This window comes from Glycine max, chromosome 13, assembly GCF_000004515.6.
Source record: "Glycine max cultivar Williams 82 chromosome 13, Glycine_max_v4.0, whole genome shotgun sequence".
NCBI lineage: Eukaryota > Viridiplantae > Streptophyta > Magnoliopsida > Fabales > Fabaceae > Glycine > Glycine max.
The window spans coordinates 16,945,513-17,017,601 of record NC_038249.2 but is presented as its reverse complement, the minus strand read 5'-3'; the positions used below and the strand labels follow the sequence as shown (position 1 = coordinate 17,017,601).

At 33.6% G+C, this 72,089-nt stretch overlaps 2 protein-coding genes and 1 non-coding gene across 4 annotated transcripts; 1 reads left to right on the top strand and 2 right to left on the bottom strand.

Annotated features, from left to right (window-relative positions):
• Positions 1–14,379: 14,379 nt before the first annotated feature.
• LOC100794837 (linoleate 13S-lipoxygenase 2-1, chloroplastic) lies at positions 14,380–24,690 on the top strand. Of its 2 annotated transcripts, XM_003543772.4 has the most exons (9): positions 14,380–14,782; positions 15,429–15,697; positions 19,280–19,517; positions 20,814–21,137; positions 22,206–22,291; positions 22,395–22,505; positions 22,587–22,888; positions 23,332–23,598; positions 23,690–24,690. In XM_003543772.4, the coding sequence occupies exons 1-9, from the start codon at positions 14,404–14,406 to the stop codon at positions 24,447–24,449; spliced, it is 2,736 nt and encodes a 911-aa protein (XP_003543820.4). In that variant the 5' UTR covers positions 14,380–14,403; the 3' UTR covers positions 24,450–24,690. The 2 variants fall into 2 exon arrangements, with proteins under 2 accessions (XP_003543820.4, XP_006593610.3); XM_006593547.3 differs by lacking the exon at positions 20,814–21,137.
• A 4,589-nt stretch (positions 24,691–29,279) lies between these two features.
• Positions 29,280–35,017, bottom strand: LOC100306166 (uncharacterized). Its single transcript, NM_001251673.2, is given in 4 exon segments — positions 29,280–29,497; positions 29,907–29,966; positions 30,808–30,864; positions 34,528–35,017. Coding segments are annotated over 4 exon segments (651 nt in total). The 5' UTR covers positions 34,925–35,017; the 3' UTR covers positions 29,280–29,360.
• Positions 35,018–41,462: 6,445 nt separating this feature from the next.
• On the bottom strand, positions 41,463–41,569 carry LOC112998926 (small nucleolar RNA R71). Its single transcript, XR_003264105.1, has one exon. It is a non-coding gene; the product is annotated as a small nucleolar RNA R71 (small nucleolar RNA).
• Between the last annotated feature and the right edge of the window lie 30,520 nt (positions 41,570–72,089).

Below are 72,089 nucleotides of genomic sequence, written 5' to 3'. Positions count from 1 at the left end.
TCATGATGATTATGCAGTGAGACACTTTTATCTTTTTGTGAAAATTGATGTTATGAATTGATTTTGGATTGAATGCATGATTGTGATGGAGTTTGTGTTTCTTTTCATAAGTTTGAGCAAGTATGTATGTTAGACAAAGAAAGAACAAGAATATGAACTTTCAATTAGAATTATTAGTCAGTAGACAGATTGATTGAGAAAGAAAAGCTTGAACCATAACCGATGAGAGTGTGATCTTAAACTGTGAGTGAACGACTAGCTTTGAGTAATAGTCTTTGCATCAATCTTTGAATTTTAGAATGAAATGTATGAATGAGGACATGATGAAGGCCATGATTGTATATATACAAACCAATTGACCAAAAAACTTACCTTGAATTATAATTGTATCCTTTGCACCCTTTGTGAGCTGAATGATATTTTCAAAATTGAACCCTAAACTTGAATAAATATCTCTTGATACCTTGCTTAGATTCTAAGAGAGTATATGGTTCAAGGAAATTTGCCCCAAATTTGGGGGAGATAATCGGGATGCAAAGTGGAAGGTAAAGCACATCAGCACACACAACAAATAAGTTGTGTTAAAAAAAAGAGCAATCAAGGGAAATGTGTGCTATTGTGATAAGGTCAAATAAGTGTTAAAGTGAAAGGCTAGTGAGTAAGCTAATTGTATTGAAAAGACTACTAGGATAAGTCTAGGATTTGTGCTCTCTTAGAATCTAAGCCTTTGAATCCTAGAAAAACCAATTATATTTGTAGCCAAGCCTCACTACAAGCCTGTGAAAGTCCTTTTGATTCTGTTTATGCATTTCTGACTTTATGGGTTGAGATTAAGTTCAAAGATCGTACCTTTTGCTAGTTGTTATTGATGAATAGCTTAAACACTAGTGCTTGAGTGAAACAGTAGCCGTGAGACTGTGGTTTAAGCTACTTTCCATGATATCTGTCTTATGCCTAACTTCATCTAATTGTACAGGTTACATTTTATTCTTCTCTTTGAATAACTGCATGCTTTGTGAAAGACAAGTGATGAGGGCATTTTGCTTCATTCTTTTATCACGCAATCAATAGTTTTTGTTGCATACACCTTTGTACATAGTCACTGCATATTATTGTCACTTGGGGACCAATGAGTTGTTCTTTATTTGCTTGAGGACAAGCAAAACAGTAAATCTAGAGGAGTTGTTAGTCGATGAATACGACTAACTTTTATGTATAAAACCTGTGTAAATTGTATCAAACTCCTCCAATTTATGGTTATTTTGTAGTGTTGTAATTACTTTTTGTTAAAGATAGGTAATAAATACTTAGTACTCCCATTTTGTGTATTTAATAATCATTTCCTCTCAATTTCAGGTTAATTAGGCAAGTTTGTGAAGTGCTGATTTTCATCTGCTCACTAAGCCAATCTGCCAGCTCAGCGAGCCATCCTCTGAGCGCAACACTCCTTTGGCTGAGCGAGAAAGAATCTGGAAGAAGGATGAGCTATGCATGTTCGCTGAGTGAGGGCTCATCTCGCTAAGCGCACCGTTTGAGTCCATCCGTTGAGCGAGAAGACGCGCGCTAAGCCGAAATTCACTAATGCACGCTAAGCGAGCCAGAGTTGCGCTAAGCGCGCAATGATGCAATCCTACCCCGCAAGGGCATTGGATAGAAGACTCCAAGTAGATTGGGCGAGAGATGCAATAGAAGGCCCTAGGGTTATCATGAGCCTTAGGGTAGATTTTGGGCCCATGGGCTAAGTATGAGCCCACTTATCTTTGTACATATTAGATTAAGGTTTCATCCTTTTTGGGCCTTGTACTTAGGTCTCCATAATGTAGATAGGGTACCCTAGAAATGTAGGATTTTTCAGCCTTTGTATTTTAGGGCACCTAGACTAGTTTTTTGTATTAGGGGTAGTTTTGTAATTTCACAGGAATTAAGTGAATATTTGATGTGTGTGGTTGGAAATAAATTTATACTTGGTGGAAGCCCCAAATTTTCCTTATACTAGGTGGAGTAGGCCACTCAGGAATGACCTTTATTCTCTTAGGGTTCACGGGAACCCCTTGATCACGGGAACCCCTTTCTGTATTTTCATGTTGATTATTCATACCAAAAAGTATGACAAACCTAAGGTATCCCATATGAGTACCTAAGTTTGTATTGAAACTAAAAATAAGAACAAACCTACCTAATGAGTCCCTATGTATACAAATCAGGAAGATGTTGGGTGCACAAGTGATTTTACAAAAGAGGGTTGCACCACTCAAAACATTCATCATACTACCTATTTTAGGGATTTGGTGCCTAATAATATCTATTTTGGGCACCAAAAAAGCACAAGGATTTATGCTCTTGTGAACCAAACCCTCATCCAACAACTCCTTCACTTGAGGAATAAACTTAAGCCCAAGAGGTGTGGCAATGCTAACAAGTGTCTTTTTACAAAGGAGAAAATGTGGAGGTTGTCTAAGAGGGAAAATTTATTTAATATTTGTCTTTATTTCAAAATGCCTTTCCTTCTTAGCTAACCTCTTGGAGAAGACATTTACCTCCTTACACTCCTCCTTAACCATTAAAGGTTGTCCTTCTTCTTGGGGGTAGATTTATTCACTAGATTCTTTCCCTTTTGCTTCTTCACTTTCAGTAGAGGAAGGTGAAGTAGTAGTCTCATCTTGGCTACTATAAATGTCTTGGCTCCTCATAATCACGGTTTTCTTGGTTGGGCATTGAGAAGTAATGTGTCCTCTTCCAAGACATTTAAAGCACTTTATAGAGCTAGTCTTTTCTTGTATACTAGCCTAAGGGGGTTGTTTTTCTATTGTCTTCCCCTTATCATCTTTCGGCTTAGAAGGTGTTGCCCCTAAGATGCCTAGACCTTGGTATTTCTTTGGATAAGAATGAGAGCCATAAGATTTTAAAGTACACTTTCTTTCAAATTTTTGCTCCACCCTTATTTCCCAATCTAAGTAAGCCTCTACATTGTCCTTCCCATGGAAGTACGGGAGGTTAATGTTAGCCTCTTGAGGCTTTCTTTCATTTTCTCTCCTATGAGAGTGAGGTCTAAGATGTGACCTATGGCTTCCTTCATAATAGTCACGAAGTTCTTCACTTAGGCTATTGCAAGAGTTATGACTACTATAGGAGGCATGTTTTTCTATTTTCATTTCTTTCATTATTTTTCTTCTTTCTTCCTCTCTTATTTTCTCTCTTTCATCTTGACTTATTTCTTCCACTCTTTTTTTTCCTTTTTCTTTTTCTTGCTTGTTTTTCTTTCCACAACTTAAGGGATCTCAACTCATCTAATATCTTATACAAGGGGTCCTTAGGAGTGGAACCCTCACCATTAATAGTAGATGAAGAATGAAGACTCATGTTGGTTCCTAAGTTGAGGTTCTTTCTTGTTGGGGGTTTGAAAACAAAAGGTAACATAAACTATGGTTGAAACTAGCCAAAATAAACACTAAAAGAGGTGTGAAAGATAAGGTAAAAACTAATTGGTAAAAGGCAAGCTATCTAGGCGGTTTGACAATGGAAGGTAAAGGAAAATAAGCTATGAAAGTAAGCACGAAATTAAAGTGCAAGAAATGTAAACTGGGAGGATCCTAAGAGTGTTTGGATGACCTCATTTAAGGTTCCCAACAAAACACTCGCAATCCTAAGAGGAAATTGCCTAAAATTATTACACAAAAATGGAAGTCGGGTGGCCTATTGGAGGCTCCCAACTTACTTTCAATGAAAGGCCTTTTTGTTACAAAATCTGGAAGCAATGAAAGTAAGTAAACTATCAATTACAAAATTACAAAAAGATCCTCAATTTTGGTGGTTGTTCTCTCTTTGGTGATTCACTCAATTTGGAGTGCTTCTTAGTCCAATAGCTCTTAAGGTGGTTTTCCCCTTGCTTCTTGACTCAAATTCTTCAAGGGATGGCACCAATCCTCCTTTCCAATTCCCTATATGGCAACTCACAAAAAAAGAAACAAAGATACAAGCAATAACCAAAGACCCCAAAAATGAAATGAAAGCTAAACCAATATAGTTTTAACAAGACAAATTTTCAGGGATTTTTCAACAATTAAAGGAATGAAAAACACATAAAAGCAAGCTAGGACTGAAAGAGAAACTTAGAATGGCTCTAGAGTAGAGAAAAAAAACCAAAATAAAAAGACTCAAGAAACCTCTAGTTTTGGAACTTTTTTTTCACACTAATTTTCAATTGAAATTTCAGAACTAGGATTGGTATAAAATGGGCACCAATTATAGAACAAATTTTGAGCCAAAACAACAAGCACACTTCCCTTTCACTTTTTTTTTTCCTGGACACTGATTTTTCTGACAACTTGTGTGATTTTTATTATTTTTTCCTTTCATCCAAATCACTTGTTTCTTTTTTCATAATTTGGGTCCAGATGTCTAGAAAATTCAGTAAAACTTTCAGCTCAAAAAACGTAGTGACCAATTCTCAGTAATTTATACAAGTTCGTATGTTCAAGCTGCCAGCACAAGTGATTGTTCAACCTAGAAATCAAGAGTAGTGTTTATGTTGCTTAAGGCTTGGACAGTTACAATTTGTGTTTGCTTATGCTCAATTATCTTGAATAATACAATTCAAGAGAGCTTAAGACTTATTTTGATTCACAAATCCAGCCACAACTCAGCACCACAACTCAACTTCATCATAGGCATCATGTAGGAAACTTAGAAAACAAAAAAAAAAAGAGTTCAACAACAAGACTACTTCTAGGAATTGATTTAGAACATGTTATGAACTAAATAACATGCATGAATTAGACTCAAAATTCAAAAGATAGGCTAATAATGACAAGAATAAATGAACAAATGTATCTAGAATTCAATAAATAAAATAAATATTCAACACAAACTTAGAACATAATGTGACAATTACTATGACTAAACATGACTCTAAGGCAACATGGATTATGTGATTTACACTTAGATTTTTGTGTTTTTTTTCTGATCAATATTTTTGGAATAAAATTTAGATCTAAAGGTTCAGCACAAGAATATTATGAATGAAAAAAGATAGAACCTAAAATCAACATAAAAACATGATTCAAGAGTAGATCTACAAAATTTGAACCATAGAAATGCAAGAACAAGTGTTGATCTAAGATGTAATCGGTTTATTTTTTTTAATCTACTCTAAATAGCACCAAACCACAAGACAATGGAGGATATACATGGAGAATAAGATGAAGAACAATGAATTAAAGAGAATTCACAGAACAAAAAGATAGAGGAAGCAAAAGAACATCACTTAGATGAAGATGCTCTTGATACCACATGATGTAAGCTCCATTGGAGCTTGGAGGCCTAGGATCTTCTTCATCAATGGATTCCTTTGCTTCTTGGAAGATGAATGGCAGCGGAATGGAGAAGGAAGAGAGAGAGGAGACGCCACTTCAAGGAGCAGATGAGTCTAGAAGAAGCTCACCACCATAGAAGGCTATGGATAAGAGCTTGGAGGAAGAAGGAGATGAATGAATGGGGAGGAAGAGAAGAGTACGAAATTTTGTGCTCTAAAAGAGCTCTGATATCTGAAGTTTAATTTTCAAATGATCAAAGATGAAAAAAATGCACACACATGACCTCTATTTATAGCCTAAGTGTCACACAAAATTGGAGGCTATTCAAATTTCACTTGGATTTGAAATTGAATTTGTGGAGTCAAATTTTGGAGCCAAAATTTCACTAATTATGATTACGGGATACCTTAGGTTTGTCATACTTATTGCATTAATTTTCTTAATTTTTTAAATAGTGATCAAGGGGTTCCCGTGAACCTTAAGAGAATAAAGGTCATTCCTGAGTGGCCTACTCCACCAAATATAAGGAAAATTTGGGGCTTCCATGACTTAACAAACTTTTACAAAAGGTTTGTCCCATATTTTTCTATACTTGTAGCACTACTCATTGAGTTGGTGAGGAACCATGTTCCTTCATGGGAAGATGCCTAGGAAATGGGTTTTCAGACCTTACCTTACTTCAACATACCAAACACCACTAATATATATGTTTTTGTTCTTTTTGCAGCTGTTAAGGGAAAAAGCCCAGAGTTTGAAGAACCTCGGGATTTGAGGTCAAATCCTTTTCAAGGGGGAGGGAATGATGCAATCCTACCCCCACAAGGGCATTGGATAGAAGACTCCAAGTAGATTGGGCTAGAGATGCAATAAAAGGCCCTATGGTTCTCATGAGCCTTAGGGTAGATTTCGGGCCCATGGTCTAAGTATGAGCCCACTTATCTTTGTACATATTAGATTAAGGTTTCATCATTTTTGGGCCTTGTATTTAGGGTTCCATAATGTAGGTAGGGTACCCTAGAAATGTAAGATTTCTCAGCCCTTGTATTTTAGGGCTCCTAGACTAGTTTTTTTGTATTAGGGGTAGTTTTGTAATTTCACATGCATTAAGTGAATATTGGGTGTGTGTGTTGAAAAATAAATTTAATTGAATTAGGAGAATCCCAATCCAATTAAATTGTAGAGGGGGAGGTGATCATTTACTTGCTATGCCCCATTGCCACATCATATAGTCACATTTTGTGCATGTCCTTCATGCTTTACATGTCTCATGATACCTAAGCACACTTAAAGGAGAATCTTGGACTTGATCTTGGATTAGTGGATTGAACCATAACTAAAATTCACTAATCATAATTAGTGAAATTTTGGCTCCAAAATTTAATCTACTTGGAGATTTCTATCCAATGCCCTTGCGGGGTAGGATTGCATCACACAAGCACCAACAAGGCCACCTATTTAAGCCTGAAATCAGAAATGGAGAGGGAGTTTAGGCAATTCTTGAAGCTTTTGCATGTTTAGAGATTTCTAGAGATAGAAAGGTCCAAGTTCCAGAGAGTTTTGAGAGCTTTGGTTGTGCGAAGATTGGCAGAGAACTGAGCATGAAGAGGAAGTCATCCTAAGAGCATGAGATGAATCTGTGAGTGATTGTGAGGTTCTAGAGGTGGAGGAGACATCCCCACTACTTGTATTTCTTCAATCCTTCATTTTTCTCTTCTCTTTGTTGTAAAGGAAGCTTCCCAGATATGGAGAGCTAAATCCTCTGTTGGTTCTTCCTTGTAGGTACTTGATGTAAATACATGTATATCAATTTAATGATGTTTTATGTATTCTCTATGCTATCAGTACGTCATTTCAATGTGCTTTTGCCTTGATCACATAGATGCATGCTTTGTTAGGATCATTCAATAGTGTAAACTGGTCTGATTTTTAGAACTTGATAGGACGGGGCTAGTTTATCGTGTTATTACAAGAGATCGAGGTACGGTAACCTAGTTGTTGTATGTTTGTCTTAATGCGGTTCTGGTCGAGTTTAGTCCAACAAGAGGAATCTGAGGACGATGCTTGATCAAGATTAGGCTAGACTATCATGGGGAATCGGGGTTTAGCATTTCAGGAGATACCATAGAACACGTGAGCATTATTAAGTAGAGAATATCTTTATAACATCAGACACCTAATAGGAAGACCAACATGTTGTTTACTTGTCTTTACACATCATTACTCACGTGATTTTCCTTTTAATAGTTAATTTACATACCTGTTCATAGTTCACACATATCTTTTAATACTAGACACCTATTCACTGAATATAGCTTTACCAAGTAACACAAGTTCCCTGAGAGTTTGATACTCGGTTCTTAGCATTTTATACTACTTGCACGATCCGGTGCACTTGCCGGGTTCAAACAAGTTTTTGGCACCGTTGTCGGGGAACTTCTTTCTATTTGGAAAGTTAGTTCAGTCCTAGGTGTCTATTCTTTATTCTTTGATAAATTGTGAATATTTACTTTCAATTCATATTTGTTTTCCTCTTGAACTGGATAATCGTTGTTTCTGTTAGTGTTTTATATGCATAGATCTCCCATAGGCAATCTAGTTCCTCTGGACTTGAAGATTGAAGCTACGTTAAGGAGGAACAGAGCCGAGAGGAGAAGAAAATTACTGCAAGACAGAACAATAGCATCCATTGTTGAAGAAGAAACTCATTTTTATGATTCTTCATCATCTGACTCACTATCATCAGGGGAATCCACTGAATATAGCTTTACCAAGTAACACAAGTTCAGTTTAAATTAGTCCAAACTCACGAGACATCGGTGTTTGGTATTTTTGTCCTCAGTATAGAACACAAAAATAATTTTAAATGGAGAAAAACTCTAATTGCATCAAGTATCTTGGTAGAAGGACCCAACGCTTTTACTTATTTGTTTTCACACTCAATTGCTTACGTTTACTGTTTCTTTGATTAGAATAGAAAATACCTTTGTTTTCAATTCATGACACTTAATTCTTTTTACAAACACTTGCATTTTGAATGACGCTTTTCCATGTAAAACAAGTTCCTTGAGTTCGATACTCGGTTCATTCCGTTTTAATTATTTACTTGACGACCAGGAGCACTTGCCGGTTAGATTTCACATCCACAAAAATTAAGTAGTAGTACCAGGATGTGAACAGGAACTAGAAAGTCAGATGCAAGAAACCCATCCAGCCTTGTTTGAGTCAAGTAAATTTTGGGGACAAAATTTCTAAACGGGTGGGAAAGTTGTAGTGCCCTGAAATATCGCTAACTATAAATTGATGTTTAATGTATTTTCCTATGTTATTTGATTATTTGATTCATTTGGATGAGTTGAGGTGTTGCCTGATTTGCTTGATGTGGATGTTGAGTTATGTAGAGTTTTATTGACTTAGGTTGAAATTATGAGACTTCAAGTTTCACCTAAACCTATTCCCATAAAACCGCGATTCTAGACACGTTAATCGTTGGATCGCCTTCAAATTTGGACTGTAGGTGATGCAATCCTACCCCGCAAGGGCATCGGATAGAAGACTCCAAGTAGATTGGGCCAGATATGCAAGAGAAGGCCTTAGGGTTCTCATGAGCCTTAGGGTAGATTTCGGGCCCATGGGCTAAGTATGAGCCCGCTTATCTTTGTACATATTAGAATAAGGTTACATTATCTTTTTGGACTTGTATTTAGGGCTCCATAATATAGGTAAGGTACCATAGAAATGTATGATTTTTCAGCCTTTGTATTTTAGGGCACCTAGACTAGTTTTTGTATTAAGGGTAGTTTTGCAATTTCACATGCATTAAGTGAATATTTGATGTGTGTGGTTGGAAATAAATTTAATTGAATTGGGAGAAGCCCAATCCAATTAAATTTTAGAGGGGGAGGTGAGCATTTGCTTGCTACACCCCATTGCCACATCATATAGTCACACTTTGTACGTATCCTTCATGCTTTATATGTCTCATGACACCTAAGCACACTTAGTGGAGAATCTTGGACTTGATTTTGGATTAGTGGGCTGAACCATAGCTAAAATTCACTAATCATAATTAGTGAAATTTTGGCTCCAAAATTTGGCTCCACAAATTCAATTTCAAATTCGAGTGAAATTTGAATAGATATTCAAATTTCCCTCCAATTTTGTGTGACACTTAGGCTATAAATAGAGACCATGTGTGTGCATTTTTTCAACTTTGATCATTTGAGAATTAAACTTCAGAGTTCAGACTTCTTTCTTCGACCTTCAAGCTCTTATCCAAGGCTTCCTATGGTGGTGAGCTTCTTCTAGACTCATCTTCTACTTGAAGTGGCGTCTCCATTCATCTTTCTTCTTCTCCATTCTGCTGCAATCAGACCTCAAGAAACAAAGGAATCCATTGATGAAGAAGATCCAAGGCCTACAAGCTCCACATGGAGCTACATCATGTGGTATCAAGAGCATCTTCATCTAGGTGATGTTCTTTTGCTTCCTCTATCTTTTTGTTCGGTCAATTAACTTTAATTCCTTGTTATTCATCTTAATCTCCATGTATATCCTCCATTATCTTGTGGTTTGGTGTTGTTTAGAGTAGATTCAAAAAAATAAACCGATTAAATCTTAGATCTACACTTGTTCTTGCATTTCTATGGTTCAAATTTTATAGATCTACTCTTGAATCATGTTTTTGTGTTGATTTTAGGTTCTATCATTTTTCAGTCGTTATATTCTTGTGCTGAACCTTTAGATCTAAATTTTATTCCAAAAATATTGATTATAAAAAAAAAACACAAAAATCTAAGTGTAAATCACATAATCCATGTTGTCTTAGAGTCATGTTTAGTCATAGTAATTGTCACATTATGTTCTAAGTTTGTGTTGAATATTTATTTTGTTTACTGAATTCTAGATACATTTGTTCATGTATTATTGTCATTCTTAACCTATCTTTTGAATTTTGAGTCTAATTCATGCATGTTATTTAGTTCATAACATGTTCTAAATCAATTCCTAGAAGTAGTCTCGTTGTATTTAGGGCTCCATAATATAGGTAAGGTACCCTTGAAATGAAGAATTTTTCAGCCCTTGTATTTTAGGACACCTAGACTTATTTTTGTATTAGGGGTAGTTTTGTAATTTCACATGCATTAAGTGAATATTTGATGTGTGTGGTTGGAAATAAATTTAATTGAATTGGGAGAAGCCCAATCAAATTAAATTTTAGAGGGGGAGGTGAGCATTTGCTTGCTACACCCCATTGTCACATCATATAGTCACACTTTTTACGTATCCTTCATGCTTTACATGCCTCATGACTCTTAAGCACACTTAGTGGAGAATCTTGGACTTGATCTTGGATTAGTGGGTTGAACCATAGATAAAATTCACTAATCATAATTAGTGAAATTTTGGCTCTAAAATTTGGCTCCACAAATTCAAGTGAAATTTGAATAGAAATTCAAATTTTCCTCTAATTTTGTGTGACACTTAGGCTATAAATAGAGGCCATGTGTATGCATTTTTTCAACTTTGATCATTTGAGAATTAAACTTCAAAGTTTAGACTTCTTTAGAGGCACTAAATTTCAAGCTCTTCTCTTCCTCTCCCTTCATTCATCTTCTTCTACCTTCAATCTCTTATCCATGGCTTCCTATGGTGGTGAGCTTCTTCTAGACTCATCTTCTACTTAAAGTGGCATCTCCATTCATCTTTCTCCTTCTCCATTTCGCTGCCATTAAAATTCAAGAAGCAAAGAACTCTGATGATGAAGAAGATCCAAGGCCTACAAGCTCCACATGGAGTTACATCACCTTCCATTAGGTGAATGATGTTTACTGAATTTATATATATATATATATATATATATATATATATATATATATATATATATATATATATATATATATATATATATATATATATATATATATATATATATATATATATATATATATATATATATATATATATATATATATATATATATATATATATATTCATTTAAGTATTTTTGCATTGATTTGGTGAACATATATCGTACTCTCATTTTTTTCTCGCAGTTAATGTCATCCTATTTCAATTCTATGCTTAGATGCATGTTATGAGTGGTCAACCTAGCTTTTAGGGATTTGGATTGTGTGAAAACAAGTTCGCATCCTAGATCTGAATTGAAATTATGCAAGGATTTAGTGCCAGGAAAGGATCAAACACTTGCATTTATAGAGATTCACTAATCAGGCTATGAGTTTCTAGGTCTAAATCACCTAGGATCAAACACTTGCAATTAGGGATTTGGTTTTCAACTCAAGGATTAATCACCAAGGAATTAGGATTTGTCATTGTAGTTTGGATTTTAGCTACATTGAACTAGGAGATTGATTAGGAACAAGTTTCATATAAAGAATTCTATGAATTTCATCTTAGCAACGTTTTCCTCTATTTGATTTCATTTTCACTCCAAAATTTGTTTCTAAAACCAAAAACAGTTTAGTTTTGCCATAATGAATCGACGCCTCGCTACAACGAAACCTTTCTTTTCTAGAAACATACACTTAACACATTCGTCACAACAAATTGACAACTTGCTGTGGCAAATGCATGTAAAAAATGTTTGTTGATTTCCTTTATGTTGCATGTAGTCTCCATGGATACAATAACTCTTATACTTATTGATTCTTTCTACAATTCAACTAGGTTCACTTGCCTATTATGTCTGAAGCATAACACCTCTTACAATATACTATTTGAGACGACCATCATTGAATGCATTAGGTGTTATTGTGTCTACCCCACACCTCACGATGAAATTCCTATAGGACAGTGACACCATCAAAATAGTTCATGTAGATCAAAAAGCTGCTAAAGAATGTTACATGGCAAGTTTAAAGTTAACTCCCATGACTGAAGAGGATAACAACAAATCTTTAACTCAATAGAAATACCTACACATGTAATCTTGGATGCCCTAGACTAGATTTGAGAACTCATGAAGACAAACGAGTTATGTCACATGAAGAAACTTTCAATTTTCAGTTAGGAGAAAAAGAGGGTCAGGTCACTCAACTTGGTGTTCATCTGGTGCCTAAAGATAAACATTGTTTACAAGAAGTAATTAGGTCGAATGCTAAACTATTTTCATGGTTGACTTTATATATGCCAGGCATAGGTCCAACTTTTCATTGTCACAAGTAGGTAATATGTCGAGAGGGTAAACCAATTGCACAAAGGAAAAAAAAACATGGGAGAAGAAAGATGCAAGGTTGTTGAATAAGAAGTCTCCAAGTTGTTAGCAACATGGTTTATTTGGGAGGTGGAGTGCACCACTTGGCTTGCAAATGTAGTGATGGTTAAAAAAAAAAGAATGCTAGGTGAAGAATGTGCATTGGCTACACTGATCTAAACAAAGCATGTCTGAAAGATGCATACACCTTACCAAACATCGACCATCTAGTTGACGGGGCAGTAGGGCATCAACGCTTGAGTTTTCTTGATGCATACTCGAGATATAAGCATACAAAAATGCACCCTTGAGACGAAGTCAAGATGACACATAACCAAGTCGACCAACTTTTGTTACAAAGTAATGTCCTTCGGTCTAAAGAATGTCAGAGCAACCTATCGAAGGTTGATGGACAAAGTGTTTTGGGCCCAAATTAGTATAAACTTTGAGGCATATGTTGATGACATGGTCGTCAAATCAGAAAACATTGTGTTGCATGTTAAAGACCTAATGGAGATATTCAGCCATCTCCAAAAAACACAACATACGCCAAAACCCGGAGAAATGTGTATCCACTCTCACCCATACAACCAACATTTTTTAGATAGAACCAATGATGTGGTTCGACTATCGAAGATGGAATGGAAAGGCTATGATATTGCCAAGGATAAGGATGGACATGATGAACAAGAGAAGTTATGGTGTATTATTCATATGTATGTGACTTGGGTGTTTATGTATTCTTTTCAAAGACGTAAATATATATTTATACTTGGAAAGTAAAGTTGTTTATTGATGAAATTTGAGGTTTATTTAAAGGAAACCTTTTGTAATTTATTTGTTTAATGAAAATCGCATATTCACATAAAATGAGATGTTTCTTTAAGAACGATCTTCACTTGATGGACATTTCATTTTATATATGGCGGGTTAATGAAAATAAGTTCCTTTTAGAAAATTTTATGCGAGGTGATTCATATACAAGTGTTATGTATGTGAAGAAAGTTTGTGATAATTCAAGTTTTAATTTACTCACTAATTTTGAAAAAGACCAAAAAGTCCTTTAAAGGAAGTAGGGCATTACAAATCTAAACCTATAATGACGACTTTATATGTTATGCATATAACTGATGCAAAAAATAATGCACATAGGTTCGGATCGAACCTTAAAAAATGATACATTTCAATTTTGAAGATAAAAAATATACTGAAAATTTTGCAGGATCAAATTCCAAACATTTCCATATTTATTAGGACGAAAAACATATTCTAACTCACAATATTTTCAAGTTTAAATTTATAATTATATTCAAAAATAAGAAAAATTCAATTATCTTTCATTAATGAATAAGTTCTATATTGTGGACATTGGAATTGATTTAAGATATTTTTTAATAATTAATGTAAAAAATTAATAAAATTATCAATATAATTTTTATACATATAAAAAATATCTTTTTTCGAATTTATTCATATATCACACGAGTTCACGATCTAGTTTAATAATAAATTAAATGGAATTTACTCAAGTCAATCAGTTTCAGTTCTAATTAACCACACTGCCCAAAACAACAGAAGGGGCTGCCCCTGCAAATAGGAAATTCCTTATATGAACTCTCTGGTGTGAATCGTTATCCTGAGTTGTAGGAAGCATTTTCTTCCACGAAATGTCCAAATAATTCCTAGAGGACTGTCTATTATGTCTCCATATGAGCATTATTATATTTGTAGCAACCACGTTAAAGCAAGAGCTCTCCTTCAAATAATACATTATTACGTAGGCCATATATTGTCCCCATTATTATAGCCTATAAAGAAGGGACATATTGCATGTACATATGTCTCCACATTAGACCAATAACAAGCAACAAGAACACCATGACTTTGAAGAACCCATATTTTCACCAATCATTCATCAATAACCGTGCATCTTTTTCCTTACGTGAGCACAAGAAATACAATTGGCATAGCAATGATAATGGTTGCTTCATGAACCAGTGGAAGCTCCCTTTTCTAAATACCCATCAGAGAAAGAAAAAGGCTTGCATAGTAGGGTGTGATACTAAGTGCATCAAGACAATGATGGTAAGTAGTCATGGCAACACCAAAACTCATAAAGTGAAGGTCATTGTGGCAGTGAAAAAATGTAGTGGTGGTGGGATTCTATCGAATTTCCTAAGTGAATGCGTTGATGGCATTAAACAATTGATTGGAAACATACTTGTTTTGGAGCTTGTGAGCGTTGACCTTGATCAAAGTAAGTTTATTTATTTTTTATAAAAAAATTCTTTAAAACCTAACTATATTATAAAAGTTTCAAATATAGTGTTAGTTAAAATGCTTTTAAAAAAAATTCAAAGAAACGGATCCAAAATTTTAGTTACGAAACAAGATCAGCAATGATATTTTCAACCCTTAATACGTTTTACACTAACCATAATTTTTTCACATTTCATTTTTTAAATTCACCTCATACCCTTCTTTTTCTCTTTCTTCTTTTCTATAAAAATTTTACTTTTATATTATACAATTGAGTAATTCCGAAAAATCAATGTACCTCAACTCTATGATAGCACATTTCTTCCGCAAAATACGTATTGTTTTAGGTTGTTTTACCCATATAAAAAAGTTAATAATTAAATAAAAAAGAATAATAATTTTACTAAATTGATCTTATTAAATAGATGAAAGATAAACAGTATTAGTATTACAATAAAAACTAAAGTGAAACTTCTTAGAAATATTAGTGAAAAAAATAATATTATATTCAAAAGTTAACATAACATTTATTTTGAGATAAGTTTTTTTAATGTGATACTTATTTTGGGAGAGAGGAAAGTAATAAAATTTATCTGATCTCATTTTTGTACTCTTGAAATTTTACTCTCTTTATATGAGTGAAGAAACAAACTTGGAGAAAAAGACAATCAAAGGTCATGCACAAGGGGTGGAGAAAAAAGAGAGAGGGGTGCAATACGAGTGCACATTTGAGTTGCCATCAGATTTCGGGAATGTGGGTGCTGTTCTGGTTCAGCATGAGCATCACAAGGAGATGTTTCTAAGGAGTATTGTCCTTCATGATGTCCCTTATGGCCCAGTACACTTCACCTGCAACTCATGGGTTCAGCCCAAGCATGATTGTCCTGTCAAGAGAGTCTTCTTCAGTGACAAGGTCAGAACAATAAAGCTGCTTAATAAACGTCTTTTTTAATGAACTTAAATATGTTTTTATTTCTCAAGATTCATGATTTTGGTCACTTACATTAAAATTTATTTTTAAGTTTCTCAAATTTATAAAATGTTTTTTTAGTTCTTCATGACTGTTTCTTAGCAATTTGAATACACAATTTGTGATAGTTTTTTTTTTTTTACTACAAGAACTAAGAAAACATTTTACAAATTTAAGGGACTAAAAAATATAAATTTTAATTTAAAAGACTAAAAAATTGATAAATATTTAAATTTGAGAGACTAGAAATATATTTAAACCTTTTTACTATAGCAAAGAAATGTTTAATTACTTTTTTCACACTATTTATTTATTCAATTTCATCTTATTATTAATTTACCAACAGCGATTGGTACAAGTACATGAAATACTAAAGCTTTAACGCGGAAAGACTCATGTATAGTCCCTTTAAAACTCTTGAATTAGTTTAATTAATAAAAATACATGTAATTTTTTTTCATGGATACAAGCATGTCATATAAAATATTATCCATAAAAGGTCCTCAAGTCGTAAAACATAAAGGTATATATGTCCCAAAACACTACATCATCAAACATCATAAATAAATCTCCAAATAAAACTCAAGGGTCCCATCCAGGGAATAAATACAACATAGATTCATGAAGATATATAAACCACTAAGACAAAACATAAATAAACGACAAAGGGTAAAATCTCTCCCTTAAGTCCACCACCAAGTCCATATCAACAAGTGACATGGTCTTTAGAGGCTATATCATAATCTGTTCCCGTATCAAATGACAAGATCATCACAGTTCAACAGAAAATGCAAGAGTAAGCTCATTTTAAAAGAAAATAACATATAAAAGAAATATAAGATCAAGATGTTAAAAAGAGATATAGAAATCTTTCATTTTTCCAATAGCCATGTACTAATACAATTCGTCAAGTAATGCATCATTCTTAAGTCACAATCATCAACGCACATGTCTAACCATCAAGTTATGTCATGCTGACTCTTTACTCCGGGAAGATTTCACCTTTTGAGCGATTAACTCAAGTACATCTCTTAATATAGTCGCACTCTATGATCTGACCATGCGGGGAGATTCAAATTAATCCTGTAGAAGAAGTGTGGTTTTATCAAAAATGGATGAGCGTGGGTAGTAGCTTACCTTGGTAAGACTTGTAAAGACCTTAAACTATCTAGGGATTTGCCCACTTATCATTCGGCGTTAGCCACCACAACAACCTCTAACACTAGGTTGAAGGCCTTCTTAGCACCCCCTAACTTACGTGCCAACTCACAGACAATGTCATTCATCAATACATGTATGTTATGATCATTCAAATCAATATCATACGCCATCACAAATTCATTCATTAATCTCAACATCATGAGAGGTTATAACATCATAGATTCACCATTCATATGTTCATCACACTCATGGACCCACATATAGTTTAAGCATGGCAAGACATTCCAACACCTTGAATTCTTGCAAACAACTCACCAAAAACTCATATGAATGTGAATCTCATTATCTCAACATAAAGTCAACACTAATAATAAAATAACATCATCTCGTATCATCATAAATTCATTAAGATCTCAAAATAGTTTATTTATGCAAGAAAAACAAATATTAATCACATCCACATCAAAATTGGTCACTGGACTCAAAACTAATCACTAGACTCAAAATTGGTCACTAGACTCAAAAGTGATCATTGGACTCAAAATGGTCACTTGACTCAACACTGATTATTGAACTCAAAATGGTCATTGAACACAAAAATAGTCACTAGACGCAAATTCTGCAGAACTTCAAAATTTTTATAGAATTGTCTCTCATGGCTTCCAAATCATCACAAAACAAACCCAAACTCCTTTCCTATCAATTCCAAATACATAAACATCATCAAAACTCTTCAAAAGAGGAACTTTTGATCCATATTCATCAAACAATCAACAACCCAAATTTCAAAAATCAAAACCTCAATTAAAAAAGAATTATAGAACATGGTTCATTTTCCAGCAACCTTGACACTAATTCACAGCAACCTAGGCATAAAAAAGGATAAAGTTTCCCTTATCCACCAAACCCAAGGAACTTACTTTGTGATGAAGAAAAGGAAGAAAGGGGGAACTTTGGGTCGAAGGTGGAAGTTTTCTTCAACTACATTAGCAATTCAAACAAGGGCATTATCCATATCTAAAACTAACCCAAAGTTAGATTCAAACTCAAAAGCTAACCTTTTTCCATAGAACCCCCATAGGTGCCCTAGTGAAAAACAAAAATGGAATATAAAAGAGGTAGGAGAAGTGTTTACCACACAAAGGGATAGCCAATGAACACTAAATAGAGGAGAAAAAGATTTCCTTTGAACAAGAAAACCAAGTTCTCAACTCTTCAAATAATGTGTTTTCTTGGAGAGAAAGAAAAGAGTAGAATTAGTGTTGTTGTGTTTGTGTTTCAAATTTTTGAGATTTGGAGAGTTTATGACTCTTAATTCATTCTTTTCACACTTAAACCTTATTATACACACTCACCCCTCCAAACATAAACTAAAGTTCATCATTTTAAGCTCAAAACACTAAAAACTCACTAACCACATATACACTTACAATCAAATCATCAAATTTATTACTTAATTCATTCAACTACTTAAATTAAATTTAATTAAATCAAATGAACAATCAATTGAAAAAACATAACTTACATTGTGTGTGTTCACAATTTTCGATGAAGATTTATCACTATTTTTCATTAGAATAACTTCGTACCAATATTATCATTAAGTAAAAAAAATCTTATTATTAATTTAAGATTCAATTAGGTCCTATCATTTTCAAAACCGGGTCAGTATTATTACTTCAATTAAGTTCCATCATATTTAGTGTTGAGTCAATGTTATTATTTTCTGCCAATTGAAGTAACGACAATTTGAAAATTATGAAACATAGTTGAATCCTAAATTAATAGTTGAACGAAATTAAATAAAATAAATCTGTACCCCAGACATGTGTGCATGCACACACATAATTCTCCTATGCACGTATATATATATATATATATATATATATAATTTGATTCTTACATTTGTTTTTCAAAATCTACTTTCATAAGAAGGCAATCTTACTAGGGTTTTTTTTCTTATCAATCACTTTGTTAATAATTACAATACCATTCACAATTAATGTGTCTATTAGGAATGAATTAAGGAAAATCGGTTGCAACTATCCAAAATCATAATTAATATTTTGATTCTATTAATAATTGTAATTTATAGGAACATAATCTTCTATTTAGAGTAAATAAAATATTTTTTTATATATGTATAATTATTATAATTAACCTATAAACATGCATCCGGTGTGTATTCTAACACAATTTTCACTCCACTATACCTCCATTTTCTCCTATTTTAAGAGCACAAATTAAAGAATCCATCACCAAACTCAAATCAGAAGCTAAGATTTTTGCGTGCCCACACATAAAATTTGTATTTAACTATAGGGCTTTTTTTTTTTAAATCAAGTTAACTTATTCTTGAAACAGTCTTATTTGCCATCACAAACACCATGTGGGTTGAGAAGACTTAGAGAAGTGGAGCTAATGCTATTGAGAGGAAATGGAGAAGGAGAACGTAAGAGTTATGAAAGAATCTATGATTATGATGTTTACAATGATCTTGGAGATCCTGATTTCAGCATTGATCTCAAAAGACCAATTCTTGGGTGCAGTGAACATCCATATCCAAGACGTTGTCGTACTGGACGAGAGCACTCAATTGCAGGTTGTTTGATTTGAAGCTGATTTATCAATTTCTTTAAAAAAAAAAAAACTTGAGATATATTTCCGGATTAGATTTTGTTAATTAAGTAAAGCTTTCAATGATTTTTACTGTTAAAAGAAATTATATCCGTAAAATGTAAACATGGAGATAATTTCTTTTAATCATAAAAAAATTCAATTCGGAGATATTCCTTAACAAAATCTAATTTTATGGACAATTTCTTTTAACCATAAAAAATATTCAATTTTGACCATAAAATAATTATCTCAATATTTTTTTAGTCTCTCAAAACTTAACAAAAAAATGTTCAATGTTTTTCCGTGTGGTATTTTTATGGTTAAAAGGAATATCCTTCACACAAACCGAAAAAATTGAATTTTTTTTTGGTTTCTCAAATGTGGATAAATTTGTTTTACTCCCTCAAATTTAAAAGTGATTTTTTAGACCCTTAATTTAAAAATAGTCCACCGTTGGTCCTTATGAAAAGACTAAAATTATCACAAATTGATGGCCAAAAGTAGTCGGATTAATTCCAAATTATGGGATTAAAAAATCATTGTTTAATTTGAGGTAGAGAAAAAACTTGACTCAAATTTAAGAAAATAAATGATATTTAAAAAAGAAATGTGTGTGGAAACACACGAAAATGACTAAGGAGATACGATTTATAGAATTTTTTAAATTAGATATGAAAGTTCAAATTAACATTTAAAAATAAAATGTTAGAAAGAACTACAAAAGTTATCACATCAAATTATTTTATTAATATTTAATTTATTTTGTGAGTATAAGAGAAATCTTTTTTCTTAAATTCTATCACGTTTTTAAAATCACTATGATATTAGTTTCAAATATTTATGAGATGATCAATTTTCATTGGAATTGTTTATCTTTATTGATTTCTTTTTTCAATTATATTTTTTTATGTACAAATCTCAAACTCTGAGACTTTTATTAAATTATCTATTTTAATTCTACTTAGATCAATGACTTATTGATGAATTATATCACTTTTAATTATGCAATGAGATTTACTCTCAAAGTAACTTGCAATTATAATATTTATGCCTTTTTTTTTGCATACTTTCATAATATTTTTTGTTGTTTATTTTCACATTATTTATGGTGGGAGATAATGGAATTATCTGAGTACATAATTCAATAATATTATGCCTTTTTTTTTGCTTACTTTCATAATATTTTTTGTTGTTTATTTTCACATTATTTATGGTGGGAGATAATCGAATTATCTGAGTACGTAATTCAATATGTTTTCTTATTGGTGTCTTTATACAGACCCACTATCTGAGCGAAAATGTCTAAATATCTTTGTTCCTCGGGATGAAGCATTTGCTGAGATAAAGCAATTACAATTCACAACCACCACAATATCCTTAGGGTTAAGTGCAATTTTAGCATCCTTGGATACAATTTTTATTGACCAAAATCTAGGATTTGCAAGCTTCCAAGACATAGACATGCTTTATAAAGAAGGGTACCATTTACCACATCCTGAACCCAAATGGTTGACGTTACTCCAGAAAGTTATTCCCAGTTTTATCAAGGTAGCCACTGATAACAAAAAAACCTTGCACTTTGATACCCCAGAAGCAGTTAAAAGTAAGTAAATTTATACATGAATACATAGTGCTCATATTTAAATTTGATAACGTCATACAATTTGTTATTGCATTGCTTGCTTCATAACTTATTTGAGTCTAATAAATTTGTTTACTAGTTAATTGCTCATTCAAATGCACCTGCCAATATTAAATAACTGCGTGCCATTTTCATCACTTTTTGCCTTTAGATACATTGTTGTGTAGATCGAGCTATCTTAAAAGTCGAAATAGTTATGTCTCCTTTCATGGAAACATAAATTAATGTGACTATCTTCATAGTATATATTTTTGGCTTGTAGTTTTTATTCTTAATTTTTTAATTTTAGACGAATTTTAACTTCAATAAATAAATTTAACTTATTTTATCTTAATTTTCAAGAAATTTATAAATTTTATCTTCCGTGATTTTACTGTTAATATAATTATACTTTTTATTTCAATTTTTTTATTTTTTCACCGGTGCCGTCTCAGATATTTTTTGGAGCAGAACAAAAATTCAAAAAGGGATCCCTAAACAACAAAAATATATTTCATAAATAATTCATCAACAAAAAATTTCATGAATTTATAAATTCAATTATAAAAAAAATAATACACCAAACTCTTATATATTAAAAAGTTCACTAAAATGAAGTTAATAATTTTTTTTTCATATTTTTTAAAAGTTGTGGAATCCCTCAAAATGGGAACCCTGAGTAGTCGATCACCTTATGCATATGTCCGAGACGGCACTATTTTTCACAAATGTTGCACCCAACTTATTTATTTTTTTGACGAATTTTACTCCTAATTTTTTTTATTTTTGAAAAATTTTATCCCAAACTTTTGTAGTTATTAACGGATAAATGACAGGAAGTAAAAGTCTCAAATTTTTTAAAAATTGAAGGTCAAATACATCAAATTAATATATTGGAAGTAAAATTTACTAAAAATTAAAAAGTTAGGGATAAAAAAATACAATAAGCCTATCAGCTATGTTAAGTGGTTGACATAAACCTATCTAAAATGGCACTACGAAATATAAATTCTCCCCAACTCTAGATGATTGCGAGTTTTGGAATTGTAGGGGATAGATTCTTTTGGTTTTCAGATGAGGAATTTGCTAGGGAGACTTTGTCAGGTGTCAACCCGTATAGCATCCAATTGGTCAAGGTAAAAGTTATTACAAATAATTTGTAAACTACTTTCAAATTAAGTGTCATCTACACTCAAGAAATTTTCAGTATTTCTTTTTTGGGGTATGTTCATTATGTAGGAATGGCCTTTGAGAAGTAAACTTGATCCCGAAATCTATGGTCCACCAGAATCAGCCATCACTAGGGAAATCATTGAGTCACAGATAATTGGTTATCGTACAGTTGAAGAGGTATCAAAGCATCAGTTGACAATGAACTTCTAAATTCAAAATATGTTGTGCTTAAAAATAGTTTAATTTGAATATATGCAGGCCATTGTAGAGAAAAAGTTGTTCATGCTAGACTACCATGATTTATTCTTACCATATGTGAGCAAAGTGAGAGAAATTAAGGGAACAACATTATATGGTTCTCGTACACTGTTCTTTCTCACCAAACAAGGCACATTGAAGCCACTAGCTATTGAGCTAACTCGACCAATTATGGATGGGAAGCCACAATGGAAGCAAGTCTTCACACCTGCATCTCATTCAACTGATCTCTGGCTTTGGAGGCTTGCCAAAGCTCATGTTCTTGCCCATGATTCTGGTTATCATGAACTTGTAAACCATTGGTGAGTACAATATTCGCATCATGCTCTTTTGCCATGCATTTGAGGTGTGATGAATATATGTCAAATAGTGTGTTAGAGAGTGCATTTTTAGCATTTCTCTGAGTAGTTAGGGCCCTCTATTTTCATAATTTTTTCCAAAGTACCTGTAAGTGAAGAAATTAACAAGGAAAACATAAATAAATCAGTGCCATAAGCTAAAATTAACTTTTGTAAGTTAAAATATCTCTTAGAGAAGTTACGAATGAAAGAATTTTTATAAATTAGCTTATTCATGAATTAATTTTAGTTTATGGAAGAACTCTTATTTTATTTTATCTTCTTATTTTCTTCTCCTGTTAATATTTTTGGAGAAATTTATCCAAAGAGATGTAGATACAAAGTTTTGTGAATCTTAATTATATAAGTGTTGCAAACATAGCACTTGTAAATTGTCAATTTTGTAGGTTAAGAACTCATTGTGCTCTAGAACCTTTTATCATTGCAACAAATAGGCAACTCAGCACTATGCATCCAGTCTACAAATTATTGCATCCACATATGAGATACACTATGGAGATAAATTCCCTTGCTCGTGAAGTGCTTATTTGTGCAAATGGTATCATTGAAATCTCATTCTCTACTAATAAGTATTCAATGGAGATAAGCTCTGTAGCATATGATCAACTTTGGCGGTTTGATTTACAAGCACTTCCTAATGATCTTATTCACAGGTATAGTTTCTTTAGAATTTGTTTGTTTGTGTTTTCTTTTTCAAAACAACATGAAGCATTCACTTGTTGGCATTAATTTTTGTTCTTTTAGAGGAATGGCTTTGGAAGATCCTAATGCACCACAAGGCCTGATGCTAACAATTGAAGACTACCCTTTTGCCAATGATGGTCTTCTAATATGGGATGCCATCAAACAATGGGTCACAGAGTATATCAATCATTACTATTCAAACTCAAGTGTTGTTAAATCTGACCAAGAACTCCAAGCATGGTGGACAGAAATTCAAAAAGTAGGTCATGGAGACAAATATAAAGAACCATGGTGGCCAAGTCTTGAAACACCAAAAGACCTTATTGACATCATCACCACTATAGCTTGGATAGCATCTGGCCATCATGCTGCTGTGAACTTTGCTCAATATACTTATGGGGGTTATTTCCCCAATAGACCCACAATTGCTAGAATCAAAATGCCTACAGAAGACCCTTCTAAGGAAGAGTGGGAAAATTTTCTAAAAAATCCTGAGCAAACCCTTTTGGAGTGTTTGCCATCACAAATTCAAGCAACTTTAGTGATGGTAATTTTGAACTTATTGTCTAATCATTCACCTGATGAAGAGTATATTGGGCAGTACATGGAACCATCATGGGCTGAGAATCAAACTATAAAGACGTCCTTTGAAAGGTTTAATAAGAGATTGAAGGAAATTGAAGGTATTATAGACTCAAGGAATGGTAACTATAATTTGAAAAATAGATGTGGAGCTGGGTTAGTGCCTTATGAGCTAATGAAACCATTTTCAGGACCTGGAATCACTGGAAAGGGAGTTCCATATAGTGCATCCATTTAAAGATTGTTAATTTTCGGCAACATATTCATTAATTAATAATTCTTTCTAGTGTAATATGTATGATAAGGCCTTATTCCACATTTTTAGGAGTGACTAGGGTTGAGCTATGCTACAGCCCTTGTTCATTTAGCAAGAAATAAACATAGGGTCTTGTTTTCAAAATATATGAAATACATTTCCTCTAATTCCATGGAGATTGTATTCTTAGTGTTTGTGTGTATGTGATTGATTGAATGTAGTAGTTAAATTTAATGTTTACTAAATAAAATCAATCTTTCTTTTGATATTGATATAAGTGCTAATTAACTAGAGGACACTCTAAAAATTCTCTTCACTCAATGATTTTGAAAAAAAAAAAAAGAATTTTTAGTTGTGGACCTTATGGTACTATAACTCCATGTATCCAATAACCTTGGGACATAGTGTAACATCCTTCCTTACAATAATAAATCATATATAAAATTCGCTAATGATTAAATTTCAAAAATAAAAAAAGTCTAAAACAACAATCTAAACATATTAAAATATCTAATATAATCCATTTGTATATAAAATGAATCATGAAATCCAAAACATGAACGACCACTAACAACCCTAAATAAAAAAACAATAAAATCTATTAAGTCACAAATCATCCTTTATTCTAATAAATCTTAACCCGTCTAAAATCAAACTAAAAAATGAAATAGTAATTCTTCAAGTTTCCTTAGTCTCGATGATTTCGTCAACATGCTCTAAAAATAATACTGACTAATGAGATATATAATCTCAGTGAATAAAACACTCAACTATAAAATAGTTCGCAAACATTAGTTTTTTGCCGATGCAACAACTAGGAAAATCAATCATGATATCCTCATTCTTCAAAAATGACACTAGTAAAATATAAATATCTTAAAATAATAATTTTCTCATAATTAGATATTATAGCATCATCACACAAGCCTTTCACAAAGTAATAATTAATCATTAATATTATCAAAATCAATAAATGCTAAATTAACCAATTTCAAGGCATTCAATGTTATGTAGAGATATACTTCTTCCTCAAAGAAGTTATCTCAATCTCTTGTGGGCATAAGTCAATCTTATGGAACATCAACCAATCTCATGTGGAAATATATTTCTTCATTGAAGAAGTTGCATCAATCTCATGTGGAAATATACTTTTTCTTCGAAGAAGTTACCTCAATCTCAATCATGTGGAGATATACTATTTTCTAAAAGAAGTTATTTCAATCTCAATAATATGGAACACAAGCTCAATCTCATATGGAGATATACTCTTTTCTCGAAGAAGTTATTTCAGTCTCTTAGGGCATAACATCAATCATATGGAACGCATGGCTTAATCTCATATTATCAAGGTTTAATTACCCATTTAGTCCCTATAGTTTCCAAACTTATCCATTTTAGTCCCTATAGTTAATAATGTAGTTTACCTTTTAATTCTCAATAGGTCTCTACCGTTAAAATTGTTTAACATCGTTAAACTATTGTTGTTAGGACCGCATCGACGACCGGTGTGTTTTCGCACCGCACCTTGACTCTTCTCTAATATGTTTGTCATTCGCCTCAGCCTCGTCCGTCGTCATTCCCCGGAGCTCCCTCTCTTCCGGGAGGCCCCCGCCTTCCGCAACAGTGAGAACTGCGGCTCCTCTCCCTCCGCCACCATTAACGTAGCCATGACCCTCGACACCAACTACCTCCACGGCACCATTGGAATTAAAAGGTAAACCGCCTGAACTAAAAAAACCATTATTAACTATAGGGACTAAAATGGATAAATTTGGAATCTATGGATAACTAAACCTATTATCAAATTAAACAATAACACGCCCCGAAAACATGATATCATACCAATTAAGATTAATTAAGTTGCACCAGGAATCTATCGCAATTGGACCAATTATTAAATACACCAAACAATCAATATACAGCTCAATCAATCATGAAATTTTAAATCATAAACTTCATTAACATGTAAATTACATTATTTTTGCTAATACTAACCGTAACCCACGGTTAACATAATATTTCATGTAAAACAACTAATAATTAAATTATCTAACTTCTTGCACCCAATAATGATTTCCAAATTTCCAAATTTCTTGTATCCAAATTTCTTGCACCCAATAATAATTATCTAACTCATGGTTAACATCCATCTTATTTTATGTTATTTAACTTATAAATATAAGAAAAAACTAATATGTTTAAAATAGAAGATAAAACAATATTCTATTTTATCTTATCTTATTTAAACTGTATATATGTTTTCTAATCTTGCCAAATATATTTTTTATAATAAATATCTATATTGATTTGTTTTTGGATGTTACATATAGTCTATATGCTTTGATTGCTTCTTACAAACTGGGAACTACCTCTTCAAGGTTACCTGTTTTCATTTGGTCTTTGCAATAGCTTGATACACCGGAGAGCTTCTAGAGTCAATTAGATGAGGTGAGATAACTACATAGACATTCTGATACTTAAGTAAATCTTGGAATCAAGAAATTAAAGATAGAGAGATTTTCATACCTTGGTACCCCTTATATGTGTGTTTATAAAAGCATTAAAGATCATCATAATCCCCCATTATCTATGGTAACTATTTTACTAAGTGTGGTAACTATCCATTTGATCAAATATAACTACCCACAAGGTTATGGATAAGGAGAAAAGATCCCCCTAAGATCAGAGCAAAGGATGGGCGTCAGAGCTTGATACAGAGTTGAAATTTTGTGTTATGAAATTTTCCAAGGTTTGGTATTTCCTGAGCTCAATGATTTTGTAACTGCCTTAAAGCATTGATAAATATCAACCATGTATCTATAGAAAAAGCTGTAGAATTTAACTTCGTAATCATATCAGGATTTTGCCAATTATAAACTTGAAGATGATTTAAAAGGCCATTAACAAAGAACAAGTTATGCATCGGTGGATGATAAGTTCCAGGGCAAAAAAGAAAGAAAATGGTCACAAGAACTATTGAGCCAAAAAGGGAACATGAGGATGCGGTTGGTTTGAAGTGTGCAGCTGCCGGATATTAATATGCAGATGGTTTAAATATGGTGCTAAATGCATTCACAAAGTCAGCAATTCAAAATTGTCTGGTGAAGATCGGACGAAATCATATTTCATTTCAATATTTCAGATTTAAAACACGCATTTGAAATTGTGATTCATCTAATAGTTTATTTCATTTCATTTGAGACTCATGTTTCATTTCATTTCAAACTAGCATGGTATCCGTAACCTGCACGGATTACTCAACTATTTTTGCATGTTTTATAGAAAATAAATATAAATAATGTAATACGTATCTAATTTATTAAGGTGATTGTTACTAGAGGAGTTAATATTTATTTGATGAGTAAATTACAAAACTTTAAATGTATTTTTTGTGGTCAGTAGGAGCAAAACAATAAGATGAAAATCTTTAAACAATAAGATGACAATCTTTGGGATGTAAATTTGTATATGTTAATTTGTATATTAAAAAGCATTATATTTTACTCCATTGGTCCATAAAAAAAATTAATTTAAAAATTAAAACCAAAAAATAAAATACTTAAAAGACTAAACAGTATTTTAATTTTATCAAAATTTGTAATTATTTTAAATCAAAAAATATATAAATGATAATTGTGAATAGATATGATAATGGGACAAGGCGTGTGTCATTTTTATTATTTGGATTAATTAAATTCTTAGTTCTTAAATTTTTATTTGATTTTAAAATTTTAATTTTTAATCTTTAAAAAAGTTTGAATTCATTATTTTTTTTATTTAATGAAATTTTAGAGATTAAAAATTAAATTTTTTAAAAGTTTAGAGACAAAACTTTAATTAAAAAAAAGTTGAAAAATCTTCATTAATCAAACTTTTATTTATTTAAATACTACAAATCAAATTTAAAAAAAAATTAAAAAAATTTAACCAATTAAATTTTTATTTAAAGATTAAAAATTAAATTTAAAAAATTTAGAGAATAAAAACTTAACTTATTCTATTTTTTTTCTTCTCCCGAGTATTTACACCAAAGTTATTCAAACCTTCAACGTTTAAAATAATAGTAGTAACTGGTTATCTCAATTCTCAAGATATGCTTGAATTTAAATATAAAGGAGTATTTTGTTTTTAAGAACTGTCAGATCATTTAGGGAAGTGACTCATGACCCCCGTGATTCGGCATCGAACTTTCTAGTGTAGATAACAACTTTTAAATTTTATATTTTTAACTTGTATGAATGAGATTGTATTTTTATTTTATCTTTACGTGCAGACTTTTTTTTTACAAATTCATCTCTATATATTTTTTTATTAGTTAAAATATATTAAAACTATAAAATTAAGAAAGTAAATTATTAAATACTACGTAAGACCTATTAAATTTTATACTTTTTAATAAATTTTAATCAATAAAAAATATATTAAAAAATATGTTAGAGAAAGTAACCTTAACATTTATCATTTTTACAAAAATCATTCATTTTAGTAGAACCAATTTGACTAACAATAATAATTAATTTTCCACACAATAACACTAGTCTGAATGCATTATCTGGGATCGAAATTAATTTAGATCCCACACCTCAATCACCATCAAGGATTTAAAAGCAACTATATCAAAGGAACTCAGTTTATCCAACAATGTCATGAGGACATTATACTTGGGAGGAAAAAAACAATACAGTACAAAATCAAAAAATGAATAGCTCGGCTTAATAATGCAATCAAGAAGGCCCTGATTAAAGTGTGTGGTTCACTACTAATAATGACAGTAACAATTGCATCAGTGCATAAAATTACAACAAAACCTTTAAAAGGTGGCTCACAACATACAAATAATGAGGAAATAAAAAGATCCACTAAAATAACGACACGGAGAACTAATGTGTAAAATCAGAAGAATACGGAGACAAATAGAGTGGAAAGGCCAAAAATGAAATTAGTCAAAGCAGAGGCTTGAATGGCAGAAACTCCATTTTTGTTTTGAGAAGGGCTGGCAGCAGCTTCCTCAGAGGAAGGGCCTGGACCACCTGCATGATTTTATTTTCAATTAGAACAAATAATAATATATCTTATATTGACTTTTAACGAAAGTTTTTCAAGGAAAAGAAAATTTGTTTGGCGACTTAGGCAAAAAGATAAACCTGTCCACCTCAGAAGAATACGAACCTATATATATACTTGTTTTTAGAATTTGGATGGGATCTAACTCAATTTTATAAAAATCAGTTTATAAGACGAGAGTTTGTAAGACGAGAGTTTGTGGTGTTTTCCCCTTTCTCTCTCTATTAGGCATATGTAGGATTTTAGATGTCTGTCTATATTTACATTTTTTTTCAAGCAAAAGAGTTTGAGATCTGGTATATACTAGAAATATGATTATATAATAATTTCGTAAGTGCTGAAAATAATAAAATGCATACAATTTCAATGACATACCAGGACTAGAAGCAGGACTAGCATCTGTATTTGAAGGACTGGAGACTCCTGGTGCAATACCTTTCATTATATTTTTTAGAAACAAAATTAAGTTAGCGCCGAGACAATTTCAAGCTAGCTAGTAGCAAGTCTCAATGCAATACCTACATTGACTCATATATAAAGTAGTTTGAAAGAAATCAATGTTAATTTCTTTCATTTGTTTTTCAAACAAGGGTTATACATTGAATTGAAGAGAACAGTGCCTTCTATCTTCAATATAAGAAAAAAAAAAAGACATCATCTTTAATTTTGAGTAAAAACTATTTTTTAAAATCATAATAAACGATGAGTTGTGGGGGAAAAAACTGCACTATTATTGTTAAAGAAAATTATTGAAATGGGCTTAAAATGTTTTTCTTTTTAGAAATTAAATTTAAAATGAAAGAGACACATGCACTATCAATCCTTTTTTGTAGGGTGAAATGGTGAATGACCTAGCAAAGTTTATTTTTTTGGTCAACTTCACAAAGGTTAATTTGTCGTTCTACCTCACAAATTTAATAGTTATGAATATTATGAGCAATGTACGTAGGACCCAAATGTTTCAATACTTCTGTTTAGATGTTCTGATTTCACAATACATTTTTAAAATATCAAGTTCCCTTCCTTGTGTGTGTGTATATATATACACACACACGTGTGTGTGTCCATTTGGACAACTCACACATTCGGCCCTGATGAATTCATTTAAATTTTCTTCGTAAAAAAAGTAAAACTACTAAATAAATAAATATGACTATATTTAAGTTGAATAAATGACATTTTATACCGTCTGGACTCCGAAAGAAAGCAAGAGAGGGCTTTTCACCAACATTAGAACATGAAGAACAAAATTTATATAAACTGATGGAACACTTACCTGGTGACAAAGAACCTTCACTCATTGATGGAGGCAAGGACACGGGGACTCCCACAGCTGTCAAACGATGAGAATTTAAGAAAGCAAAATCAAAATAGTCATCAATATACATATGCAAAGAATTTTCTTTGTTCAATATATAGAACGTAAATAAGTCTAACAATTAATCTTTGGATAATGTAGATAAACCTAAATGTAAAACAAACAAATGTTTTCCGAGATATAAATCACACCATTAATTAATTAGTTTGAAAACAAATGAAGTTATTAAATTTTTTTTCATAAATTATGCATAATCTTTTTGATGGCATGAGTTGCATCCAAATTCAAGTAATTCGTTCATATATATAGAGAGAGAGAGAGAGGACGGAACCATGAAATTTAATTAGGGGTACAGAAATTTAATACTCACTTGTTCTCATAATAATTATCGTACGTGAAGAAAAAATAAATTTTAAAATAATTTTCATTTGATTTTTTAATATAATATTAGTTACTTTTTTCACTTATCTTCTTTATATAATATTAATGTGGACAATAAAAATTAAAAAAAAATTAATAATAATAACGCTAATTTTTTTGAATGGAGTGAGTATATGGTAAGAAAAATCAAATGTGATTAATTTTTACTAGTAATAATTATCTAAATTCAGGTTTAATAAGAAATAAAATTTAAAAATCTTATTATGAAAGTAAGTATAACAATAAATCATAATCATTGTTTTTTGTTCTTCTTAAAAGTTCGTTCATCAAGTTTACAAGTTTATAGTGAAATTTCTAAAGTTTGACATAGAAATAAATTGAGATAGATTAAAATTATTAATTTCTTTTTTCTTGAAGAATAAATAAAGAGCTCTTTGAGTTGTCATACTTGAACTACATTATAAGAATTAATTTATTACACCTAAAATTAATTTATAATAAAACTATATTATAAATTCTTAGTTGACAGAAAATAAAATTATTTGTAAAACAAATTAAAAAAAATTCATAATAAAACTACTCCCTAACGTATATCAATAATGAGAAATTGAAATTAAAATCAAATAAGCAATCAAAATTAAATAAAAAATTAAATAACTACTCCCTAACACTAATATAATTTATTAGTGTTTCCCTATATATATTGAGAATACTTCATAGATGAGGGGGGTGGCTACCCCTGTTTCAACTAAGGTAGTTTCATCCCTGTTTATATAGTACTCTGTGATATCCAGATGTAATCACAACAATATATACACCATATATAACTTTAAATGCACATGTCTAAATTTTGTTCTGAATTTTTTTACTACCGTCTTACTACAACATAGGAGTACTAGCAATTTCTGGTTAGCAACTAACAAAGTTTTCATTCATATTTACTAAAAAAAAGAGATGTTTTCTTCTGTGTACTGCCCTTTTTTCAAATAAAATAAAAAAGAAGAAAAATGTGTAGATGTAACACACTACTAATAAAGGAGAAAAGAAAAAGTGGCATAAAAATTTTGAACTCAAATAAAAGAATTGGAGTTATTTTCATGGTTATTATGGGTCCCACGGTACTAAATTACAATAGTGTTGTTATGGTTGGCTGATGGTGATAGAAAGGGTGGTAGTTCCACGGCTAATTTATTGTCAATATAGTTAGCTTACACAAACAAACTACAGTACCTCTGAGCTGGACATTAAGTCAGTCATTAACAATCAAGGAAAAATAATAATTATAAAGTGAAAAAAGTAGTTCTAAATTAAGTAGCATAAACTAAGATTTGAAAATATTATAGTTATTCTGTCAAAAAAATACTATAGGTATTTGAATATTTGTACTAAAACTATAGAAAGATTTTGAAATTTTCTGAACAGTAATTAATTAAGGAATCAATAAAAAAATATTAAATATCATGTTGAAAATACATTAAAATATAGTGTGGGTGTATTAATAATATTTTTTCAATAAAAATTAGTTACTTCTAATCTTTGTCAGTTAATGCTATTACAAAACAATGTTAATTGTTCCTACTTCTAATTTCGATAAAATAACAAGTTACAGTATAATCTTTGAAGCTCCATCATCATGTACACATATATTACACCTTAAAAAAGTATTGGTATTTGTGTAATTGTTACAATCTTAATTAATATATAAATAAATTATAATATGGCCACATATTTGTTGAAATTTGAAAGAGTATTTAAAGAAGTGATGCTAAGGTTTTTCTTGTCCATAAAGTTGCTATACCTTTTTGTTTATAAACATGACCATAATTAAGTTTATTTGAATTTAAATAAATGATGAAATAAGAAACATCAGTCCTAAGTTAGGTGAAGCTTTATAAATTTCAGTACAGAACAGCTTTATTTTTTTTTTTAAGAATAAGCAGTAATATTTGAAATGAAGAAAAATTCACAATGTTAAAATAAAGTCACTCCAAAAATAATTTAGATTTATAAACTATTTAAAATAGTACTATCCCCTGTTCAATTTGACCTTCCTCGATATTAAAAAAACTGGTAGCCTCACAGGCTCACATGGGTGACGTCGGTGCACATTATTAATGCACAAAATCTTTATGACAATCGGCAACATTTTATAAAAATCACACCTAACTTATCGGATCTACAGATTTAATTATTTTTATTGACTCATCTTTCTAGGATTCCAATCTTTCATAGATTTAAAATTTAAATCCTCCTATATTAGTAAGGAGGGATGGAATGGGGAGGTGTGGCAATGGGATCTAATATGGAGAAGGCCATGGTTCCAATGGGAGCAAGTTATGGTGCAACAAATGTGGCAGGCCATAAGGGGTCACGAGTCAAAGAAAAAGGGTTGATGGATTGATGGGCATGGAATATTATTCCGGACAAGAAATATGTGGTGAAGGAGGTGTATGAAAGCTTAATCATGGAACAAAGAGTGGAGGGTGCAGAATGTTTATCAACATATTTGGAAGCTACCAATTCCTTCAAAGGTAAAAGGATTTATTTGGAGGTTGTGACATGATAGAATCCAAACATGGACAATTAAAAGAAAAGAAAAATCATACCGGAAGCAACTATCACAACGGTGTCTTTTGTAATGTTCAAATGGAATCATCTAAACATCTTTTGTTTTATTGGTCCTTTGCACACTACATTTGGACAAATGGTTACTTATGGTATGGTGATATTCGGGTATTACCAAATGATTGTGTTAACCATTTTTAGCAACACAAAGGGTCCATCAAAGGAAAGAAGGCAAGTTTGGCGTGGGGGGCTGTATGGGCTTCGGTGGTGTGAGGGATTTGGCTACACAGAAATGAGATCAGATTCAATGCTAAGTGTGTCGATACAGACAGAGCATGGTCATGGTGCAAGGCTAATATTATTGGCTTTGAATCATCTCTCTACTTAAGGAACATACAACCGCCAGAATGTAATATACAGCTAAGGTAATCATACTGGTAGCAGGATAGAAGGCATTATTAGTAAGCTACAGTATATAAAAGATTCAAATCTATTCCTTTTAGCATCACCAATATTTAATTAAAGGCCAGATTTAACGGCTAAATATTTAGTACACACCCTTCTCACTATGACCCTAACAAGCAAAATCCATTTTTCTCACCTTAAACAACTAGTGTAGTACTATTTAGGATTCATTATTTTCCATGATCTACAACTTCAAAACATGTTTCAACAACAAATATTTCAGACATAAGCTAAACCAAGAACCATTGAGAAGATGTTGAAGCTTACCTGAACAAGTGCTAACAGGGGGAGTGGTCACTCCACAAACAGAAGGAAGCTTGAGGGCTTTGTTCAAATCAATCTTGATGCCAATAGAGTCAGGTTTTCCTAGCAACTCACACAAGCAAATGGGGTTGCTATCAATCAACCCTGCCAACTCAGGGCAACACCCTTTGTCAGGCTTTGCCAACTTACTCCCATCCTCCACATATGTCAGGCAATCTGACATGTTTGTTAGTGCCATCAAGCACCCGTTGCTCTCCGGGGCTGGTGCTGCTGCCGGTGATTGCGCGGATGTGACACAACATACTAGTGCAAGGACTAAAGTGATCACAACTAGCATTCTAGTGGCGACAACAGTGCTATTGGTGGCAATTGAAGTCATTTTGTTGTTGTGAATTGTCATGTATTTTGATATTCAAAACCTTTGTGTATTATAAGATGATGGGTATGGGAGGAGGGAGGGAGTGTAAAATTGGGTGGGGGTTAATTTGTGCATGCCAAGATTGGTAAAGTTGAAGTTAAATAGAGGGGTTTTTTTTTTATTTTTTTATTTTTTTCATTTGGAAATGCGGCCCCTAACTTTTGGTGGCTGAATTTAATGAATTTTAACAGCTAACCAACCCTCTGTGTGCACCGTCTCTTTCTCTCTCTCGGTAATGCAACCTCTATCCTCTGGAAATTAAAGTCGTCCATTTCTTGTTCCCAAAACCATGTGTGAACCAAATTGTATAAAGCCGTTTCCACAACTGAGTAATGAGGACGGTTGGAAATAGCTGCTATTTTTGTTCAATGTTTTGGAAATCTTACCAACAAAAGTCCTAATGAGTTAAGCAATGTGAAAAATACTTTAATACTATTATTTTAAAAAAAAAAAGGAAAATGACAACGAGTACCTTAAAAATATTGATTAAGAAACTTAAATTAGACATATTTTTATTAAGAAATAAAAAATTGTGTTGTTTATATTTTTTTATGCTCTCTCATAATTTATGAATAAATATTTTTTCTTTTAATTTTTACCCATGCTTTAAGGATACAGATTAGTAATTTTTTTAAAATATAATATTATATATTTTAATATTTTTAGATAATTAACGAGAATATTCTTATTATACAAAATATGCCAAGAAGTAAAGACCAATTTCTTAAATATAGAAATCTATTTTTAGATTGATCTCTTTCAATAGATGTTTATATATGTACAAATTTTAGTTCAATAAATATGGAACTTTTTGTTTATTAAAATGCACTTTTTTATACATAAGAATAAAAAATAAATACAATAGATTTACTATAACTTAATAGCATCAATCAATCACTTGAGTTTATCAAGAACTAGAGACCAATTTCTCTTCTATTTAAGAGACTCTCTTTCAATAAATTTTTATATATCTAGAAATTGTACTTTAATAAATATGATTTTTTATTTATTAAATGTACATTTTTTATATATATAAGAATCAAATAAAAATATAAAAATTTAAAACAAGTCATCATTCAAACTGAGCGAGACTTCATTAATCATTAAAAAGCGATAAAAAAACTGATCATAGAGTATATCATACATTTTTTATCCCTCAATAATTATTAAGGTAACTCCAAAGTAATTTTTGGTTAAAATTTTTTATTTATTAATTTCCTAATCAGTCAAGACACTCAAAAAAAAAGTTCTTGTTAATGAGTGTTTTTTGACATTCATCAGGAAATTAAAAAAGATATATAAATCATAAAAAGTGTAAAAAAAATCATGATCAGCATTTATTTTCTAATAAAAATATGTTTACTTTAAGTTCCAGGAGATTTATTAACGTTTGCAAAAAGTTAAGACACTTATTAGCAGGACAAATAAATATGTGTTGCCTGTTTTCTTAATCGCTGACCTCGGTTTCTTAATCACCTAAAGAGTTTGTTGCTTGCATCCATCAAAACATGTGTATGTGGTCCCTCAAGAATGTTGTCAACTACTTTGGCAAGTGAGAGAGAGTTAAGTTTAATTTGGTGTTACGTTTGATTTCTCGTCTCTTCTCTCTTCTTGAAGTTGGAAGTAGATGCGTCATTGGGAGAAGATCGAAGAAAGCATTTATGATGCTAACCCATTGTGTGAATTAATTTTTGTCCATTCTATTGATGGACATCACATGTTCAGTTCTTTATTTTTTGGTGGTCTACATATCTGTCATGCATTTATTTATTTTTTATTTTGTTACACTGCTATTTGTATTTGTTTATTGATCGGGTAAAAATGTGAACACCCCTTTTTTTTTCCTCGTTTGGACTAACGCATCTGCATAGTTTTAGTATTTTCCATTGTTTCCTTGCATTTAATCAACAAAACTGATACTAGTTAAATAAATTATTTTTATTTATCTTACAATTTGATAGCGAAAACAATTTTTAAATTACATCAATTGTCATCAATTTATTTATCTATAAAATCGGACTAATTTTGGCCAATTTTACCCACTGAACTAGTCAAGTAAAACAGTTTGAACAATTTTTTTATATATAAAATTGTCACTTTAGCACGGTGTAAAGTGATAATAATTTATTCTATAACAAAACCATAAATTCTAATTTAGGCTCTTATGTGTAAAAAAGTGTCCAATTATTAGTCTTGTCGTTAAGTTTTATATGACTATTTTGTTATTAATTTATAATGTATAAAAAGATTAATTTAATATTAAATTTTAATTTTTTAAGATTAATTTTACATTTGTATTTTTTACACATTTATAAGGTTTAATATTTAATTTGATTTCTTAATTTATTAAAAATATTCAATTAAATTCCTTAATTTTTTATTATGGAACTGAATCCCTCAATTAGATTCGTTAAGTAGACTGATAAAAATATCATACGTGATACCTATGAGTATTTTTTATTGTTTTTATCTGTATTTGAATTTTATTATCAATTTTTCTTACACTTAAAACTGATATATTTCTACCGTTTACGCTTATGTTCACCTTTAGTCTCCTTTCCTTCATTATCTGCTTTATCATTGTGAACTTTTTCTGATATCATATGGCAGCAGTTTCCAAGGCATTTGATTTGTTTTAGAGACAATTACTATCATTGGCTTGTTGGTCAGTGTTATGTGTTCCCGATGGAACTGAATCAGAAATGCTCTTTAGTTTAAATGCTATAAGTAAAGGGTAAATGGTAGGCTGTGATAATCAAAGGACAGGTGGACTGAAGTTTTCGAGATTTTTACTCCAATAATAAAAAAAATTAAATAATACAACCCCTAAATTATTTATCCAAATGATATAAATTATTATTCACTTTATAAAAACAATATTTCCTAAACCAATTTCACATCATTCCTTTTTTTTTACATCAAGAAATCAATTATGGTTGAGAACCAATTTCTTAACGTGTTTTTTTATAAAAAGAATTGATTTTTTTTAAAATTGTTTTTGTTTTGTAATTATTTTTTATGTATTTTATTAGTTATTCTTTTGTATTTTTTATGTCTTTATAAAAATAATTAATTTGTTGTTAGTAAAATTTATATTTAACCCACAAATTTACTTGAACTAAAAATAGATATAAATTAACATGAATTAGAATAAAATTACAAATAATGTAACACGGAACATAAGATTAAAACTAATGTTGTCGGTTTGAGCTTCCAACATAATAAAGGCATTTGTTTTTTGAATGACTTGGGTTGCAACACATGAAGTATCTTTTTGGCTTACTCGGTTCTTTCATATCCATTTCGGTGTGTGTACAAGAGGATACTGGACGGCCTTAACATTTTTGGGTTAGGATAGAGTGGTGGTTCATGACATTGTGACCAATATGCTTTATTGCACAATTCGCCAAACAATACTCTATACACATTTGAGACACTTTTCAACTTGTACACAAGATCTATGTAGGCCTTATACTCATGGTGAGTGTGCTTACAAGCAGCAAAGACATACGAACAAGGCATTTATACTTTTTGGAATTTACCACAATCACATCCCTTTTGATCTAGCCTAATCGTGAAGTTTTCAGCTGGTCGCACCTCTCTTGGGTTAATTGTCTCATGCACTAAGAATCATGTATCGCATTGATTGAATTCAAGAACATGGTGATAGTTGACCTTTCTTTGTGTGTCTTTCATAGCATTGTTTAGTATTTTTGTACAAACTTGGTCAAATCTAATCATTGTTGTGACTTCTCTCCCTCTTTGGTTGAATGATTTATTACACCATTAATAAGTCCATTTGACCGGCACACATATTGGAAGATTTCTTATTTTTTTTAGTACTGAGTTGATTGACTCAACAAGATTGGTGATCATGTGTTCCCACCGTCGGCCTTCATCCAATGTGAGAGTCCATTTTTCTTGTAGAATGCGGTTAAGCCAATTAATTACTTGTTTACTATCTGTTTCCTCCCTCAAATTGTTGTAGTAGTAGTTGAAAGTAGGCTTGGTGATGTGCCATTATTTTCTCCTATTTCTTAACCTTTTTTGCACCATTTTAAGTACTGATTAGTCTTAATTGTCAAATTAATTAGGCAGTTTTATTATTTGGGCCCATTCAGCTAATTTGATATTTTTAATCTGATTTCAGGAATTAATGAAGCATTGGGCTTGAATCCAGAATTGGGCTTGGACTTGTAGAGGGCAGACTATTTTATTCTACAAAATTAGATCTTATCTTATCTTAATCTTATCTAGATATTATTTAGATTTGATCTCATCTAGATATTATTTAATCTAGATCTTATCTTATCTAGATTTGAATTTAATTTATTTATGGGCTTGGATTTAAAACAGATTTGTAAGCTTTGGGGCTGGAAAACTATATAACAGCGCCAAGGTTCTAGTTTAGGCCCTCTCTTCTCTCTCTCCTATTTTCGTTTTTTAGTTTTAGGCTTTTCTTTGAGACATCTGTTCGTTTTACAATTCCAGTAGCAATAAAATTTTGTTCTTCAATTTATAAGTTCGTTCTCTATTGATTAATAGAAGGCTAAGTCCCTAGCATTGCTTTCTCTTGAGGATCAAGCACAGTTCTCTTTGAGGTTCTATTATTACTGTTAAATTCTGTTCAGTTTTTCCTCTTCACTAGTTACTCTAAATTTGTTGCTACTAATTCATGCATGCTTAGTGCTTGATTAATTGTCTCTGCGCTTAATTTACGTTCATGCTTAATGATCATTTATGAGTAATTGGTGTATATGTTGCTTAATCACATAATGAATGCCTTATGTTAAATTTCTCTTAGTAATTTAATTTAGGGTTGGATTAAGTGGTTAAACTGATAAAGGATAAATTCTCTCAACCTAAGATAAGAGACTTGCTTGTGAATCAAGGGGAAGCAACGTATTTTAATTCTGATATTTTTCTAATTCAATTTTACTCGCTATTTAATTTACAAAAGCAAACAACCCCCCCCCCCCCCCCAATTTGTTACTATTTCCTACTATCTGTTATGAACATTTGGTTTATCATTGCTCGTTGGGAAACGACCTAGGATCACTTCCTAGTTACTACATTTTAATGTTTATTTGATTCGGGTACGACCTCAATCAAATTTGGCGCCATTGCCGGGGAGCAGTGTCCAAAGGTTCATAATAGCTAGTGTTGTGTTAGTGTTTAATTCTTGTGTTCGTATTTAATTCTTGTGTTAGTGTTAGTGTTGTGTTAGTGTGTGTGTTAGTTAGTGTTGTTTAGTGTCTTGGTATTTTGTTTAGTGTGTGTTCTGTTTTAGTTTTTCTGTTAAGCGCTTCCCCTTTTCCAGTTTGGGTGTTTTGCTGTAAATAGTGTTTTGCGACGGATTCTGCGACCACTTTTGCTTGCGGCAAAATAGAGTAGTAGTGGAAATCATGTAGCGACGGATTTTAGCGACCACCCTTGCTGAATTAATTAGGATTTTTTTTTTGTTTTGGTAGCTAGAGTCGTTATTTTTGGCTGAATTTTTTTGTGGTTACTTCTTTTGATCCATATTTTGTGGGAAAAATAGCTGGAGCCCTTAGTTTGGTCAGATTTGAAAGTTCCAAAAAAGTAGCAAATTTGATTTTTGTCAAAACTTCAAACGACCATAACTTTTGCTCCGGGTATCAGAATGACCATTATTGTATATGTATTTGGGGTAGAAAAAAATTTCTCATGCCGTGGCAGCTCGCCATAGGCCGGCTGAGGTCTCCTTCTTCCAAAATTGCAATTCTGCCAAAAGTTTTTTATTTTCCAAGTATTGTTCTCTTATTTTTCTTAACTTATCATTTTTAGCTTCTATAGTTAGACTTTGAATTTTCATTTGAAGTTTTTTGTGCTATCTTCTCATCATTTTATAAGGTTGCTCACAAAATTTCAAGTCATTTGGATATCATTTAATGGTAGTTGTAGTTCAAACCTACACTATTACTTGCATAAGAAGACAACTATTTGTGCATGCTGAATTTAGTGTATGACTAGAGGCAATCCATCTGACTTACAATCCTTTGATCCTAAGATAGATAGGACATTTCATAGATTAGTTAGACATCATTTAGTACCTTTTGAGCATCCTGAGCATTATGTTATTGGTGACTTTAAGCATTATAATTTTGAACATTCTGAGAACATGACACAACCTCCACCCCGTGAGAGGACTCTAAGGGAAATGGCTGCACCTAATTTCACTTACGAAAGCTTGTGCATCCAATACCCTGATGAGGATGCCCCATATGTTCTTAAAACTGGACTGATCCATTTGCTTCCAAAGTTTCATGGTCTTGCATGTGAAGACCCACACAAGCATCTGAAAGAATTCCATATTGTCTGCTCCACCATGAAACCACTAGATGTCCAGGGGGATAACATATTTCTGAAGGCCTTTCCTCATTCTTTAGAGGGAGTGGCAAAGGACTGGCTATATTACCTTGCTCCAAGGTCCATCACGAGCTGGGATGACCTCAAGAGAGTATTCTTAGAAAAAAATTTCCCTGCTTCCAGGACCACGGGCATCAGAAAGGATATTTCAGATATTAGACAACTCAGTGGAGAGAGCTTATATGAATACTGGGGGAGATTTAAAAAATTATGTGCCAGTTGCCCTCACCACCAGATTTCAGAGCAGCTTCTTCTCCAATATTTTTATAAAGGACTCAGCAACATGGAGAGAAGTATGATAGATGCTGCCAGTGGTGGAGCCCTTGGAGACATGACCCCTGCTGAAGCCAGAAATTTAATTGAGAAGATGGCTTCAAACTCCCAGCAATTTAGTGCTAGAAGTGATGCTATTGTCATTAGAGGAGTGCATGAAGTAGCCACGAATTCATCAGGTGAGACTAAGAAGCTTGAAGGTAAACTAGATGCCTTGGTTAACCTGGTAACCCAACTGGCCATGAATCAAAAATCTGCACCTGTCGCCAGACTCTGTGGTTTATGCTCCTCTGCTGACCACCACACAAACCTTTGCCCCTCTATGCAACAATCTGAAGCAATTGAACAGCTTGAAGCTTATGTTGCAAACATCTACAACAGACCTCCTCAACCTCAGCAGCAAAGTCAGCCACAACAGAACAATTATGACCTCTCCAGCAACAGGTACAATCCCGGGTGGAGGAACCATCCCAACCTTAGATGGTCGAATCCTTCACAACAGCAGCAGCAACAACAACCTTATTTTCAAAATGCTGCTGGCCCAAGCAGACCATATGTTCCTCCACCAATCCAGCAGCAACAACAACAACAACCCCAGAAACAGCAAACAGTTGAGGCCCCTCCGTAACCTTCCCTTAAAGAACTTGTGAGGCAAATTACTATGCAAAACATGCGGTTTCAACAAGAGACCAGAGCCTCCATTCAGAGCTTAACTAATCAGATGGGACAGTTGGCTACATAGTTAAATCAACAACAGTCCCAAAATTATGATAGATTACCTTCTCAATCTGTCCAGAATCCCAAAAATATGAGTGTCATTACATTGAGGTCAGGAAAGCAATGTCAAGGACCTCAATCAGTAGCATCTTCCTCATTCGCCAATGAACCTGCCCAACCTCACTCTACTCCAGAAAAAGATGATGACAAAAAATTAAAGAGTAAGTTACCTAACAATTTCTATGCAGGTGACTCTAAAGAGAAGCAACATATCCCTTTTCCATTCCCTCCAAGAGCAATTTCCAACAAAAAATGGAAGAGGCAGAGAAGGAGATCTTGGAAACATTTAGGAAAGTAGAGGTAAACATACCTCTGTTGGATGCAATAAAGCAAATTCCAAGATATGCTAAATTCTTGAAGGAGCTGTGCACTAATAAGAGGAAGCTTAAAGGAAGTGAACGAATTAGTATGGGCAGAAATGTCTCGGCATTGATTGGTAAATATGTTCCCCAAATCACTGAAAATGTAAAGATCCAGGTACATTCAGCATACCTTGTATTATAGGGAATAATAAGCTTGACAATGCCATGCTAGATTTAGGAGCTTCTGTTAGTGTTATGCCTCTATCTATTTTTAATTCTCTATCTCTAGGTCTTTTGCAGTCAACTGATGTGGTAATTCATTTAGCTAAGTGTTGCCTATCCTGCTGGTTTCATAGAGGATGTCTTAGTTAGAGTTGGTGAACTGATTTTCCCTGTTGATTTTTATATTTTAAATATGGAGGAGGGATTTTCTAAAGGATCAGTTCCTATCATTCTAGGCAGACCTTTTATGAAAACTGCTAGAACTAAGATAGATGTATATGCGGCACACTATCTATAGAGTTTGGTGATATAACTGTTCATTTTAATATTCTTGATGCTATGAAACACCCATCTGAAGATCTTTCTGTATTTCGTGTTGAAATAATTGACCATATTGTTGATGAATACATGACTGATCTTCATTCTAATATGCATGCATGTCACTCTTCATGCATTGAATCTGAATTTGTACTTGATCATATGTCTGAATTTGATGCTGAGAGTGAATCTGAATTTGATATTGATTACATGTCTGGTGATGTTTTACCTCTTGAGATTGATTTTATAGAGTCAGATAGAACTAACCATGTTTCAGGAAGTACACAAACTTCTGACTTTCTTTATGAGGTACAGGCTGAGAAACCATCTCTTTCTACCACTATCCAGCCATCCACACCAGAATTGAAGCCTCTGCCATCAAATTTAAAATATGCTTACTTGGATGATAGCAAAAGTTTTCCAGTAATTATATCTGCCTCCCTTGTTGATGAGCAAGAGGAGAAGCTGTTATCAGTTCTTAAGAAGCATAAGAAGGCTATAGGCTGGACCCTGGTGGACATTCCTGGTATTAGCTCATCCACATGTATGCATCAAATAAATTTACAAGATGGGGCTAAACCAGTAAGACAGCCATAGAGAAGACTCAACCCGGTGATTCTTGATGTAGTAAAGAAGGAGGTAACCAAGATTTTGCAAGCTGGAATCATTTATCCTATCTCCGACAGCCAATGGGTGAGTCTCGTCCAGGTAGTTCCGAAGAAAATCGGCCTCACCGTGATAAAAAATGAGAAGGAGGAGCTGATTCCTACTCGGGTGCAGAATAGTTGGAGAGTATGCATCGACTATAGGAGGTTGAACCAGGTTACCAAAAAGGACCATTTTCCACTGCCATTCATTGACCAGATGCTTGAACGCCTGGCAGGTAAATCTCACTACTGTTTCCTTGATGGTTTTTCTGGTTATATGCAAATCATTATTGCTCCTGAGGATCAGAAAAAGACCACATTCACCTACCCCTTCGACACTTTTGCCTATAGGAGGATGCCTTTCGGCCTGTGCAATGCCTCTGGTACCTTCCAGCGATGCATGATTAGTATTTTTTAGTGATTTTTTTAGAAAATTGCATAGAGGTGTTTATGGATGATTTCACTATATATGGATCCTCTTTTGATGATTGTTTGGATAGTCTAGAAAAGGTTTTGAATAGATGCACTGAAACTAACCTTGTTCTAAATTTTGAAAAATGTCATTTTATGGTTGAGCAAGGTATAGTTTTAGGCCACATTATTTCCAATAAGGGCATTGAAGTAGATCCTACAAAATTTTTTGTTATTTCACAATTTCCTTACCCCTCTTGCGTGCGAGAGGTGCGATCTTTTCTTGGTCATGCAGGATTCTACAGACACTTTATAAGAAATTTTCGCAAAGTAGCCCTTCCACTATCCAACTTGTTGCAAAAGGAGGTGGAGTTTGACTTTAATGATAAATGCAAAGAGACTTTGATTGCCTCAAAAGAGCACTGACTACCACCTCCATCATCCAGGCACCCGACTGGACAACCCCTTTTGAGCTTATGTGTGATGCATCAAATTATGCATTGGGGGCTGTCCTTGCTCAGAAAATTGATAAATTGCCTAGGGTGATATATTATGCTTCTAGGACTTTAGATGCTGCCCAAGCGAATTATACTACTACTGAGAAAGAGCTACTAGCCATAGTTTTTGCTCTTGAAAAATTTCGTTCTTATTTGCTTGGTACTCGCATTATTGTTTATACTGATCATGTAGCTTTAAAGTACTTGTTGCAGAAGGCTGATTCAAAGCCTAGGTTGATCCGATGGATGCTTTGGCTCCAAGAATTTGACTTGGAGATCCGTGATAGGAGCGGAGCACAAAATTTAGTTGCTGATCATTTAAGTCGGATCGAACATGTGTCTGATGAGGACTCACCCATTCGGGATGATTTCCCGGATGATCATTTATATATTGTATAGTATTTCTAATTCTCTTTCTACTCCCTGGTTTGCTAACATTGTCAATTATTTAGTTGCTTCTGTTTTTTCTCCCTTAGCATCTAAGTCTCAAAAAGATAAAATTAAAAGTGATGCTAAGCATTTTATTTGGGATGACCCCTACTCGTGGAAATTGTGCAGTGATCAGGTCATTAGACGATGCATTCCAGATCATGAGACTGACTCAGTCCTGCAGTTCTGTCATTCTTCCGCACCGGGAGGTCATCTGGGTGTTCAAAGGACAACTCGCAAAGTGCTTGACTGTGGCTTTTATTGGCCCACCATCTTTAAAGATGCGTGGAAGATTTGTAGCACTTGTGAGCAGTGTCAGAGAGCAGGAAGTGCACTTACATGGCGACAAAAAATGCCTCATCAACCTATGCTATTCTGTGAGGTGTTTGATGTCTGGGGTATAGATTTCATGGGTCCTTTTCCTGTATCTTTTGGTTATGTTTACATTCTCCTTGCAGTTGATTATGTTTCAAAATGGGTGGAAGCCAAGCCCACTAGAACTAATGATGCTAAAGTTGTTGTAGATTTTGTCAAATCTAATTTGTTTTGCAGGTTTGGAGTACCTAAAGCAATCGTTAGTGATCAAGGAACCCATTTTTGCAACAAATCAATGCATGCCTTGCTTAAAAAGTATGGGGTTGTCCACAGGGTATCCACACCATGCCACCCCCAAACCAATGGACAGGCAGAAATTTCTAACAGGGAGATCAAGAGAATTTTAGAGAAGATTGTGCAGCCAAGCATGAAAGATTAGAGTACCAGGCTAAATGATGCTCTTTGGGCACATAGGACTGCCTACAAAGCACCTATAGGAATGTCTCCTTATCAAGTTGTCTTTGGAAAGGCATGTCATCTTCCAGTGGAGATTGAGCACAAAGCATACTGGGCAGTGAAGACCTGCAACTTCTCTATGGATCAAGCTGGTGAGGAAAGAAAGTTGCAACTGAGTGAGTTAGATGAGATCCGCCTAGAAGCGTATGAGAATGCCAAGTTCTACAAAGAAAAGACCAAGAAGTTCCATGATAGCATGATAATTAAGAAGGACTTCATGGTTGGGCAAAAAGTGTTATTGTATAATCCTAAGCTTGGACTCATGAGTGGTAAGTTGAGGTCTAAGTGGATTGGTCCTTTTTTTGTTACTAATGTTTTTCCTTATGGTACAGTTGAGATCAAAAGCGACTCCACAAACAAGAGCTTCAAGGTCAATGGACACCGACTTAAGCCATTCCTCACAAACCCCTCTTTAGTGGACGTAGTGGTGGAAGAGACTTCCTTATTCCACCCTACTCTTCCTCCACCATGACTTAGGGAGTTTTTCTTTTCCTATCTCCTTCTTTACTTTTATTACATTTGTCCAATTCTATTTGATGGTTTAATTGCTTTTAATCTTTTAATTGTGCTACATTGAGGACAATGTGTTGTTTAAGAATGGGGGGGAGTGTGTTCTTTGGTTTTGGTTTTGTTAGTTGTGTTAAATTAATTTAATTTTGTTAGTTTTGTTGGGTTCTAGTTTTGTTTGTGTTAAATTTTCATGTTTGTCTTTGAATTATAGGATATGTTCAAGTAATGGGTAATTGTTCTGAAAATAAAAGTCTCTTGACATTTTGTGATTTGAAATCCTTGTTTTTCTTCTACATGTCATGATAGTTTTGAAAGCTCAATTTGAAAGTGATAAGTTTACCTTTGTGAGAATTTGAGCCATCCATCATCATAATCTTTTGGTGTGTTTTGCCCCATTGATTGCTTGCACAATAGCCTTGGCTTGATTCTTGTTGATGCTTCCTAATTCACATGCATATTTGGAAATGATTTAGGCAATTTTGTTCTTATAAACTTCTAGCCAAATGGACTTACCTTGAATTAATTCCTTTGATAGCCTCTTTGAGCCTATGTTCCCCTTTCTTTGTTTTGAAGCTCATTACAAGCCTTAAGTGAAAAAACATGATATCACCTTACCCTTAAGGAATTTTGGAGCTTTGGAATTGTTTTGGGAATAAGTTGGGAATATGTGTGGTGGGGGGTATGTTTCATTGGAAGATATAATTTTTGGCCATGCTTAATGTTTTATTTTGGCCATGCTTGATGTATCTGTATATTGCCTAGTTCTGGCTTTAATCTTCAATTTCATACTGTTCAATCGAAAAAAAAAATCAGAAAAAAAAATAAAATAATTTCAGTTTCTGCAAATTCGTACTATTCAAAAAAAAAAAAAAAAGAGAAGAGAAGAAGTGAAGTTGAATAAATGAGGTCTTGTTATGAGGACTTGATTTGGGAGCCTTGGTTGATTTTGTTGATATTAGAGGGTTTGGGTTTACTGCTTGTACTTAATTTTCACTTATTCCCCATTGCTCCTCTACTCCTTTGGGATTTAGCTACTCATTCCATATTTTTCTTTCCTACCTTGTCCTTGGCCCCATTACAACCTTTAAAGACCTTTTGATCCTCATGTGCATGTGTTTGTCAAGTTGTTGTCAATTTTAGAATTTTGCCAAGTCTATGTGGTGTTTGTCTTCATGGGTGCTTCGAGAGTAAACAATAGCCTAGACACTTGAGAGATAGAGTGTATATCTTGTGAGGCTTTATCACTTTTCATTATTGAGCTGATTAACTATTTTTCCATGATTGGGTTGCTTGGATGATTTTCATGAATGTCTTGACTCTTTGGATCTCTTCATGTTAGATGTTACCCATTCCTTTCATTCCTTGATGTTCATTGAGAAATATGTAAATGTTTTGTCTGTCTCTCTTTGATATCCTTGGATTTTGTTCTTTATTTCATTTTGCCCATGAGTGTAAAAGGCTAAGTATGGGGGGTTTTGATGTGCCATTATTTTCTCCTATTTCTTAACCCTTTTTGCACCATTTTAAGTACTAATTAGTCTTAATTGTCAAATTAATTAGGCATTTTTATTATTTGGGCCCATTAAGCTAATTTGATGTTTTTAATCTAATTTCAGGAATTAATGAAGCATTGGGCTTGAATCCAGAATTGGGCTTGGACTTGAAGAGGGCAGACTATTTTATTGTACAAAATTAGATCTTATCTTATCTTTATCTTATCTAGATATTATTTAGATTTGATCTCATCTAGATATTATTTAATCTAGATCTTATCTAGATTTGAATTTAATTTATTTATGGGCTTGGATTTAAAACAGATTTGGAAGCTTTGGGGCTGGAAAACTATATAACAGCACCAAGGTTCTAGTTTAGGCCTTCTCTTCTCTCTCTCCTATTTTCATTTTTTAGTTTTAGGCTTTTCTTTGAGACATCTTTTCGTTTTACAATTCCAATAGCAATAAAATTTCGTTCTTCAATTTATAAGTTCGTTCTCTATTGATTAATGGAAGACTAAGTCCCCAGCGTTGCTTTCTCTTGAGGATCAAACACAGTTCTCCTTGAGGTTCTATTATTACTGTTAAATTATGTTCAGTTTTTCCTCTTCACTAATTACTCTAAATTTGTTGCTATTAATTCATGCATGCTTAGTGCTTGATTAATTGTCTCTGCGCTTAATTTACGTTCATGCTTAATGATCGTTTATGAGTAATTGGTGTATGTGTTGCTTAATCACATAATGAATGCCTTATGTTAAATTTCACTTAGTAATTTAATTTAGGGTTGGATTAAGTGGTTAAACTGATAAAGGATAAATTCTCGCAACCTAGGATAAGAGACTTGCTTGTGAATCAAGGGGAAGCAACATATTTTAATTCTGATATTTTTCTAATTCAATTTTACTTGCTATTTAATTTACAAAAGCAAACAACCCCCCCCCCCCCCCCCCAATTTGTTACTATTTCCTACTATCTGTTATGAACATTTGGTTTATCATTGCTCGTTGGGAAATGACCTAGGATCACTTCCTAGTTACTACATTTTAATGTTTATTTGATTCGGGTACGGCCTCGATCACTTGGTCTTTGCATATACTGAGTAGTTAAAATCATATCATTTCAATACTGTGAATAATACAAAATTAAGTGATATTTACTATGAAGAGAAATAATTTTGACACTCACCTATATCAATAATCAGTTTTTTATTGTCATTACTTTTGTACTTCCTCATGTAATTCTTTGTAATGTGTTGAATGTAGAACACATGCATATAATTCTCTGGTGTCCACCCACTATCCTATCTTAGGTAGACACTTTTGATTGACTCGTGCTTATCTAAAATCAAACAAAGACAATTTTATGGTGTAACATGCCTTTTCAAATTGTTGAGGAAGAAGAATCAGGCTTTTGTTGTTTCACCCTTGACAACGACAAACATTATTAGAAGGAATTTGTTGTTCCTATCTCGTGCAACTGCCACAAAGAGAGAGTCTCTTTGTACCTTTCGTACAACCAAGTTCCATCGACTTGAACAACGGGTTTGAAATATTGAAACTCATTGGTACATAGTCTAAAACTCCAAAAAAAGACGATGAAATTTGATGACACCATCTACTATTTGATCTTGTTCAATAGACATTGGTAGTGTTTTCTTCTTTACAACTATACCAGAAAGATATGTTGGCATGGCTTGCAACAATCTTGGTAAATTGTGGTACTGCTTTTCCTAGTTGCCATAGATGTTTTCAATGGCCTTTTGCTTTAATCGATAGACATTTACATGTGCTATCCAAGCTAGCACTAAAGTTGATGGATCGTTGTTGATCAATGTATGGATAATTTTACTAATGAACATAAAAGATAACTTAGCATGATCTTGTGATATGGCAGGATTTGAACATGTATGAGGTTCATGGAGCTTTCTAATTTCCCTTGATGTACTAATGCAAAACAAAGGATTCCCTGATGCCCTGGCGTAAAACATCTGATTCCTTGATGTTATGACGTAAAGCAATGGATTCCCTGAAGCCCTGCCGCAAAGCAAAGGATTCCCTCTTGCCTTGACATAAAAACATCACACTCCTTGATGCCCTAACACAAAGTAAAGGATTCCCTGACGCACTGGCGCAAAACATTTTTTAAATATCACAACTATTTTTGTAATAGAACTAAGAAATTAGCAACAACGAAAATCACAAACTTGACACAACTCTCTACAAACACATGGTAATACAAAAACAAACAACACACATGAATAATACAAAACATGAAATAATAAACTTAATAATCAAATAACTTGGGAAGATTTTTTCTTCAAAACTCGATTCAAGGTTCATTGTTTCATCAAGGTATTCATCCATACCATCTAAATTCCAAGAGCTTGTAAAAATTTGCGGTGATTGTGCATATGTCTATGTGGGTGTATCCTTAGTGGTAACATATAAATCAATGCATGTGAGATTGTGGAGTTTTGTGAATAAAGAAAACATAGTTATTATGTCCTCATCATCTTGTAACTTGCATGCCTTATACTGGAAAAAAAAATCACCAATAAATGATATAGGTATTGATAATGGATGTGTTTCACCACTTTACTATATGGTAGACTAATCTTGTTTTCAATAGCTTTCTTTAAGGCATCAAGTGACATGTTGTTAAGTTAAACTATCTTTGGTTCACTACTTACAACCTTTGACCCATGTTGACTTGTTGTGATGGTGCCATTGTAGTACACAATCACAGTGACTAGTGATGAATCCATGGTTTGGGTAACATTAAGGTTAAGATCAAGTATTTGTGATTGAGGTGATGTTTAAACTGCCTTAGGGCATACTATATTTATAATTATTAATGACTTGTCCCATGCACTTTACAAAGCTACGATCAAGATTCCACTGAAAAAATTAACGCCTATGATAACACTAGTTAGAGCACACTAATAAAGAACGATTGAGATCAAACTGAAAAAATTGAACAGTTACAATCATTTTGATATAAATTGTGTTACTATTCATGAATTAATTTTTTTCCTATAAATACAACACATGTAATGACCCCACATACATACATAGACTCACTTAAATTTGTTGTCATATATCCCTCTTTAGCATCTTCTTTATGTTAGTAACAAACCTTAAACCATGGAACCTGCAGATGCTCATTTTCTTTGGAAACACCACCTTCATAGATTTGGACAAGTATGTAGTATGTCAAGCCTTATTGAATGTTAATTATGTTACCACTTCAAAGTATTCATACCATCATTTTAGTGTATATGTTGTTGTTATTTTCATTTTTACAGGAAACAAATGATGTTATCTAGTCATATGCTCAAAATATGCCTTCTCTAGATTCCAAAATTCAATCTTTGTTGGTTCAAGCTGGGTTTTCTGATGTAGTTACTGACCCAAGTTATTTTGATTAGGAACAAATGCGCACATAATATCTAGGTTTCATTCCCCCAAAGGTTGCACTGGTGGGATCAACACTAAAACTTAAGTGGTTAAAAGAAAATATGTTGCCTCTTCCAGAAGAACCCACACAACAACAATTATCAGCCATTGTAGGGCATATATTTTAGTGTTGATTGGGGGGTCTTGATGTCAAACAAGACAAGTTAGGAAATAGAGTTTATCTTATGTATCTACCTTTGTTAGTATATATGGAACATACTAGATGGTACAGTTGGGGTTCAACATGTTTAACACATTTGTACAGAGAAATGTGTAGAACAATATTTTCACAATCCAAAAAAATGGGCAGAAGTACATTGTTGTTACAGTCTTGGGCAAGGTATCACATGTCATTCATTCAACCAAAGGTTGAGTGTCAACCATCATATCCACTTGCAAATAGGTAAGTAAAGATTCCTCACTCGAATTAACCCATTGTCGATAAAGTATTTGACACTAATGTATTACGTATTTTACTAGATGGAGTGGCAAAAGACAATGATTTTCTGGAATCCCACATGGTGATGTTATAGGATATAGATCAAGATTGGATAATATGCATAATGAGAAGGTTCATAATTATATTTCTATGTCATCTATTTAAACACCAATTACATTTTTTTTTTATAAAAAGTGCATAAAAATCACTTTTACTTCAAAATTTGACGTGAATGTGGTTACTGTTCACCCTTAAGGAATCCTGTAGAGTTTCATCTTTTGTGGTAGAAAAGTGGTGATTTAGATAACATCGACGACAATCAATAACCCATAACACATTAAAGGGAATGAATTTACTGTTCATCCTTCAGGAATCCTGGAGAGCTTCATTTTTTGTGATAGAAAAGTAGTGGTCAAGATAACACCAACGATAATCAACAACCCATAACACATTGATGTAAATGAGGTTATTGTTCACCCACCAGGAATCCTGTAGAGCTTCGACTTTTGTGCAAGAAAAGAAGCAACCGAGATAGCATCGACGATAATCAATGGAGCAGAATGCATGGACGTAAATGAGATTACTATTCACTCGTCGGGAATCCTGTAGAACTTTGTCTTTTATGGTAGAAAAATAGTGCCAGAGATAACACTGACAATAATCAACTGCTCATAATGCATTGACGTAAATGAGGTTACTATTCACTTGTTAGGAATTATGAAAAGCTTCGACTTTTGTGCCACAAAAGACAAGCGACCAAGATAACAATGGAAGAAAATATTTGACTACATATTTGTATAAATATAGGTAATGTATTAATGTTAACTTCAATATCTCTTCATCTTCAAATCATTTATTTTTCTCACAAACTCTCATTCATCATGAACAATATACCGTGGAAATTTGTCGACATTGACGACTCAAACCTCCCATCCTTTGTTTGTCCTTCTAACCCAGATTTGTCATCCTTTAGTTCAAAAGCATTTATTCCTTCTAACCCAACATGAATTTAACATGAATCCATGGTTATGTGCTTTAGAATTTGTTCGATCATAAGGTCAACTATAGTAAAACATTTATTGTATTGGATACACCCAAACCCTCAATTGATTGTTGAATTCATATAATTGTAGAATTGGTAAATTCTAATGACACATCTCACAGGACGTCGTTATGATCCATTGATTATACTTGTGATTGTGTACCTTTAACAATTGTCATTCTCAAAACCTTTACCCACAACGATTTTGGCAACATGAGAGTTATGCTTAAGGTAATGAAGCTTAATTCAATTTCTAACGATTACATTGCTATTTTTGGGATATTTATTTATGAGAGTTTTAATTTCAAGTTCCTACAAGCACTATTGATGCCACTTTGTGATGAACAATCATACAAGATGAAGGTTTTGGCCAATATATAGTTTTTGGTTTTGTCTTAGTTCCGCGATAGGTAAGTTTCTTACTTTTGTTGTTAGTTTCTTACTTTCTGTGTCACATAGAGTTTATTTTTTTTGTTGAACTAAATTGTATACTCTACAAGCAGTTGTGTTTTCTCCCTTTCTTCCTCACTCCAAATGTTATTTGAATATTACACTCACAATAATGTTAAGGTAATGTTTTTGCATTGTAGGTTACACATAAATTTGGTATTCACAAATTTGTATTGTATGTCCATGTGTTGTTAATATGTGACACAAGTGTTTCTGGAGAAGAATTGACCTCATGTTAAGAAGTATGTATTTTGTGTGTGCAACATGCCATCAAGTGTGATAAATAATGCTTCTAATAATTTGTTCGAGCAATAGTTTTCTTGTTTATGTTTGTTTTGTATGGTTCATATTATGTTTGTTTTACAAATTTTATGTGTAATATTCTTTTTATTCTAGAACAATAAAATTGGTATTGTTCAATTCATTAACATGAAAATAATGGGAGCGAACGATTGTTTTCATCAAATAATCTCATTTTCATAAGCAAAACAATACACATAATGCATTGTTCATACGAAATAACCTCATATTTATAAGCAAAAATATTCAAAACAACGACAATTTAAATTTTATGTTGTATTGATTGTAATTCTATTTTATTTCATGTTAACATAATCTCTTTTTTAGTTCAATTAAAGTTGTGAATTAAATACAAATTTTATTGACAAATTAATTTATTTATTTTTGTATAAAAAGATTGAGATAATTTTATAAAAAATGAATAAACAAAAAATATACAAAGAAATAATAAAAATAATTACAAAACAGAAAAAAATTGAAAAAACATTTTAAAACAAAAAATAATAAATTAAAAAAAACACATTAAGAAATTGGTTCTTTGAGAACCGATTTCTTAGCATTTTTTCAAAGGAACGATGTGAAATCGATTTGGAAAAATCTATTTCATAGAGTAGTGAATAGTGATTTGTATCATTTAGGTAAATAGTTTGAAGATTGTATTTTTTAGGTTTTTTTTGTGTATTATTGGGATATAAGTCTTGAAATTTTCATGTTCTTGTAACTATTTTTTTCTCTGCGAATCAAAGTCCTTCTTAAATTGGATATAAAAATAAATAATATCAAACAAAATGCATATGTAGACTGTCTCAACCTAAAATTCTTATGTTTGAACAAATGATGTGCATATGCATGTATACCATGAGCACCAAGGAATGTTGAGCCCTTCCCGTCTTCTGCAAAACCAAAATCTTCATATAAAAGAATAGAAATAAATAAGATGAAATTAACATGAGACAAGTGTCCATCCACAATTAAGAGAGAGAAAATACAACAGAGCAAATTAAGAAAAAAAAAAGAGAGAGAGAGAGAGAGGAATTAGGGAAGAGAGTATAACACAACTTTAATATACCTAAGAAGACCAGACACCTAAGAAAAATTGAGAGAAAAAGTATAACATAAATTAAAATAGATCAACACAGTAATTTAAAGGTTAACCAAAATTAAATTCTTTTAAACCTGCAAAACGAAAGTTAAATAAAAAACAAATTGTCTTCTCCTTCAACATGTGTGTGTATTTTGATTCTGCTTCTTCAACGTGAGTGTGTATATACATATGAAGAGCAACATTTAAATAAAATGTCACACTTTTTAAAGATTAATAAAAATTACGTTATGCGATATATAATTTTTAATTATAAGAGAAAGAAAGGAAGAGTACACAAAAGAAAAAATGAGAGAAAAAAGTGACTCCGACTTTTCACTTTTAATTATTCTAACTTTAATTTTTTTTTTTGGCAAAACAACAAATGAAAAAGATTGAAATTAAAGGGAAAAAAATTCCGAACATGAGGAATTCTTAGGAGAGAGAGGCCTATGGACAAAAAAGAACCGTACGGTTACCATCACCAACTGAAGAAGATACAATATTATCTCACGTTACAACTGATCACCAAAAAAATCTCACATTCAAGTATAAAAAAACACACATTATAACTGCCAACAAAGATAATTAAATCAACTTAAACTTAAAATTAAAATATGAGAAACATCAGTCACAAATTTCAGAGAATAGTGCACATTTTTATCACTACAACACTTCAAGAAAATGAAATCAAAGTGAAAACAAACTTAAATAAATAAAATACTATTTTACTTTTAAGAAAAAAAATAAGCCCCTTTTTTGCAGCCTAAACATTGCAAATTTAAGTATGCAACACAAAAGATAAAGATAATCAACATTTTACCTTGTCCATAGAATTCAAAGAGGAAGCAAACTAAATTGAGAGATCAAATCCAAATGGGCACCAGTTATTGTCGATAAGAAGTTGAAATCTAAAACGATTAAAGAAGGAAGAAGGGAATAAGAAAGTTAAAAGCATCCAAGAAACACAAAATTGAGAGAAGAATCAGTTTGTAAATAGGAAAGGCCATTCACCGTTGCAGGTAGAGAGAAAAGGACAAGGCAAGGGATAAAAAACTTGAAAAAGGAAGAAATAGATAGTGCGATTACTCTAGAAATTGGATAAAACTTGGCTGTTACTCATATTTGGTGGCCTTATGTAGTTCCTATCCAACAGTTGAAGGGTAAGTTTTTTTTAAAAAAATGTGTTATCTACGACAAATATTAGCTGAAGGCAGATTCATATTTAAGGGTAAAATAGGAAATGAAACTGGGTAGACTAAAAAGGAGTAATTATTGCGGAAACACGGGCAGCAATGCAAGTAAATCCTGAAACATTAATACAAAGTGTGATATGGAGAAAAGCTGAAGGATCCAAGTGTCATGCCGTTGCTGAAGGACATGTGTCTGTCACTAAGGGAGCCTTGGATTAGTTATTTCGTTAGTACCATTTCTGTTGAGAATGGTTGTTAGTATATCCAATTCATTCTTCTGATGCATTCATTCCATTACTTGTAAACATTCTTTTCTGTATCTTTGATCAAGTTCAATAAAACTTCTCAAAACATTTTCTCCTTCAAGGTTCCTTATTCATCCTAGTTCTTCGGTTAATCTTATTCCCCTAGAACTATCTTATCTCTTGAAGGGAAAGTCCTTCAATGGCATACTGCATTCATGAAATCTGTTCATTCCTTTCCTGTTAGTGATTGGTATGAGTATACCTAATTGTTAATAGAAAGATTTGGTGAATTTTTTGATGACCCTATGGCAGAGTTGATGAAAATACGACAAATTGGGTATGTGGAGGAGTATCACATGGCTTTCGATTGCATCATTTCACATTTGCAATTATCAGATGAACATATTTTGAGCTGTTTTTTAGGTGGGTTAAAGAAGTAGATCCAGATGCTTGTCAGAATGTTTCAACCAAATTCTGTGAGAAGGGCCTTTACCTTAGCTAAAATGTATAAAGCTTCCAGTTCCCAATCTGTTACCTTTGTTACTTCTGTCAAACAAAATAAGTCCACTACAAACAACAAGCCCTTGTTGGGTGAAAAATCTATGGATTCGGGTTCCACAAATAAAGAGGCAGCAAATACTACCACTAGACTTGGTAGAAGCTTAAGTCCTGCTTACATGGCAGAAAGGAGAGCCAAAGGTTTATGCTACTTTTGTGATGAAGTTTTTTCTCCTGCCCATAGTCAGACAAATAAGAAACTTCAGCTACAAGTTCTAGAGATTGATGATGCTGACCCTACTCCTATAGAACTTGAAGAGGTAGTAATTCCTAGTGAGTCAGATGTTTCAGAACCTCAAATCTTAGTGAATGCTCTTACTGGTGTTGCAAATTTCAAAACTATGTGTGTGACTGGTTATCATAAGAAGAAGGCTTTGCACATACTTATTGACAGTGGAAGTACACATAACTTCCTAGATATCAACATGGAAAAGAAGTTAGGTTGTCTAATAACTCCTATGGATGCTGTGAATGTGGTGGTTGCAGATGGCACAAAGTTGCAGATTACTTCAGTCACCAACAACTTCTCTTGGACTCTTCAAGAAACAACTTTCAGCTTAGATATGTTACTTATTTCCCTGGGGTGTTGTGACCTTGTTTTGGGAATTGAGTGGCAAGTTAAGTTGGGAAACATTACTTGGAATTTTGACAAGTTGACCATGAAATTTCACATGCAGGGTAGAAGGCATGTTTTAAGAGGAGCAAGTAATGGTGGTTTACAAACAACCAGGAAGCAACACTTACAGAAAACATTTTATGATGGGGTTCATTTAACGATGTTGTAGCTATGTGCTGAGGATGAGTCTTTACTTCAGGCCCTAACCATTCATGCAGATCAGCCTTCAGTTCCTCCTTTTATCCAGCAGCTTTTGGATCACTTCAGTGACATTTTCCAAGAGCCTACCGAATTATCACCATCTAGGGAACTACATGATCATAAGATACCATTGTTGGAAGGCACAAATCTAGTTAACAAGAGTCCATACAGGTATGCCAAACATCAAAAAGACATTATTGATGGCTTGATTTAGGAATACCTTAAGTTTGGCATAATTCAGCATAGTAGCAGTCCTTTTGCTAGTCCTGTTGTGTTGGTTGGGAAAAAGGATGGGTCATGGAGACTATGTGTTGATTATAGGGAGTTAAACAAGGCCACCATCAAGAACAAGTTTCCTATTCCTTTAGTAGATGATTTACTGGATGAGCTGCATGGTTCCCACATTTTTTGAAAAATTGATTTACGAGATGGGTACAATCAAGTGAGGATGGCTACTTGTGACATTCCTAAGACTGCATTCAGAACACATGGTGGTCATTTTGAAAACCCCTTCATGCCATTTGGCCTCACGAATGCTCCTACAACCTTTCAAGGCCTTATGAATGCTATTTTCAAACAATTCTTGAGAAAATGTTTGCTAGTTTTCTTTGATGATATTCTCATCTACAACAACTCTTTAGATGATCTTGTCATACATCTACAACAGGTACTTTCCACTATGAGGGCTAATTCCTTATTTGCTAAGCATTCTAAATGCTACTTTGCTATCCCTAAGGTAGAGTATTTGGGGTACTTTATAAGTGGAAAAGGGGTTGCCACAGATCCAGCTAAAATTGAGGCAATGTTATCTTGGCCTCTGCCTCAAACATTAAAGCAACTGAGAGGATTTTTAGGTCTTGTCGGGTATTATCGAAGATTTATTCCTAAGTTTGGCATTGTGACTAAACCATTGATTGAGATGCTAAAAAAGGATAGTTTTGTTTGGTCTACTGCAGCAACATTAGCCTTCTAGCATTTAAAACAATTGCTTTCTTCTACTTCGGCTTTAGCTCTTCCTAATTATTCCAAGGAATTTATGGTTGAAGTAGATGCCTCAGGCTTTGGTATAGGGGCAGTTTTAATGCAGGACTCTCATCCCATTGCCTACATCAGTAGGACACTAAACAAGCAGCAGCAATCTCTATCTACCTATGAAAAAGAGCTTTTGGTAGTGGTCTTTGCAGTTCATAAATAGAAACATTGTTTACTGCCTAATCATTTTGTTATCAAGACTGACCATAGTAGCTTGAAGTATATCCTGGAGCAGAAGCTTTCAATGGTGTTCCCACAAAAATGGTTGGTCAAGCTCATGGAGTTTGATTTCTCTATTTAGTATAGGCAAGGCAAGGAGAACGTGGTAGTAGATGTTCTTTCTAGAGTGGAGCTTGTGGAATGTTAAGTCCTTATCACTCATTAGATCCAATCTGATATGCTTGAGATAAATAAGCTCACTTGGTCCACTGATCCTCATCTTCAGAAGTTGATCTCTGATTTACAACATTTTGCTGCATCTCACAAACATTATTCTTGGCTCAATGGTGAGCTCAGAAGGAAAAAAAAGTTGGTAGTGGGCCAGGATCCTACACTCAGACATGATTTACTTACTTGGCTCAGAAGGAAAAGGGTTAGGTTTGTCCTTTATTGGAAAGGATTGTTTAGAGATATTCAATTGTTTATACAATAGTGTGTCACTTGTCAGCAGTGCAAATATAATACTGCAACTTCTCCTGGGCTTTTTACAGCCTTTACCAATCCCTGGCCATGTGTGGCAACATATTACAATGGATTTCATTGAGGGTCTTCCTCATTCTGTTGGTAAATAGGTCATTTTTGTTGTGGTTGATAGACTCAGTAAAGCTGCTTATTTCATGTCCTTAACCCATCCATATACAGCTGCTACAGTGGCTCAAGTCTTCCTTGATCATGTTTTTAAGTTGCATGGATTTCCTGACACTATTACAAGTGACAGAGACACGATTTTCATTAGCCAATTATGGCAGGAATTCATGAGTCTTCACGAGGTTCAGCTGCAATTTTCCACCTCTTATCACCCACAAACAGATGGGCAGACTGAGGTTGTTAATAGGTGTTTGGAGACTTATCTTTGGTGTATGTGTTCAGATAGACCTCATCATTGGGTTCATTGGCTCTCTTTAGATGAATGGTGGTACGACACCACCTTCCATACTTTTGCCTAGGCTACTCCTTATGAAATTGTATATAGCCATCCTCTTCCCATTTCATTGCCTTACCTTCCTGGTAAATCCAAGGTTGCTTTGGTGGATCGAAGCCTTAGCAAGAGGGAGGAAATGATTAGAGTTCTAAAGTTTCATTTACAGAAAGCTCAAAGTTGTATGAAGAAACTTACTGATAAGCATAGATTTGAAAGACACTTTGTCATTGGTGACCTTGTTTTTGTCAAGCTTCATTCTTACAGACAAGTTTTTGTTGCATAGAGGGCCAATGCTAAGCTCAGTCCTAGATACTTTGGTCCCATTCAAGTGGTCGATCATGTGGGTGTTGTTTCTTATAAACTTGCTTTGCCTACTTCTTCTCACATACACAATGTGTTTCATGTTTCCCAGTTGAAGACACATGTCACTGCTGCTGATTCAAGTCCTACACTTCCTGATTTTTCTGCTGACAGTTCCAGTCTTAAAGAACCAGAGGCCATTTTGGATCGGATGATGGTTAGGAGAAGAGGTCAAGCTGTGACCAAGGTTTTAGTCAAGTGGAAACATCACTTGCCTGAGGATTCCACATGGGAGTTCTACTATGATCTCAAGAAGCGGTTTCCTTCTTTTCATCCTTGAGGACAACGATAGTTTTGAGGGGGTGGGATTGATATGGAGCAAAGTTGAAGGATCAACGTGTCATGCAGTTGCTGAAGGACATGCGTCTGTCACTGAGGGAGCCTTGGATTAGTTAGTTAGTTAGTACCATTTTCTGTTGAGAAAGCTGTTAGGATTGGTTGTTAGTAACAACTTTATATAGCCAATTTGTTCTTCTGATGCATTCATTCCATTACTTGTAAACATTCTTCTCTGTATCTTTAACCTAATTCAATAAAAACTTCTTGGAACCTTTTCTCCTTTAAGGTTCCTTGTTCATCCTAGTTCTTCGATTAATCTTCTTCCCCTAGAACTATCTTATCTCTTATCAAAGTGATAGGATGCAATGACTCAATAAAGTTTGGTAGATAAACACATTGCTTCACTAAATAGAAATCACTTCTCAAGTGCTAAAAAACACTCAAATGTTGAGTCTCCTTTCAAGTACTGAAACACAGATAGAAAAATTGAATTTTGTGAGTCATTGAAATACCATACGATGAGCTAGATAAGTTAAAAAATTGAAATTATGTTAAACATGAAAGTGTGATCAATTTTTTTTTAAAAAAGTAATGGTATTAAAAAATTCACAAAAAAATTGGTGGGTAAAAGCCTTTCTTCACTGATTGGAAAACACATAAACATAAAAAAAATTATGGTGAAACATTTTATTGTAAATGCTTATTTGAAAGACATGATTACGGAGAATAACAAGGATACTCACAGATTAGTTTGGCATTCACATCATTGACCTTATTCCATTGGGAATGACACACAATTTGAGTGTCTATGGAAAAGAATTTAAGACTAATGAATCAGAAAATAAGAGACATTTCTGCATCTGTTTTCAATATAAATAATCCCACGTTTTTTGAAATTTTCTCACTATGAAAGTGTTGTTGTGAAGTAAAAAATTATGAATGTGATTAAATTTCCTGAGGCATGATGTCACTGACTTAAAAAGTTTATTTGCGGTGTCCCATACAACCTCCCAAGATACAACCAGGAACGTACCGAACTCACAAGTTGCTCAAGTAGTACGTGGTGCAATATGTGGTACATGTTGTTATGCTTGGTTGTCGTTAGTTAGTTAAACAATAAAATCACACTTGAAAGATATTATCAATTAATTTGTTTTAAATGGTCAAAGCAAATATTGTTAGTTAACAAAATCTCTAACGATAAAAAACAAATTAAGTTAGTTATCAAAATCTTCCACGTTTGAAATAAATTATGTTAGTTATAAATAATTTATAATATTCTTTAATTAAATATTTTTTTAATAAAAAAATTCTTTTGAAATAAACATTAAAATTACAATAATCCCCCACATATCTCAAAAGAATAAATTACATTTAATAAATAAAAGAAAATTCTCAGGTTAACATGAGGTGTAATGCATTGGGCATGGTATAACAAGCTATATAGGACTTGACACAGTATAGTTGGTATAGCAAGCTATATGAACCAAAAGCACTTGGTGTATGATAGTGATCTACCCATCACAAGACACCCTCACAATCTTTGTTGTTATTGCTGTGTTGCACTACTAGGCTATGCGCGTGTCTGAAATTCATGAGTGCTCTAGATATCTTGCCAAGATCTCATGCAAGCGGCCCCACTTGACACTCATATAGGTTATTTCAACAAGTGCATGTTGCAAATCATACACCACCCATAAAGGATATGAAAATCATTAAAAACTTTATAAGATGTAAGGCTTTCTTAAACGTACAATTTACTATAAAGTTTATCCTCTCATTAATGTAGCTCTAACACTTTCTCACACCATAGGAAGGGAATAAAAGGAAATTGATAGAAATCAATTTAAGTGTTAGCATAATTGACTGACTTGTTTTTTCCCATACAAACCTTCTTGATGGGATCTCCAATCACAAAGGTTGGGTTACCATCACTTGTTTGTTTTCAAGTGGCTTAAAGCCCATTCCCTCGATGTTTCTAATATCATATTCCTCCCTAGGGGTTTTGTCCAAGGATCTGTTAAGTTTCCTTCTGACTTCATATAATCTATGAAAATTTTTCCATCTTTTAGCAGCTGCTTAACCACATTATGTCTCAGTTGTATATGTCTATTCTTCCCATTGAATGTTTTATTCTTAGCCACAGCTATCGCTGACTGGAAATCACAATGCATAAATATTTATGGGGTTGGTTTCATTCCCAAAGAAATGTTAGCTAGTAAATTTTTCAACCACTCAGCCTCACTACCAGCCATTTCTAGAGCAACAAACTCCAACTCCATTTTTGATCTAGCAATAATAATTTGTTTAGCTTATCTCCAAGCTACTGTTCCACCTCCAAGAGTAAACACATAACCACTAGTAGATTTTGTCTCATCTAAATCAAAGATCCAGTTAGCATTACTATATCCTTCAAGTACTATGAGAAATCCAATGTATTAAATACCATAATCCATGGTACCTTTCAGATATCTCATGAGTCTAGCAAGTACATCCCAATGGTCCTGATTAGGGCTATGTATATATCTACTCAATCTGCCTACTGCATATGCAATATTAGGTCTAGAAATGTTCATCAAATGCAGTAAGCTCCGAATGATCTGGGCATATTGAGTTTGAGCAATTGGTTCTCCTCTATTTTTCTTTAATTGAGAGTTAGCATCATAAGGGGTACTCATTGACTTAAAGTCATTATATTTATACTTCCAAAGAAGTTTCTCAACATAATGCTCTTGGGATAGTAATATACTATCTCCTTTCCTTATAATTTTAACTCCCAAAATAACACTAGCTTCACCCATGTCTTTCATATCAAATTTAGATGCTAAGAAAGATTTAGTTTTAAAAACTATATCATTGCATGTACAAAAAATAAGCATGTCATCCACATACAAGAATATAATAACATGATCATCATTCACAGACTTTGTATACATGCATCTATGAACATCACTACTAGAAAAACCATCAACAAGTAAAGTCTCATTAAAATTTTCATGTCATTGTTTAGGCACTTTTTAGGCACTTGTTTTAAACCATATAGGGATTTCAAAAGTTTGCACACTTTTTTCTCTTGACCATCCACCACACACCCCTAAGGTTGAGTCATATATATCTCTTCCTCTAAATCACCATTCAAGAAAGTTGTCTTAACATCCATCTGATGAATCACTAACTTATAGATTGCAGCTAAGACTATCAAAATCCAAATGGAGGAAATCCTTGTAACAGGCGCAAAGGTATCAAAAAAATATGTTATGTTTCTTAGTAAACCCTTTAGCAACCAACCTTGCCTTGTACTTTTCTATAGATCCATCAGGATTATACTTCCTCTTAAAGATCCATTTACATCCAATAGGATTTGCACCCTCATGTAGATCTACTAAAGTACATGTATTTTTCTTTTTAATAGAATCAATTTCAATCCTTATGGCTTGCTCCCAAAGTTTTGCATCTGAAGAACTAATAGCTTCTGAAAAACTTAAGGGATCATCCTCAATAAGGTATGTATAAAAGTCATCTCCAAAAGAGTTCTTTGTCCTATGTCTTTTACTTATCCTCAAACCCTCGCTTATAGGTTCATTATGGGTTTGAACTAGTTGTTCAAGACTAGAAACGATACTGGAACTAGTACTAGACCTCAAAGGAAAAATGTCCTCAAAGAATTCGACATTCTTTGTCTCTATGATGGTGTCGCACCCAATGATATCACTCTTAAGAACTAGAAACCTATAGGCAGCCCTATGTTTAGCATAACCAATAAACAAGCAATCATAAGTCTTAGATCCTATTTTCCTTTTCTTTGGATCAGGTAACATCACTTTGGCTAGGCACCCCCACACTCAGATATTTCAGTTTTGGTTTTTATCATTTCCATAACTCATAAGGGCTCAAACCTGTTTTCTTATGTGGAATTCTATTTTGTAAAAAACAAGCAGCCAAAAGGGTTTTTCCCTAAAGGTTGTTAGGAGAAAAGAAACTAACTAGTAAAGCATTCATCATTTCTTCAAGGGTTCTATTTTTCCTTTCATCCCATTGTTTTTCCAGATGTGACCTTAAGAAGAACTTTTCCCTTTCCTTTAACCAGGTGTAGTTCTTGAATCCCTAATATAAACTTGTTCTTCTCCTTCTCCTTCTCACACAACAGTGTAAGAGGTAAACAAACTCTTATTAGCACAGATATGCCTGGTAGCCCCAGAGTCTACCACCCATTTGTTCACATTGGTGACAACATTCACTTGAGAAATGACTGCAACAATAATGTCATTTCCTTCAACCAGGTTAGCCCTAGGCTTAGGAGGATTGTCATTTCTCACAACTCTTTACTTGCACCGAGGAGAAAAATGTCTTGGCTTCCCACAAACAAAACGAGCTCCTTTTTCTTGAAAGAAGGATTAGAAGCATAATCACGTAGGATGGGATTAGAAGGAGCAGCATGTGGATTATTATGTTTGTACTTTTTCTTGTTATTGTGGTCAATTTTGTTGGCTTACCTCCTATGAAATAGTTTGTGTTGTACCATGTTTACCTTGCCAAACATTGCTTTGGTCCTTGCTATAGCACTTTCCTTCCTATTTGTATCTTCAATGATAATATAGGTGATAAGGTCTAGCAGTGACATCTGTTTGTGCCTATGCTTTAACTGTTGTTTGTAGTCTGTCCAGGACTCCGATAGCTTCTCAATCAAGAGTTCAAAAGTGAACTCGTTAGGCAAAGAGATGTTTTTTGTCTTTAGGTTTTCCAACAGCTTGTGGTATTCATTGATTTGTACCTAGATGTCTTTTTCTTCGTTCATGGTCTAGTGGTAATAGTTGGTGATGATGAATCTCTGTCTAACCATGTCTTCAGTAGTGTATTTGAGTATGAGAGAGTCTCATATCTCTTTAGATTCATTGTAGGAGCACTAGATATCGAAAAGATCATTAGACAAAGCATTTAACAAAGTGTGATGACATACCTTATTGGCCTGAACCCATTGTTGAAGTTGACCGGCATCAATAGCGGAATCAGGTTTGGGAGTGGAAAGAGCGAAGATAACTCCATGCATGTCCAACAAGGTATGAGTGCGTTCTTGCCAGCGACAAATGTTTTGGCCAGTAAAGACCTCGATTTTTGAGACATCAGGTAGCAGCTTGGCAAAGGTTGCAGTCAGTGGTGTGGGGTTGGAAGCCTCAACATTATTGATAGGTTTTGCGGCTTCATCCATGATATAAACCTTTTATATTGTTGTTGCTGAAGTTGAAAATCACAAATGCGGTAGAACTTCCTGAGGTGTGGCAGTCCCTAACCTAAAAGGTTTATCTGCGGTGTCCCACGCAAATCTCCCAAGATACAACAGGGACGTCTTAGCGGAGCTAAGATTATAAAACTCGCAAAGATAACCAACCCAGGAATAAAGAGGGAGAAAGATTAATCGAAGCAAAGAGGAAGAATAAATAATAATAATATAACAAAATATGATCAAACCAAGTTGCTCAAGTAAGCACCCATATTTTTTTTGGAAACAAAAATGGCAAAGGAATATGATTATGTGTACGTGGTATCCTTGGCTTTTTTTTGGCATTCATACCTTGGGGCTTTTATAATGTGTAGTACATACGTGGTGCAATATGTGGCACAAGTTGTTATGCTTAGTTGTTGAGTGTTAGTTAATTAAACAAATATACGGTAAAATAAGATATTATCAGTTAATTTGTTTTAAATGTTCAAAACAAATATTGTTAGTTATCAAAATCTCCAATGTTTGAAACAAATTATGTTACTTATAAATAATTTACAATATTATTTAATTAAATCTTTTTTAATAAAAAAATTCTTTTGAAATAAACATTAAAATTATAGAAGAAAGTCTGGTCATTTTTTCTCATTTACTTTCTAAATAGTTCTGCATCATCTGTGTTTCAATAAAAATCTAAGTGAAGCACGCTGATGTGTCATTATTTTCTCCTATTTCTTACCCCTTTCTGTCACCATTTTAATTACTGATTAGCCTTAATTGTCAAATTAATTATGCATTTTTATCATTTGGGCCTACTTGACTAATTTTGTGTTTTAAATTAATTTCAGGAGAATTATAAGTAATTGGGCTTGGATTCAAAATTGGGCTGGACCGGCTTGGACTTGAAGAGAGCAAACAATTTTATTTGTTGTCCAGTTTTATTTTATTTCGTTTTTGGGCTGTATTTTTGCAATTGGGCCACCAAACCTTATTTTAGGAGCCCAGCTGCTAGGGTTTTAAGGGTTTTAAGAGTGGCTGGTTACTGTTCACGTAGGCAGAGACATATTGTAGGGTTTTCATTTTCAGCTTTGGTTCGTGTTACTGTTAACGCATGGTACTGTTCACGTAGAATTCAATTTTCGTTTTCTACTTCTAATTTCAGTTCGTTTCTGCTTCCTTTTCATTTCTGCTTCCTTTTCGTTTCTACTGTTAATGGAAGGCTGAATCTCTAGTGTTGTTTTCTCTTGAGGATTAAGCATAGCTCTCTTTGAGGTTTTGTTATTAATATTGAATTTTGGTCAGTTTTTCCCTTCACCAATTATTCTGTATTTGTTGCTGATATTAATTCATCCATGCTTAATGCTTGATTAATTGTCTCTATGCTTAATTAACGTTCATGCTTAATGGACAAGTGATAGGGATTAATTGGTGTATGTGTTGCTTAATCACATAATGACAACCTTGTGTTAATTTTCGCTTAGTAAATTAATTTCGAGTTGGATTAAGTGGTTGAACTGATCAGGGATAAATTCTCGTAACCTAGGATAAGAGACTTGCTTTTGAATTAAGGGGAAACAACATGTTTTAGTTCTGTTATTTTTAATTCAAGTTTGCTTGCTGTTTAAATTACAAAAACAAACAAACCCCCCCATTTCGTTACTGTTTTATTATTATATGTTATGAACGTTTGTTGATCATTGCTCACTGGGAGACGACCTAGGATCACTTCCTAGATATTGAATTTTAATGTTTATTTGATTTGGATATGGCTTTGATCAAATTTGGCACCATTGCCAGGGAGTAGTGGTCCAAAGGTTCATAATTATGTTTTTGTGTCTTTGTGTTTGTTTCTGTGTGTTTTTATAAAACTTGTGTTATGTGATCAATTTGTAGTGTTTAGTTGTTTTGTGTGTAGTTCTGTTGTTTAGTGTTGTTTGTGTGTGTTTCAAGTGTGTAGTGTTGCGTTCTGTTTTGTTTTTCAGTCTTGCACACCCCTGTTCTGTTTTTCAGAGTGTTGTGAATAGTGCTGTGAACAATACCTGGATTTTGCTAATTAATTGGCAATTTTTGTTTTGATAGCTAGAGTTGTTATTTTTGGCTGATTTTTTGTGTGGTAGTTTATTTTGATCCATATTTTGTGTGAAAAATATCAGAAGCACTAGGTGTGGCTGAATTTGAGAGAGACAAAAAATTTGGGAACTTGTTTTTAGCAAAACTTAAAACGGCCATAACTTTTGCTCCGGATATCAGAATGACTATTATTATATATGCATTTAAGGTAGAAAAAAATTTCCCATGCCGTGACAACCGGCTAAAAAAATTTCCCAAACTTCAAAAATCAACTGTTTACTAAGTTTTTTTTTCAAGTATTATTGTCCTATTTTTCTAAACTTTCCTTAGGCAATTTTCATAGTTAGACTTTGAATTTTTGTTTGAAAGTTTTTGTGCTATCTTTTCATGATTTTAGGGTGTTGCTCACAAATTTTCAGCTTATTTGGATATCGTTTGAGTATAGTTGTAGTTTTACCCCCTTTGGTGCTTGTTTGAGAAATACATGAATTGCTGCATATAGTGCATGGCTAGGGGCAATCCAGGTGATTTACAAACCTTTGGTCCTGAAATAGATAGAAACTTTCATAGATTAGTTAGGCATAGTGTGCATCCTAATCATTCTGTGCATTCTGAGCATTTTGTTGTTGGTGATTCTGAACATTCTAATTTTGAGCATTCGGCTGCTAATTTTCATACTGAGAACATGGCTCAATCTCCACCTCGTGAGAGGAATCTTAGGGAGATGGCTGGACCTAACTTCACTTATGAATGCTTGTGCATTCAATATCCTGATGAGGATGTTCCATATGTTCTCAAGACTGGACTAATACATTTGCTGCCCAAGTTTCATAGTCTTGCAGGTGAAAATCCTCACAAGCATCTTAAGGAGTTCCATAGTGTCTGTTCCACCATGAAACCCCCTGATGTCTAGGAAGATCATATCTTTCTAAAGGCTTTTCCTCATTCTCTGGAGGGAGTGGCGAAAGATTGGTTGTATTACCTTGCTCCCAGGTCCATTACCAGCTGGGATGACCTTAAGAGAGTGTTCTTGGAGAAATTCTTCCCTGCATCTAGGACCACTGCCATCAAAAAAGATATTTCAGGCATCATGCAACTTAGTGGAGAGAGCTTGTATGAGTACTGGGAAAGATTCAGGAAATTGTGTGCAAGCTGTCCTCACCACCAGATTTCTGAGCAACTCCTTCTGCAATACTTTTATAAGGGACTTAGCAACATGGAGAGGAGTATGATTGATGTTGCCAGTGGTGGAGCTCTTGGTGATATGACTCCTATTGAGGCTAGGAATTTGATTGAGAAGATGGCTTCCAACTCCCAACAATTCAGTGCAAGAAATGATGCTATTGTCCTTAGAGGAGTCCATGATGTGGTCATGGATTCATCTTCATCTGCTGAAAATAAGAAGCTTGAGGGAAAACTTGATGCCTTGGTCAACCTAGTAACTTAGCTTGCCATAAATCAGAAATCTACATCTGCACCTGTTGTAAGAGTCTGTGGTCTATGTTCTTCTGCTGATCACCATACATATCTCTATCCTTCTTTGCAGCAATTTGAAGTCAATGAGCAACCTGAAGCCTATGCTACAAACATTTATAATAGACCCCCTCAGCAGCAAAACCAACAACAACAGAATAATTATGATCTTTCAAGCAACATATACAATCCAGGTTGGAGGAATCATCCAAATTTGAGATGGGAAAACCCTCCACAACCACAACAGCAACAACAACAACCTATCCCTCTTTTCCAGAATGCTGCTGGTCCAAGCAGGCCATATGTTCCTCCTCCAATGCAGCAACAACAACAAAGACAACAAGAAACTGAGGCCCCGTCTCAACCTTCCTTAGAGGAGTTAGTGAGGCAAATGACCATCCAGAATATGCAATTTCAGCAAGAGACAAGAGCCTTCATTCAGAGTCTGACAAATTAGATGGGGCAGATGGCTACTCAGTTGAACCAAGCTCAATCCCAAAATTCTGACAAATTGCCTTCACAAACTGTGCATAATCCGAAAAATGTGAGTGCTATCACCTTGAGGTCTGGCAAGCAAATTGAAGTGCCTCCACCAGTAGCAGCACCTGCACCTGAACCTGTCAAGCTTCATTCTACACCTGAAAAAGAGGATGAGCTAGCTACACAAAGGAGAAAGCTTCTTGATCATGAGGGAGCTAACAAAAATTTTCATGCAGGTGGACCTTCTTCTAGTAGTTCTGACTTGCAGCAGCCTCCTATCCCTTTTCCATTTCCACCTAGAACAATTCCAAACAAAAAGATGGAAGAAGTGGATAAGGAGATCTTGGAGACCTTCAGGAAAGTAGAGGTGAACATACCTTTGCTAGATGCCCTCAAGCAAATCCCAAGATATGTGAAGTTTCTAAAGGAGCTGTGCACCCACAAAAGGAGGCTCAAAGGCAATGAAAGGATTAGCATGGGCAGAAATGTGTCAGCCTTGATAGGTGACTTTGTTCCTCACATTCCTGAGAAATGTAAGGACCCAGGTACTTTCTATATACCTTGCACTATTGGGAACAACAAATTTGAGAATGCCATGCTAGATCTAGGAGCATCAGTTAGTGTCATGCCTCTGTCCATTTTCTATTCTTTATCTCTTGGACCTTTGCAACCTACAGATATGGTGATTCACTTGGCAAATAGAAGTGTTGCTTACCCTACAGGTTTCATAGAGGATGTGTTGGTTCAGGTTGGTGAACTTATTTTTCCTACTGATTTTTATGTTCTTGATATGGAAGAGGGATTTTCCCATGGTTCAGTTCCAATTATTTTAGGCAGGCCATTTATGAAAACAACCCGAACCAAGATAGATGTTTATGCTGGCACATTGTCTATGGAATTTGGTGATATTGTTGTTCATTTTAACATTCGTGATGCCATGAAACATCCATCTGAGGATCATTCTATTTTTCGTGCTGAGATACTTGATCAGATTGTTGATGATTATATGTTTGATTTTGATTCTCTTCATGGTAAGAAACATCTATTTTCATCTGATCTACATATTTGTCATTCCTCATGCATTGAATCTGAATCTGAGTGTGAATTTGATCCTGTATTTGATTTTTTATGCTGAGAGTAAATTTGAATTTGAGTCTGGTTCGGATTTTCTGGGTGTTGTACCTCTTGATGTTGATTTTTTAGAGTCAGAATGCACTAACCATGTTGCAGGAAGTACATATACTTCTGACTTGCTTTATGAGGTACAGGCTGAGGAACCCTCTTCTTCTTCTCCTACCTTGGTTCCTCCCACTGTTCAGCCACCACCCACACTAGAGTTGAAGCCCTTACCAGTAAACCTCAAGTATGCTTACTTGGAGGACAAGGAAAAATTTCCAGTGATCATCTCTGCCTCCCTTGCTGCTGAGCAAGAGGAAAAGTTGTTGCTAGTGCTCAAGAAACACAAGAAAGCCATTGGATGGACTTTAGCAGACATTCCTGGTATTAGCCCATCTACCTGCATGCATAGGAAACTTTTAGAGGATGGAGCTAAGCTAGTGAGGCAGCCACAGCGGCGACTCAATCCCATCATTCTAGATGTGGGGAAAAAGGAGGTGACCAAGCTCTTGCAAGCTGGAATCATCTACCCAATTTCTGACAGCCAATGGGTGAGTCCAGTCCAAGTGGTTCCTAAGAAGACAGGCCTCACAGTGATCAAGAATGAGAGGGATGAACTTATCCCCACAAGAGTACAGAATAGTTGGTGAGTCTGCATTGATTATAGGAGGCTGAACCAGACAACCAGAAAAGATCATTTTCCCCTGCCATTCATTGATCAAATGCTTGAGCGCTTGGCAGGTAAGTCTTATTATTGTTTTCTTGATGGTTTTTCTGGTTATTTACAAATTCATATTGCTCCTGAGGATCAAGAAAAGACCACATTCACCTGTCCCTTTGGCACTTTTGCCTATAGGAGGATGCCCTTTGGCCTATGCAATGCCCTTGGTACCTTCTAGCGGTGTATGCTTAGTATTTTCAGTGGCTTTTTAGAGAGTTGCATAGAGATGTTTATGGATGATTTTACTGTTTATGGATCCTCTTTTGGTGCATGTTTGGATAGTCTGGATAGAGTTCTTAATAGATGCATTGAAACTAACCTTGTGCTGAATTTTGAAAAATGTCACTTCATGGTAGAACAAGGTATAGTTTTAGGGCATATCATTTCCAGTAGGGGCATAGAGGTAGACCCTACAAAGATAGTTGTCATTTCATAATTGCCTTACCCCTCTTGCGTGCGAGAGGTTCGTTCTTTTCTTAGCCATGCAGGGTTTTATAGGCGCTTTATCAAGGACTTTAGCAAAGTGGCCCTTCCACTATCCAATCTGCTGCAAAAAGAGGTGGAGTTTGATTTT

Coding starts and splice junctions, on each gene's coding strand:
- LOC100794837 (XM_003543772.4), top strand. CDS start 14,404: ATGACTTTGAAGAACCCATATTTTCACCAATCATTCATCAATAACCGT. Junction 21,138..22,205: donor TACCCCAGAAGCAGTTAAAA/GTAAGTAAATTT, acceptor TTGGAATTGTAG/GGGATAGATTCTTTTGGTTT. Junction 22,889..23,331: donor CATGAACTTGTAAACCATTG/GTGAGTACAATA, acceptor TCAATTTTGTAG/GTTAAGAACTCATTGTGCTC.